The 72,089-nt window shown below is 44.6% G+C and overlaps 1 protein-coding gene across 3 annotated transcripts; it reads right to left on the bottom strand.

Moving 5' to 3' along the window:
- Nucleotides 1-12,861: 12,861 nt before the first annotated feature.
- Nucleotides 12,862-64,130, bottom strand: C7H20orf96 (chromosome 7 C20orf96 homolog). Of its 3 annotated transcripts, none has more exons than XM_069243335.1 (11): nucleotides 64,076-64,130; nucleotides 50,451-50,503; nucleotides 39,558-39,681; nucleotides 37,669-37,796; nucleotides 18,748-18,909; nucleotides 17,761-17,860; nucleotides 17,271-17,428; nucleotides 16,398-16,499; nucleotides 15,123-15,209; nucleotides 14,090-14,208; nucleotides 12,862-13,070 (listed from the first exon to the last, which is right to left on the bottom strand). In XM_069243335.1, the coding sequence occupies exons 2-11, from the start codon at nucleotides 50,487-50,489 to the stop codon at nucleotides 13,010-13,012; spliced, it is 1,080 nt and encodes a 359-aa protein (XP_069099436.1). In that variant the 5' UTR covers nucleotides 50,490-50,503; nucleotides 64,076-64,130; the 3' UTR covers nucleotides 12,862-13,009. The 3 variants fall into 3 exon arrangements, with proteins under 3 accessions (XP_069099436.1, XP_069099437.1, XP_069099438.1); XM_069243336.1 differs by having other exon boundaries at nucleotides 64,066-64,089; XM_069243337.1 differs by lacking the exon at nucleotides 12,862-13,070 and having other exon boundaries at nucleotides 15,123-15,213.
- Nucleotides 64,131-72,089: the final 7,959 nt, after the last annotated feature.

Below are 72,089 nucleotides of genomic sequence, written 5' to 3'. Positions count from 1 at the left end.
ACCAGCTTACGAGTGACGGAGTGGTACATTTGGGAAAAGGTACCGGCAGCCTGGTGGCAGTACCTTTCCCCAAATTACCGCCGACCGCCACAGTCGTAATGAGGGCCTAAATGTTTAAGAAATTGAATCACCTTACACTCTCTTCGATAACTCCACAAAAAGTTCCCACCAGCTGAATCTAATCTTTTTAAAAAAATGAATTACAAATATATAAAGGAATCAACCATAACTAATGAAGGAATACGCAAGAAAATTTACCTTCCAAGATGTTGAATATTAAACTTCATATCCCATGTAAGAATATGGACAGTCAGTGCTAATTCCGAAAAAGCTAGATATAGGTCTTTAATGGAGATTCATATTTGCATCTAACTATTTGATCAACTTGTCTGATGGTATTAATGACACTGTGATAGTCTGGTCTAAATATCACAGAATAAGTAAATATTTGAGTTTTGTTCTGTATTAAGCTAATAGCCAGAAGCTTTACCAGCCTCAAGAGTTCAGATGATTTTGGGAGAATATAATGTAATATCATCAGCGTATGCAGAAACCTTAATATGTTTATTTTTATGATCAATAGGTTCTATTTTTTTAAAACATTTTTTTATTAGAGAACATCCTCCACACAGAAGAACAAAATAACATAACATCTGAAAAACATTAAATCAGCAGAAATAGGGGTATACAGATGGTGATGTAGCAAAAACAATTATAATAAAGGAAGTATCATGGAAAAAACATCAAAGAAAATACAAACCGTCTTGGCCAACCAATGTCTGACCCATCCAGAGCCTTACTGTATCCCAGGTCTTTCTCAACCTCCTTCTAAGAGCATCATTATCTAACAAAGACAATTCCAAAAAACATATTCAGAAATTCATGCCCTCACACCCAGGGACTGAGCCCAGTTGGATCTGCCACAACCTTCCCCTTTTCATCCTAAACTGCTGAATAGTATTAGTAGTAATGCTATCCTTGGCTCTGAAGGAGAGTAGCCAGCCCATCTCCTCGCTGCCTAGCACAGCACTTTTTAATCACCGATCCCATATACTCTTCATGAGAGATGCCTGGTGGGAGGTGGGGTGTGGAGGCAAGATGGAGGCTCGTAGCTAGGCACGGCCGGTCTCTGTACCCTCTTCGGATGTATCTAAAGGCATCAGCCCACTAGGCCCCTCACTTCCTCCCCCACCTGTCCCATTTGGGAAAGGGGCTGTAACCCAGCAGACTTCTCACTGTTCCTGTACAGCCGCTTGATCCAGTGGTAGGTGGTTCACGGAGTGACAAGCGGGAAGCAGAGTCGGCGTCTCCAATGGTCCTCAGCACTGCAGAGAGGGTGACACCTCTGTCCTGCGGTCGGTGGTTCCTCGGAAGCTCACCTGGGAAGCACCAAGATGGTCATCACTGGGGGCAGGCTGGGGGAAACTGTTGGACTGCATTCACTATGATGTTTCCCTCACAGTCACCAGACATACTGCTACATGGATTGCCACACTGTTGCAGCTTTCTAGAGAGCATCTACTCTGGCTAGAGCTGCATGTAAGGATCTTTTACAAGATCACCAATTTCTGGACATTTCTACTTGCATTAATTCACTCTACACTGACTGAGAAGATAGCAAGGAGGAGGGTGGGTAGCAAATGCTAGCTGGCCCCGACTACCCCACAAAGACTCAGAAGGACGCAGCTTATGCCTAGTAAGTCAGCAATCAATAATGCTAATGGCCCTGGAGGAGTTAGAAATTCTGCTCAACTGATCACTGTCACCCACACTTCAGGCACTGTTGGGGGGAGATCCCAGATTGCCTGAGTCAGCCAGTTAGACTCAAGGAGGTGAATTTGATCTGCTCATAAACCCTGGTACTGCATTGCCTGTTGTGGATCCAATGGGTGCAAGGCTTGGAGGGATGACTACTCACTCTATGGATTGTTATATATTCACCCGTCCTGTTGCTATGAATAGTTATGTGAATGGGAATAAATCGGTGCTCCCTGAGGATACATTCAGGACTTTGACTGCCCACTTAAATGTTCAGACCGGGCCAGGAGGGATGGAGCTATCAGTTAGTACCAGTTCGGCCCCCTAATTTCTAACGCCTCACTGGTGGAGCCTCTCGTTCAGGAAGCGGAGGAATCTCCCCTTATCTCAACTGATGTCCTCAGGGCTCAGACGAGGGTGGTTGATGAGGATACTGCAGATTCAAGGAAGGACCAACTGTGCGAGCCAGGAAACGTACGGATCCATACCTTACAGACCTCTCTGCTGGAGAAAGTTGTCATTTCGGGGGTGTCAGACCCACTGGCTATTGCTACTACGGGGACGGAAACCCAGGAGGCCTTTTTTTCTCTCTCAGATTCTGTCAGCCTGTCCAACGCTAACCATCAAGACCAGCTTACGAGGAGACGCCCCTTGATCTTGGGTGCTTCATGCTCTGCCGTTGCCCCAGTGACCAGTCTCGTTGGAATGGTAGGCTGGGACTGGACGTTTGACAGCTACTCAGTTGGAGGATATAATACGTCCGCTTTTGACCAAGGGGACCTCGACCCTGCTTTGTCACTAGGTGAGGATGAGTTGCTTTGGGACCTATATGGAACTGAACTAACGCTCACTAACTCTCTTCAGCCTCTATCCCTTCTGTTACCACTTCAGCTGTTAACGTGTCTGTTCAGTAGGAGAATCCCTGCAGGAGGTATTACCTGACCAGAAGGCACATTGCTTTCCATTTAGGCCTGCCAGAAAGGGCAGGTCTTCCCACTTCCTCCACGCCATCCGCAGTTGGGAATTTCATACTGAGACAGGACATCTATCAAGCTTCCCCACCTAAGTCATCTATCAGGGCCTGTGGGATTGAATTCTTTGGTCGGTCTGACTTTTGTCATCAAACGGTGGTGCAGCACTGGCACGTCCGGGAACATATCCTGACTTTACAGAAGATTGGGGTGACAGTTTCTCTTTTGGAGCCAGCAATATTGCGGATTAAATTAAACAGTCAAACATACTTCTACTATGGTGGCCCACACGTTTTGGAGCTATTAGCCAAATGGCAGCCTGGGAAATGAGTCTCTCGCCCTCTTTGTTGTCTCATTTTCTCTTTCCTTTTATTATGGAGAATGGCTCTCAGGATTGCTGGGCTTTAAAATTTTGCTGGTCTTACAAACTTTAATATCACATTTACCTGTATATGGGGCACCTCCCGGTGTTCTGGGTGGTATTATTTATGGGTGAAAGGTTTTGCTTGGATAATTGGCCAGGGCTGTATTGCTTTTTAGGGTAAGTTGGACTTGGAGAGGGCCTGGTTCTGTGCCTACCTGGGATTCTGAGCCTTCTAGCCTGTAGATGGCCCTTCTTTTAGGGCATAGCACGGGGTGGGGAGGGGGACCTCTTAGTTGTGGGATGAGAGGGAGTGTGGGGGACGATTTGGTGCAAGTAAGGTTATGTGGCTCTGCTCTTTGTTTGAGGGGTTTGAAAGGCTTGGGGGTAAAAAAATTGGACAAAAAACTGGTGGTGGGCAAAAATTGGAACAACTGATTTCAGGGATTAGTTTCAGAGGAAGGGGTGGCAGATGTATGGTGTGTCTAGCGGAAGCGTATGGGGGCTGACTGGTTGTGATAATGGCTGGTGGTGACAGTGGTCTTGGCCAGAATCTGCACATTCTCTCCTGGAATATTAACTGTGTCAAGAGCCTCATAAGGGCAAGAAGCCAGGGAAGAACGACATATTCTTAAACTACCAATTATTTGTCTCCAGGAGGTTCACCTTCCCTCTGAACAAATATCAGTGCTACACAAGTCTTATGTACTTCATGTTTCACTTCCGCCCAGAGGGGTGTTGCACTGCTGGTTGGGCATAGTACATGGGGGTTAGTGAGGCAAAAGGTTGATTCTGGCTGACGGTGGCTTAGCGCAACCATTTGGAAAGACAGCATGTGTTTAGTATTTGTGCAGTATATGGCTGGAATGATGATGACCCGACAAGTGTTGCCTTCCTCTTGGCTGAACTTCACCTCTGGCCATCACCCCTTATTATTTGTGGGGACTTTAATGTCTCACTATGCCCTCAAATAGAGTCTACATATCAGGGGAACCTGAATCCAGCCCATTGGGGTAAGCATCAACTCTTGGATGCACTGAAACGGCTTAAATCCTCCTATACACTGGATGTCTGGTGATAATGTGAGAGCTAACAAACTTGTTTTTTCTTTTTACTCTGCCTCCACAAATCTCTCTCATGGATTGACATATTCCTAGTTATCCACTCTCTGGTGTTGCTTCTGAAGATTCTGGTTAATACGAGAATTTTATCTGGCCACAATTCTTTACACCCGTTTATTCAATTGAGAGGGCTTCTCTAGGCTGCAAGGCTGGACATGGAGCAAAGACTGCTTTTGGAAGATGATTATATCCGCTCAATGAACTTGCTCCATAAGGAGTATTTGTAGGCTAATGTCGGATCAGCAGCTATCCCTGTCCTTTGGGATGCACTAAAGGCCTCCTGCCGGGGACACATGCTGAAGTTTGCTGCTTATCAGCAGAGGGTAGCTACTATGGATGAGTCTCAAAGATCAACTCTTAGCTCTAGGGAGGCTAGCCTGGGTTATAGTATAATCGCCAAGGATGAGCAGTGGATGCAATGTTTTTCCAAGCAGTGAGATCAATAGCTTCTAAACTGGGATTTTGAAGCAAATGCTGAAGAATAGGTTATAAATAAATTTCAAATAGTAAGAGAGAAACAGGACATTCTTGCTGAGTACCACAAGTGAATATTATACTGGGAGATGCCACCCCCATAGATATAATTCTGGATCTAGGGGGAGTATACAGAGCCCGTAGTCACCCAACTGGCAACATCAATTTATCATGATGACGGTAAGCAAGGATCTCCATGAAACATGATCAAATGCTTTCTTGGCATGCAATAGGATCATAATCACCTAATATTCCAGAGTATTAGCAGTATCTCAGTAGCCTTATTAACATGCACTGTAGCATCCTTTCCATGGGCAAATCGTGTTGCTCATTGCTGACTAATTGTGTAATGATTCACAATACTCTAACTGCTAATGCTTTGGAATGCACTTTAGCATCTGCATTAATCATATAAATTAGCCGGTATGATCCACACTCTTACTTGAGCTTTCTTTTTTTTTTTAAATAGCAAGGTTGACTTGGTTACATGAATAGAACATCCTAGTGGTCCAAGTCAATACCATCCACTCCAGCCACGTTGCCTGATGTCAGGAGCTGGGTAGCCAGAAGAATTTACTCAAGAGAAATCTCTTCAGCAAAAGCTTCTACCTCACAAGCACCCAAAGTGGCCAAGGTGATATTAGTAATATATTTATTAATGTTATCCTCATTGCAGAAGGTACCTTCAGAATAGAGTTTTTCATAAAAGCACTTAAACTGAGCCACAATACGTTCTATCTCTTTTATTAAATTTCCTTCATCATCTTTAATTGTTGTAGTTAGGGAAGCACTGCATTTTGCCTTAATCTTGCAAGCTGGCAGTCAGCCCACTGAATCGCCATATTCAAATTCCTTTGTTTTGTGTAGCATGGAATCAAATGCAGCCTTCTCCCTAATATCCTTACTATTAGTACCCTAAAGACTACCATTTGTCTTAAAAAAATCATTCTCTTGTGCTGGATGTCTAATTAGCACATGCTACAGGAATATGAGGTTATGCAGTTTAAGGAGTTGATCTTCAATAGCTTTCATAACTTTCTTTCTACTAGTAAAAAATTGTATAGTTATCCTTATGTATGACTTGAGAGCACCCATACACTATTTACATGGGTGGTATTTAGATTTTTAGCAAGACATTCCTTAATGGATTGAGCCATGTATTCTTGAAATTCCACATGGATTCCCAAAATATATTCAACCGTCAGGCTTGAATGATACTTGCCCTCCGTACTTATCTTGATTTTCAATCACAGAGGATTATTATTGGAGACCTTCTTAGGACATATCAAGGGCATGGAAAAAAAGTCAATACAGGAGTATACTACCAGAAAAGAGGGAGCTAGAAGAACAAAAAGGCTCATCCTATTAACAATAAGAAAACATACACCGGGAGCCAGCCAGTTTGCTACAAAACTAATAACAGCCCTCCACAAAGTGATAAAAACACTTGTTTTCTTATATAAACCTCACCCACCAGGGTTGCCCCTTAGCGGCATGCTTCATCATTGGGTCTATCCCGTTTCCTTGCAGAACAAGACGTGCTGCGACCTACGGATTACGAGAAGCACTTATAGAAGTACAAAGGTGATATAAAATGATGGCAACAGGAGTGGGCTAGTTCTACTATATGTGTAAAGAAAATCTTAAAAATACCTGCCTAGTAGGAAAACTATAATTTATTCTGGTCTCTAGTCGGTATGGTTAAAAATGGGGAGAAGGAAGGGTGGATAACTATGTATTTACCTTCCTAAAGGTCGACACGTTTCAACCATCCCCTTGGCTTTTCATCATGACCAAGGATCTACCTCCTTGATACCACTTCTGTAGTGCTAGTAAGGTTAATTACACTCAAAGACTCTGCATACTACATACAGGTAAGTGATTCTACCTACTTGGTATTCACTACTTCGTAATCTGCAAAATATAATTGTGAGAGGGATAGTTTATTTTGTGAATTGTTCTTTTAGCTAGGTCTCTTCTGTAATACTTATTTTAATTGTGAGCATGAATACTGGAAATCAATATTGTCAGAATGTTCTTATATTTATTTCCCCTTTTGTCCTTGTTTAGCCTCCCTCATCACAATGCTTTACAGTTCTTAACCCTTGGTGCTTTAAACTATTTAGGCAAGCTGTTACAAATGATTATTTCTATTCATGCTTCTCATGCCATCTTTAGTGTATACAATTTTATATCTGTACTGTTTTCTAATTTTAAAACTTTAGCACGATTATCTGTTACTAAATAATAAAGATGTACTTTAATATCAAGGATGGAGATTTTGGGAGTGTGAAGGGGCTTATTGGGTGCTCTTGTTGCCAATTGGTTAAATGACAATTTTGAATTTAGTTTTATTCATTCTTTGCTACTGATAATGAAGATCATTTAGATTGCTAGCACACTTCCACTGTGATGTCTTTCCACAGAACCACATGTGCTGAACACTAGTGTCTCATCATTAAATCTACTCTCCACAAGGCTTTAAGGCCCGGCTCGTATAACCTTCTTTTACCCCCACCAGTCAAGAAAAACTCCTCTTCCCATCATTGAGCACCTGGGCAAATATTAATATTAATAATGTGCACAATATAGGAAAAAAATCTGTATTTAGCCATATGTCGTGTATTGTCTTTTTTGTTTCACCTATTATTGACTATCCATTCCCACCACCACTACCACTCTCCACATTCAATCAATCAATCAATCAATCAATCACAGACATTTGTAGAGCGCGCTACTTACCCGTTAGGGTTCCAAGGCGCTAAGGGGGGGGGGGGGGACTGCTACTGCTCGAAGAGCCAGGTCTTGAGGAGTCTTCTGAAGGCGAGTAGGTCTTGGGTCTGTCAGAGGTAGGTAGGGAGTGTGTTCCAGGTCTTCGCGGCGAGGTAGGTGAAGGATCTGCCGCCGGAGGAGGCTCGTTGGATGCGGGGGGACAGTGGCGAGGGCGAGGCTCGCGGATCGCAGTTGGCGGGTCGGAGTGTAGAAGTTGAGTCTGTCGTTGAGGTAGGAGGGGCCGGTGTTGTGGAGTGCTTTGTGTGCGTGGGTGAGGAGCTTGAAGGTGACCCTTTTGTTGACGGGGAGCCAGTGGAGTTCTTTGAGGTGGGGGGTGATGTGGCAGTGGCGGGGTGCGTTGGTGATGAGTCGGGCTGAGGCGTTTTGGATGCGTTGGAGTCGCTGTAGGTGTTTTGCCGGGATTCCTGAATAGAGTGCGTTGCCGTAGTCCAGTCTGCTGCTGACGAGGGCGTGGGTCACTGTCTTCCTGGTGTCGGTCGGGATCCACTTGTAGATCCTGCGGAGGGTGCGGAGGGTGTTGTAGCAGGAGGAGGTGACGGCGCTGACTTGACTGTCCATGGGGAGTGCGGAGTCGAGGATGAATCCCAAGTTGCGGGCGTGGTCGGTGGGTGTCGGGGCAGTTCCGAGGGTGGTGGGCCACCACGAGTCGTCCCAGGCGGAGGGAGATGTCCCAAGGATGAGGATTTCTGTCTTGTCGGTGTTGAGCTTCAGGCGGCTATTACTCATCCAGTCGGCGACTGCTTTCATTCCTTCGTGGAGGTTGGCTTTGGCGGTGGCAGGGTCGTTGGTGAGGGTGAGGATGAGCTGGGTGTCGTCGGCGTAGGTGATGATGTTGAGGTCGAACCGGCGGGCCACTTGTGCGAGGGGGGCCATGTAAATGTTGAACAGCGTTGGGCTCAGAGAGGAGGCCTGGGGAACGCCGCAGATGATGATGTTGGCTTCTGAGCGGAAGGGTGGGAGGCAGACGGTCTGTGTTCTGCCGGAGAGGAAGGATGAGGTCCAGGCTAGGGCTTTTTCCTGGATGCCGGCTTCTTGGAGGCGTGACAGTAGGGTGCGGTGGCAGACAGTGTCGAAGGCCGCGGAGAGGTCTAGGAGAATGAGGGCAGAGGTCTCGCCGCGGTCGAGTTGGCGTCTGATGTCATCTGTTGCGGCGATGAGGGCGGTCTCGGTGCTGTGGTTGTGTCTAAATCCGGTTTGTGAGGGGTCGAGGACGTTGTTGTCTTCGATGTGGCGTGTCAGTTGAAGGTTGACGATCTTTTCTGCAACTTTAGCTGGGTAGGGGAGGAGGGAGATGGGTCGGAAGTTCTTGAGGTCCTTGGGGTCGGCTTTTGGTTTCTTGAGGAGGGGGTTGATGTCTGCGTGCTTCCAGCTTTCTGGGAAGGTGCCTGTTTCGAAGGAGGCGTTGATGATTTTGCAGAGTTGGGGCGTGATGATGGAGTCAGCTTTGTTGAAGATGTGGTGGGGGCAGGGGTCAGTCGGTGATCCGGAGTGGATGGAGTTCATGTTTTTGCGTGTTGCGTTGTCGTCGACGTTGGACCAGGCGATGATGGGGTTGGTGATGCTAGGGTACGAGGTGGTGACGGAGGTGGGCGCGGTCGGGGTGTTAAAGCTGCTGTGGATGGCGGCGATCTTGCTGTGGAAAAAGGCGACGAGGGAGTCGCAAAGTTCCTGAGAGGGCGGGATGTCGTTGACGTTGGTGCTGGGGGTGGATAGTTCCTTCACGATGCGGAAGAGCTCTTTGCTGTCATGTGCGTTGTTGTCTAGGTGGTCTTTGAAGGAGGACCTCTTGGTGGTCCTGATGAGGTGGTGGTGTCGGCGGGTTGCGTCTTTGAGGACTGCGTGATTGTCCGGTGTGCGTTCTTGGAGCCATTTCTTTTCCAGTTTCCTGCAGGCGCGTTTGGAGGCCAGGAGTTCGTCGGTGAACCAGGAGGCTTTCTTGCTGGCGGGGTTGCTGGGGGGTTTCTTCAGTGGGGCGAGGATGTTGGCGCAGTTGTTGATCCATTTTCTGAAGTTACGGGCTGCGGTGTCTGGGTCGGTGGGCTCGTTTGGTGGGTTCTGGGAGAGGGTGCTGAGAAGTTGTTCTTTGGTGACTTTGCACCAGTTGCGGCGGGGGAGTTGGCGGCTGTGGTGGTGTGCGGTGTTTTTGTTGTAGGTGAAGTGGACGCAGTGGTGGTCGGTCCAGTATGGTTCGGTGGTGTCGTTGAAGGTAACGTGGTCGCTGGTGGAGAAAACGGCGTCCAGTGTGTGTCCGGCGGCGTGGGTTGGTGACGTGACGAGTTGTTTGAGGCCGAGGTTTGTAAGGTGGCTGATCAGTGTGGTGGAGTTGTGGTCGTTGTTGTTCTCAAGGTGAAAATTGAGGTCCCAGAGGAGGATGTAGTCCGTGGAGGCGAGTGCGTAGGTGCTTGCGAGGTCAGCGATGGCGTCGCAGAATTGAGCTCGTGGTCCGGGGGGTCTGTAGACGAGCGTTCCTCTGAGGGTGGTGTTGGGGTCGGTGTTGATCCGGAAGTGTAGAAGCTCTGCGGTGTTGAAGTGGTCGTCGGTGTGGGTGGTGATCTTGAGGGAGGATTTGTGGACGATGGCGAGTCCTCCTCCATGGCCGTTGATGCGGTCCCTGCGGGAGATCTTATATCCGTCTGGGATGGCGATGGCGATGTCTGGCGCGGATGAGTCGTTCCACCATGTCTCGGTCAGGAAGGCTACGTCCGGGGCGGTGCTGTCGAGCAGGTCCCAGAGTTCTACGGCATGTTTGCGTGCGGAGCGGGTGTTGAGGAGTATGCAGTGGAGGTGGTTCGGACTGGTGGTCGTTGGCTTGGAGGTTCGGTCGCATGAGAAGTGGCAGTTGCGGCAGGTGAAAGGTCCGTGGGTGTGCTTCGGGGCGAATTGGTAGCCGCGTTGGTTTCGGTCTTGGTCGTAGTTGAGTGCGTGGAGGCAGGCGGCGTCGTACCTGAGCCTGGGCGGTGTGCGGTGCGCGGTGCGAGGTCCAGGGGTCCTGGCGCTGGGCGCGGGCCAGGCGCGGACGGGCGCAGACGGGCTTGCCTCTGGCGCGCCATCGGCGCACCCGCTGCGCGGTCGTGCAGCAACCTGCATTAAGAGGGGGTGGAGGGAGGGAGGAGGAGCTGGGGGCGGGGCCGAAGCGGTGGCAAACGGGCGAGGGAGCGGCGAGTAGGGAGTAAAAAAAATAACGCTAGATAGCTAGAGGGGCGGGGAGGTGGGAGAGGAGGGGGTGTAGGCTGGGAGAAAAGAGTCAGGGAAGCGGGCGGATGGCGCTGGATTAAGGGCGGGGGGGGGCCAGAAGAGGAGGGAGACGCGCAAGGGGAGAGAGCAAGAAGCGGCACAATACACAGGACAACGAGACTACTAGGCAACAGGTACAGACACTAGGACACAGGGCACAGATGGAACAACAGTGAACAACAGTGACAACGTGACCACAACACAATACAGCACAATACAACACAGAGAATACACAACAGGGAGAGACGGCGAGAAAACAGAGACAGAAACAAACACGACAGAGCAAACCTTACTGCCCACCACTGGGCCACCAGGGATGAGGCGCAGGCGGGGGCATGCGGGTGGAGGAGGGCCTCGATCTCAGGCAGCAGCGGCGGACAGGGCACCTGCAGGGTGCGCTGCGCGGCGGGGGGAGCGTCCTGTCCTGACAACGAGGTCAGAGAACGCACCCACGGAGCGCAGCGACCTGCATTAAGAGGGGGTGGAGGGAGGGAGGAGGAGCTGGGGGCGGGAGGGGGGCGGGGCCGAAGCGGCGGCAAACGGGCGAGGGAGCAGCGAGTAGGGAGTGAAAAAAATAACGCTAGGTAGCTAGAGGGGCGGGGGAGGTGGGAGGGCAGGGGGTGTTGGCTGGGAAAAAGAGTCAGGGAAGCGGGCGGATGGCGCTGGATTGAGGGCGGGGGGGGCCAGAGGAGAAGGGAGACACGCAAGGGGAGAGAGCAAGAAGCGGCACAATACACAGGACAACGAGACTACTAGGCAACAGGTACAGACACTAGGACACAGGGCACAGATGGAACAACAGTGACAACGTGACCACAACACAATACAGGACAATACAACACAGAGAATACACAACAGGGAGAGACGGCGAGAAAACAGAGACAGAAACAAACACGACAGAGCAAATCTTACTGCCCACCACTGGGCCACCAGGGATGAGGCGCAGGCGGGGGCCTGCGGGTGGAGGAGGGCCTCAATCTCAGGCAGCAGCGGCAGTCAGGGACAGGGCACCTGCAGGGTGTGCTGCGCGGCGGGGGGAGCGTCCTGTCCTGACAACGAGGTCAGAGAACACCACATTCCACTGCTAACTGACCAAACATGTTGTAAGTATTATTCAAAGGATTTTTGGTAAACATGCTTAATTAAAGCAATACTGACTTTAACTTAAAGGGTATAATAAAATGGGTTAACACAAGATTATACAGACAGAAGTCAAGAAGCCACTTACAGTGAAGAAAACAGTGAAGCAGAAATACCAACCCGATAGCCTGCCGCTTGCGTCACTCCTTAAAATAAAGCCATTGCACATCACATCTGTAAACAGTCACAGAAGTGTAGTGTACTTTGAGCCAATCCACCAACTACTTTGAGTCCATCATTAACAATTTAGGATTATTTACATTCAATCTTAGTCAAGACAAATCAGCCAGCTCCAATAACCAAGCACTTTGAATCAAGGTAAGAAATTATGGCTCCGTTCACAGCACAACCTGTCCAAATCACTAAGTAGGCAACTAGAATTAATTGATTTATTGGCTAGTTTCACAGCTCATGGTGTGAGATACTGGTAAGGCTCCTGATTATGCTGCGTAATATAAAGGAAGAAGTGATGATCTGTTTTACGGAAAACATCTAATATGGAGGTAGAGGCCAACATCTTTTAGTTATTGGGTAACAAAAGATCTTTCTAATGGAATGGTAGTAGGAGATTGCTAGAGTATTGTAGTGAAAGACCTAGATGGTAGGTGTGAATCTTTATATGACTAAACAAGTAAAGGTAAAAGGAAACGATTAGGTGAAGAAAGGGACTGCTACTTTTTGGCAAGGATAGTAGAAGAGTGGCAGCCAATGTTGGTGGTGGGAGAATATTTGCCAATGCTAATGGTGGAAGAAATTGCTAACCTGTGGTATAAGTGATGAGAGTGAAAAATTATTATGAATGAAAGAGAGTACTATCAAGCAATAAGAGTGAAGGAAGAGAGTGCCATTTCATGGTAATGATGCTGGGAAAGAATGTTAACCAATGATATATGAGGATTAAGATCTTTCTCATTTCTGCGCAGCGGTGGCAGAAAGTGATTTTCAATACAATTTTTAGAGCAGTCAGAAGGCACAAAAGAGGACAACAATACATTAATGACTTGGTATGTGGTAGGAGCAGAGTATAGCTTTAATAGTACGATGAATGGATTTGTTAAAAGATGCCATCTTGTTCTAGGACAATCCATGTTCTTGATCGTGACCTCTGCTGAAAGGTAATGTAACATATTCTAGAGTTCATTTCATGGCTTTCGGAGTTAGATGGGAAGACTGTTCGCCAGCGGAATGTCAAGAATAATATCCATGTCAGGAAGACATCTGGGGGAAGGAGTAAAGGAGAACCATTAGGAGAGATAAAACAACTAAAGGTCTCTTCAAAATTCCTGCCAATTTTGACGAACAATGGCTCACTAAGGAGAATTGATGTACTTCTTGAAGGCTGTTAACCCTGTAGGACCTGAATGGCTGTAGGATAGACACATTTCATGCACATCTTGACATGTGACAGGCTCTTCCACATCCCTACAGACCTTTCAGAGGCACAAGCCTAAAAAAAATATTTAATTACTTTTTAGACCAATCCACTTTCATCATCAAAGACATCCTTATCTAAAACTGGTACTCTTGTTCAATAGCCCTGCATAGAGCACTCTTCAAATCAAATGGAATCTTTGTTTGTATATTGAACAAAACAAAACTCCTGTTATGAAACCCTATTTAGCAGTGCTGGTTATTATTTTGTTTCGCATAAAGAAGTACTCAAATGAGTAAATGTGACCTTAACTTCCTTTTTGATTGGTGTTCAGAGATAATAAGGCCTTGTGTTAATGTCTCTGTTTGTGGAGCTTCCTGGTACTTGATGTAATGTCTTTTCTGCCATGCTGGTTATTGAGTGTGAGTGTGAGTGTGTTTGTGTGCGCATGTGTTTATGATTTGTATTGGATTTCTGCTATGTGTTTTATCCACACAGCTCAAATCTAGTAGTATGCCAGTGGTGTATGTGTTAATACACTAAAAAAATGAGAGGTCGACAGCTGCACCCTTTCAAAGGCTGGGGTAGTGCATAATGCTTCATTTTTAACCAGATGAGCAAGATAAAATTAGCACAGCAGTTACAGTTTGTGACATAGATGGCAAATATGTGGAAAGGAAAGCAGTACTTCAGAGGGCATTAGCTGCCAACCCCAGGATGTCACTGTCAACAACACTGGGTGAGTGTGGATCTCTCTGGGTTGGATATGATCCTATGGGAGGCTATAAATATTGGTGTGTGTCTGAGCTGATATTGAAAGAAATGTGCTGATATCTTTCAGGGGTTAAACTATTCGTTAACATACTTGGGCCTTTGGAGCAGGACATCTGGAAAGATGAGGAGTCGCCTGTCTCTGCAGGAGTCGAGCAGCTCAGCATGCTTCTCTTTAAGGTCCGCAATGTCCATTTCCAGATCTTTTATGGCCTACAGAATCATAGGAGAACATGTTTCACAGATTTAAGCTTAGAAAAAGAGAGATGGGGGAACATATAGACAGTACAAGCTCTAAACCTAAAAAGGCTTGTCCTTACATTATACTCAACAAACACTGGCCCTAGTATATAGTTAAGGTGTTTATAACCTTTCAAAAACATTTGCAAGGAAAGGAAGCCGTGAAATACGCCAGAAGCTGTTGAGATCTCCAGCATCAACTGAGGGTTTTTTTTCAATATGAGAGAGAATTGGGCAATGTTAAGGCAATCTGGAAAGATCTATTGAACACATGATAAATTCACTTGCTTGGTCCAATAGGATAATATCTGAAAAGTCAAAGATTTACCAATGACTGACAGAATAGGTCCACTAAAGTGGTTTGATAGTTTTACTTTTAGATTATTTCTGCTGCAATGTTGTTTTGAGAAAGGGTTTTTTTAGTTATAAAATTCATAAAGTCGTGCCTATACAGGCTTTTGGAGGGTATTCTGCAACATTTTGAATATGCTGAACATTCATCCGCTCTATGGATATATAAACAGATAGCACTAATGTGAAATGTTCCGGACTCACCAATTGCAGCAGGGAATTACTGCAAGGTTTATGATTATCAATGACGCCCCTGCAGTGCATATTCTCTGATTTCAAATTGACACTGTAGTTTTTGTACAGTTAGGTAGTTGAAGCAAAAAGAACTCAATGGATGTAACTTTAACATCAAAGGAGAACCCATTTCTTCCCAAGTACACACAACGTGCAAACCACTGATTCAAACAGCAGCAACTGACTTAACTTTGGTGATGGAACCATTTACGTCTTTGCTAACACCACATATCTGACATAACTTCCCCAATCTCAGAACCACCCCAGACTCCATCATCTTCACAGACAGTTGATGCACTCACCTGTTTATGTTCAAGCACCTCTTTTGTCATGACCTTATTATGAAGTGACATCTGCCTCAAGTATGTTGGATAGCAGCACGTTGCAGACTTCCTCAACAAGGAAAACAGAAAAGGGAACAGAAAGCATTACATTACAAAGGATTGTATGAATGCTCTGGTCAAATGTCCACCCAACCTAATAATGTAGTAGATTACATCAAGCAGTGAGTGTAGAAGATAGTCTCTCTCATACCAAGACAATCTCAAAAAAGAGGTGCAACCAAGCTTGCACAACCTCTCAACCCAGTGTTTAAACAGAATATTTTTAAACACAACTCCATGCGTTATAGAACATCTTAAGAGACCTTTTCCTCAAATAGGACAGCCATTCTTCAGAACTTAAAGATTCCGAACAATCCTTCCACACTATCTCGCACATTTACATTACAGACATTTCACAGAGAGTCACAACATTTTCCTTGTCCACTTCATGCATGGATAAAAGATCATCCTTGAAAAGCAGTCATCCAATGCCTCCAGATCATCCTTCTCACCTAGCATACAGGATGAATTTGTCTCAGGCCATCTCACCCAGCACTAAGGCGATCTTGTTGGGCCACCTCATTAGGTGTCTCAAACATCTTTTTAGGACATCACACGGTGTTTAGAAGCACTTTCATGGGCAAAGAATACCACAGACGTTCTGTGACTGTAGAGCATGACCCCAGAATATCTCCCAGCAGTTACAGCACTTTATATGACATCTCATCAGCCATCACAGCCCATTACCTGCAATCTCATTCAGCCTACAGGTTACAAAGGTTCTACCTTACTCACTGTACAAAGGCCTGAGCATCATACACCATTTCATCCAGTGACTGCACAATACTGTATTGGGCATGTATTAGGGAGCAGTCCCTACGCAATTTCACTCAATGATTGAAGACGCTTTTCTGAAACAATTTTACCTGGTTATATGGACAAATCTCAGGATGTAAGCCACAATTTCAGAATATCCTGTCAGAAAATCACAACTGTCATATTATTAATCTTTCAAAATGATTGAGGAGATACAACTCCCTCATCATGCCTGAAAAATAAGATTATCAAGCCACTCCCAATTTACAAGCCTGATGTGTATAGCCCAGTCTCAATTCTTAATACTTTTTAACCCAACTCAAAAACTTCATCAAAGTGCAAGCCAACTTTCAGGAAATAAAGAAAACCCCAGTACTGAGGTCGAGGACAGAAAAAAGACACAGACTTTGGTAGAAATCGAGCACAGACCAGACTTACTTCTGCAATTTTGTCCAGTTTCTCTAGCTTCCTGCTTTGCACCATGAGTGATAGCTTCTCCATTTCAGTGTCTACCAAAGCATCCACATCTACTCTCTCATCCTGTGGAGAACAGTCACAGATAAATACATGTATCCTTGGCACACTTTGTTGCTCCTCACCCTCCCACTACACTCCTCAGTGGATTCACTCTTTGCATAATCATAACCACTAATTATTATCTCGTCATTATTTAATTTTACCCTTTCAGCAGACCAATCATCTGCACTTACTTGGGAAACCTCATATTGCTGCCTTCTTCTTCAAATAATTTAACAATATTGAGTTTGATGGACATTACGCGAAGGAGTCCAGAGGCCCCGGGGGGAATCAGTGATTCCCAAACTGGAGAGGGGGGAGGAATGGACAAAGTCACACACTTAAGGGTGGCAAATGCAAAAACAAAGTGATGGATGGAATGCTTGAATTAATCTCAGTCACTGGCGATTGCTCGGTCTGAATACCAATCTATTGTTTTTTGCCCACTATGCTACCTCAGTGTGGACCCAGCCATATGCAAAACAGTCTTGACCCTGCTCCTCATATGAACAGTCCAGCCCGAACTGCCGGGCAGGGTCCTCCCTGAGCCGGACCACAAGCAATCTAGGACCGGTTTCGCTCTAGTTAATGCTTTTTAGCCAAGTATAGGTTGGTTCCAGTGGCACAGTGAGCCCGGGACCCACATCTGGGCATACTCTTGTGCCTTTCTTCTGCTGCCTTACTTTGTGCATTCATTTTCCTACACATTTCTCATGCCCGGACATTTGCTAGTTTATTTTCCTTTGTTCTACTAGAATATTTCTGCCTAGTTCGTGCAGCTTTTTCTCTTCTCACCTGATGAGCCTCCTGGAGCTTGCGGATTTCCCTCTGAAGCTCAGCAATCCGCAGGACTTGTACTGGGTACTCTTTGTCACGGTATGTTCGCAAAGTGTGCAGCTCTTCCTGGGAAGCTTGAAGCCTGGCATTCAGTGCATGCAACTGCTGCTCCAATTCTGAAGAAATGAGGAGCATATCCATAAGTACCAAAACTGGTTAGGTTACTGGGATCAGGAATACTCAATCATGTTACAATCCCCTAATCAGGTAACAATGTCAAGACATAGCTTGACAAATCTGCAAAGTTTCTTAAACATGGACAGGTTCAGCAACATGCACCTGTCATCAGATAAAGGCAGGGATTCTGAGATACACTTGTGATCCAGTATGAAGGGCTGTTGATCACGTGACACCTACAGTCAGTTCAGTGCCTACTGATCCTGTGACACGTCTGGGATCGGGGAACTGCTTGGACACTACGTGATCAGTTATGATTTGAACGTCTTACCCATTAAACGCTGCGCTGTAATTTCTTTGGCCTCTTGGAGTTTCTGTTTAGCCTCGCTGACTTGTCGTGCACTCCAGGCTTGCACTGAAGCTATGGTCCCCTGTGAAACAAGAGATAACCCATCAAATAAAAAAACAGCAGTTGATAAAGTAGGCTCGGCTGCATAAACACTTGTGAAGCAAGGCTTAAGAGCACATCCTGCAGAGACTACCAGCAGTAACCGTCTCCCTGTGGCATGACCACAGCCCCCAACGCAACCCAAAACATTTGTGCCATGGTTCGAAGTATTGGTCTTGCACACACTTCTTGCAGTTTTTGCTATCCTTCTGCATCTCATTGACAGATTTTTAAGGGGTCACCTAAGAGGCAGGAGCATTCACTCCTAGGTTATTATATTCATGATCCTTTTCAGACCCATACACAAAAAGAAAATGGATTCCCGGTCAATATAATCTGCCACATAATAAAATAAGTTCTCCCACACTGAGGCTCTCGAGACCTGACCAAAAACCTCTCTTGAGGGATGTCAATTGCCTCCTATATGGATAGCCCATGAAGGAAGAAGCTCTCGTCATCCATCCATCAAGCTCCACTTAAACCTAACTTCGCCCTCCCTTTCATCCCAACATCACTCCCTTGCAAGCCTATGTTCCTAGTATTAAACCAGCGGACTAGCTTTAAGTGGGTACTTTTAATCTTAATTAATTTCTCTGACTAATTCAATTAGATTTCAATTAATTTTATTTATTTAAATGGATTTAAGAAGCATTTGCTTGCTGAGCTATATTCTCAGATTCTTCATCCAAAACCCTCTACAAATTCACTTTTTTAATGTTATTTCTAAATTCAACCCCAATACTTCTTAGGTGGCAGCATTAAAGTTTAAGTAAGTAGGAATTTTTAACAGATTGCTTATTTAATCTACTAGAAGTGACTTCACGTAGAATTCAGTAATCTGCAATCAATGCACCTCATGGCACTACTCACCCCGAATCGGTCATACTGCTGAAGTAGACTGCTGGCCTCGGCTGCAGCACTTGCATCCTGGGCCTTTATAGTCTCAACCAGGCCCATGTTGGCCTCCTCCAGGCCCTTACGCCGCCTCTCCGAATCAGCCACCGCTAGCTTCCGAGACTTGGTCAGCATATTCTGAAAGAAAGGGGCAGGCTGAAGTCAGATACTTTATTATGAATTTTAGTCATAATCTGCTAAAAACTTCCAGAAACCACCAATGTGTAGTATCATAAACAAAGGACCTCATTAAAAAAAAACTTTTATAACGAATATAATGCTAAGGAATGGTGATTAGCAAGTAACACATGTAAAGTAGCTAGTAGCAACATTAATATGGATTATGAAATAATCCATGGCTGGCGCCACTGGAATAAATGCTTTCCTCAAACCGCTCAGGCTCATTTCGATGCCAAGGGTGGAGGTGCTGGGGACATTAGGGTCTTTGAGAAATGTCACAATTGGGATATTTTGGGAAGAGAGAGCAACCAGGCAGACATCACAATAGGAACCAATTCATCACAATACATGCAGCAGGATGGTTAAGTAGCTATTGTGGATTCAATGTTAAATTCTCGTTTAATTGGCATAAAACGTCAAGTGTTCCACCATTCAAAGTGGAACTTCACCTATGTGGGCTAAACAAGAAGAGTTGTCAAAAAAAAAAAATCTTCAATGGAATGTATCTACTATGAAAGGAGGTTTACGTTGACTCACATTTGATTTGTTTTGTGCAAAGACACCACAAAAATGGTTGAACCATTCAAAACAACCCTCCACAGACGTTTTAAGTAAAAGAGATGATATGCCTAAAGATAGTTGGTTTTGGCAGGTTCTAACATTTCTCAGATGCTTGGGCCCTCATTACGAGGCTGGTGGTCATCAGACCGCCAGCCTCACTGTGGCGGTCTTACCACTGCGGACCCGGCGGTAAACGAGGCCGCTCCAATGACTCCTAATATGGCAGTAACAGACCTCCAGCACTGGCGGTCTGCTGGCTGTAGCGGCTTAGGCAGTTTTTCAAAAAGACTGCTGCAGTCAAAATGAGGGCCTAAGTTGCAAAAAGCAGTGTTTATCATGCCTACTGAAGTTCTTACTGTAAGATAAAATTGAGAATTTTAAAATACTTACTTTAAAAACTATTTGAGCTTTTCAAACATGTATTTTTGTAAATAGAGCTCTTCCATTAAACATGATTAAACTGCTGCAAATGCTTCAAAATATCCACTTCACTAAAGTTAATTTTAAAAAATACGAAATAAATTAAGAAACTGGTTTTGTAAACTGGTAGATCATCTTACAAGTTGTTTTTTAATGTAGGCATGAGAAGTGAATTTGTTCAGTGGGCATACAAAAGGCTAACATAGATGGTTCACACAGATTTGGAAATTCAGTGTAGCATCTTTGTGAACAAAAATAGAGGTTCCAATACCATAAGGAAAATATTAAGGCGGGCCCTAAGCTCATAACTTCCAAGACCTTTGGTATCCCGCATGAGGCATTTTTTTTAGGACATCATGGTTTCTTGAGCTAATCTAGGTTTAGTGGATCTGTCTGGAAACACAAATGCTTGAATTTGTTGTTACAAATGATGTCATTGGGTTAGTGATACCTTGGCCAGAGAAGGAAAGGGAAGGACTTCTAAAACCTAGATATAATCACAAGCACAGACATATTCGTCAATAATCTACGACAAAGTCTGAATGACAGAAGAAGTGTAAAGGCCCCAGTCTAGAAAAACAGTTTTAAGAGTTTCTGAAGAAGTTCATACTTAAAAAAGTGGTTCTCATTATTTTATTAAACTTTTTTGATAAATTTTCACTAATAATAGTTTTCACCCATTTGATGAAACAAATATGGAGAAAACCAGTATTGAAGAAATATTGTTTTTGTTAAAAAGTAGGGTTCCACCCCACTTAACCCTTCCCCTCTTGTTTAAGGTGGTTCCACACTTAACCCACTTCCCCTTTTACTCCTTCCCATTCTTTCACCTCACCTTCCCTTTATTGCTCTTATATCCGCACCCTCCAGAATTACCCCTTTTTTAAAATTTTACTTTTTTACCTCTTCCCCTACTCCATCTATGCTTCCCACATCCTCTACCCCCTCTCCCGTCTACCTTTTTACTTTTCTCTTCATGACATATACCTTTTCCTGGAAAACATAGTACTTAATGGAAAATGTATTTGATAATTTCTCCAACATGAAGCTTTGTAAGCCTGATCTCATCAGGCTGACTTTCTCCATGCTAGAACATCAGCAAAACGATGGCATTCCAGAAAAACTGGGCAAATGACAGTGTGTTCTGCAGTTCTGCTTTTCTCCAAGTGGCTCAGCTTGCATCAGTCCCATGAAGGACAGGTAATTCCGAATTTTGCACCGCGATCTTCAGATGTGTGTAGCGTATTTTAAGTTGGCCTACAAGGGATGCCCAATGAGAACCTCGCTTTCCAGACAAAAGCTCTGTTCAAAGTTTCAAGGGAATTGCCTAAACACAGTTTCTAATCAGAAATACATGTCCGATTGAAAAAAATATGTTGTTAATCCCAACAGTTCCAGGAGAATTATTAAATACTGGAAGAGGAGAAGGGAAAAGGATGCCAACACACAATATAATTAAAAAACAACAGAAATAATTGTTCAATAATCACATTTATACCACTAAAGATGGCTCCTCAATGTACAGTAACATACAAATACACATAATAAACAGTGTTTAAGTAACAAAAGCAATGGATCCAAAGTATAAAAAGAAGAGACCACAATAAGTCAACAAAAAACAAAAAAGGTTTGTATCCAATCAGCTTAAGGAAGCGTCAACTGGTTTTGACTCTTAGCAGTTCTCAGGGTCATCATCAGGACATATTAATAATGGAGAACATACAATAATGTTCTCTCCTGTCGCTATACATCAATCATCATAAACAATACATCTTGTATCCAAAATAAGTAAGAACGGATGAATACACACTTGTATGAACAATCGCTAGTCTGCACAAATAGCCAAGGAGTGCGCAACAAAGACCTGGGAAACAATTCCACAATATACATCTATAGCACAATATAATCAAGCTGCAAGTAAACTGAGTGCCTCCCCTAACGAGAAGTTTTAGGTTGTCTATTGAAAAAAAAAAGGCAGGGGCTAGATTAATGGCTGGCTACATTTTCGGATGGCTGAATTAATCAACCAGCCCCATCTCCAAGCTCTAAGATCACCTGAAATACACATGTAATTCGTTGCAGGGACATCTAAATGTGCAGCTGAAAAAGCACACTCAAAACTTACATAAAGTTTCCAAACACACACCTTTTTTTGTAAAATATATTGTTGAGGCGCGATGTAAAAGAAAACAGGGCAGGGTTACAGCAACAAAAATGGGGATGGGAAGGAGACAGTATCACAAGTACATACAGTAGTACGTTTGCATATTTTTATGAGTAGGCATTAATTAGTGAAAAAATACAGCAGTATTAAGATATAGGCCCTCGTTATGAACACGGCGGCAATCACCGCCAACTGCCGTGGCGACGGTCAACAGAAGACCGCCAGTGGCGGCGAACAGCACACTGCCATATAATGATGCCAAAAAGTCAAACCTCCAAAAATCCTGCAATCTCCAGCCACCGCCAGGGCCTATGATGGCGGAAAGGCTGTACACCTCACCCCACCACAGCCATGCAGACAAATCCTCCGCCCACCAAATAATGATGCACAAATCACGGTACCAGATAGTGGATGTCAAACGACCATAGGTGGTACAGACTGCCATGGCCAGCAATGGGACAACAACAACAAAGGCACACATTGGCAAGTTTAAACCCCACACACCTGACACACATCCACAACACTATAAAACACTCACATACACACTCCAACAATCCTTTGCAACGCCAATTGCACGAATGAGACTGACATCACTACACGCATACACTGAACACAACATTAAAAAAGTCACGCACAGAAATACACCACCAAAACCCATACACTCCCCAAACACCATCACAAGCCACACACACAAACACATAACAGCACCCTCACCAATACACCCATGACACCACACCCACAACACACACCATGGCACCCCCTAAGCACCCCCACTTCACAGATAGGGAGCTAAGGACCATGGTGGACGAAATACTCAAGGTCGAGCCACAATTATTCGAGGCACAGGTGCAGCAGACAACCACTGCCAGGAAGATGGAGTTATGGCAGACGATTGTCAGCAAGGTCAACGCAGTGGGAAACCATCCACGCACAACAGACAACATCCGCAAGAGATGGAACGACCGCGAGAAGGGGAGGTCAATGGCATCCAGGCTCAACATCGCGGTACAGAAGACTGGAGGAGGATCCCCACCTAAACCCCCGACTACACCGACTGGGAGGAGAAGGTACTGGCCATCCTGCACCCAGAGGGCCTCCCTGGACTCACTGAAGGACTGGACTCGGGTAAGTCAACTACAATGACTTCATATTCACCACACCTGTAATGCATGTACCACCCCACCCCTCCCACTACCACTACCACTACCACCAGGACCACATCCTCACCTAGGCTACAACACCCACATCCAGTCACCCCGCATGCCCACAAACCCACTAACAGGCCCCCTTCCTCACCCATGTGCACAGTCACCTACCCCTGCAAGGATTCACAATGGCACTACAGCACCCACAATGCACCTCTACCACCCACGCAAAATGAAAGGATAATTCCACGAAAGGACCGTGCATGGCGCAACAGGGGAATAAAAGCACAAAATAGGGCAGAGCTGTGCATCCATTTCCAAATTAGTAAATGTAACATACATGTCAATTCCTCCCCACAGGCACCACCAACCATACCACCCGGACGGAAAGGCCAAGGAGTGCCAGCGCCCCACACGGAGACAGAGGCCCCACTCAGGAGACTGGAGAGGGGAGTATGGAAATTGAGGAATACCCTGGCCAGTCTCCCTCCAGCATCCCCACCAAGGATACCACTGACAGCCATACCACCCAGCCACCACCATCAGCTCTGGCTAAACGACCCCACACCAGTGTCTCCCGGTCACAGACTGGCGGACCACATGTTCAGAGGCCAGAGTCTCCACCCACCAACAGGCAGGATGATGATGGCCCCAGTGCAAGTGGGCCTGCCAGACCTGTACAGGGGACATAGGCACAGGGGGCAAGGGCCAACGGGAGGGCATCAGTGGCCCAGGGGGAAAGCCAAAGGATGGATGCTGCAGTCAAGGAGGCGATCTCAGAGGTCTGGGAGCATACAACCATTACCTGGACAGGACGGGACAGTTCCTGGCCACCCTGGAACAGAATCAAAGGGTGCAGATGGCACACCACCAAGAGGCCATGGAGCAATGGAAAAGACTCAATGCCACCATGGCCACCATTGCAGGGGTGCTGCAGCACCACTACCCTAGCCAGCCTGAGACCTCCCCCCAACTGCAAGCCCCTACCACTAGCCAGGACACTGCCCTGCCATCTACATCTGCAGCAGAAACTGGACTTGTGGCACTGTCACTGGACACACGGGAGACCAGCACCCCTAGCCCTGCAGCCCAGCTCCAGTCACTCAAACGTGCCCTCAGACCCAGATATGGCACTGGAATACCTGCCAAGACCAAGGTCCCGTTTAAGAAGTGTCTCGCCCTGAACTGTCTCCCATGTGTGCCACTGTGCTACCTTGTTGACCTGCCACTACCATCACACCATCTACCAAGAGACAAATGGACCAATACCCACTGCCACCAACAGCTGCGCCCATGCACCAGAGTATGGATATGCACCATAAGCCCACTCCATATCACTGTACAACGATTTAACACATTTGTGACACTTAATAAAAACACATCTGCACCAAATCGTATGTCCTCTGTCATTATGAGTTCACAATTGTGAGTGTGTATGCATTAGCCAGTCAATTTCATATTCATACCTTTATAGCAGGAGGGGATCCCACGCACTGTAGTGTCTGAAGTAACTCACAGTGTACACAATATTGGGTTCCCTGGCACATGCCACTTCAGTCTTCAGTTAACAATGTCAATGACTACAGACACCACATCACCCATCACAGAAGTCAGACTGACACTATGCAGTGAAGGCAACAGCATCAGTGAACAGTACCTCATAGTCACTGGAAGTATAGGCGGATCAGCTGGTTCCTGGAGTTGATATCTTCCCCCTCTTCTTCCTCACCATCACTCTCATCCCCTCTCTGAGGTTGCAGGTCTGGTTGGACAGCACCCTCCTCCTCTAGAAGGGGGATAGCTTTCCTCACAGCCAAGTTGTGCAGCATGCAGCAGGCCACCACTACTCTACACACCTTCTCAGGGCTATACCACAGGGATCGTCTAGAGAGATGGAGGCAATAAAATCTAGCCTTCTGGAGACCTATAGTGCGCTCAGTCACCCTCCTAGTACGTCCATGGGCCTCATTATAATTCCTCTCTCCATCTGTCCTGGGATTCATCACAGGTGTCAGGAGCCATTGCAAGTTGGGGTAGCCAGAATCACCTGCAAAGGTGGGCGAAAGAGCACTTTAACAAACTGCCATTACTTGCATACAGGCTGGTTGTCAGCTATGTACTGATCCAGTGCCATACACACTCACCTATGAGCCATCCTCTGTCCCCTTGTAGTTTTCCCATCAAGTGTGTGACACTGCTGTTTCTCAGGACAAAGGAATCATGGACTGATCCTGGGAACCTGGCATTGACATGTGATATGTACTGGTCAGCAGTACACACCAATTGTATGTTCATGGAGTGGACGTTCTTTCAATTCCTGTACACCTGTTCATTTACTCTTGGGGGTATGAGAGCAATGTGGGTTCCATCAATGGCACCTATCACATGGGGGATGTTAGCAAAGGCATAAAATCCAGACTTGATGGCAAGAAGTTCAGCCCTTTGGGGTAACTGAACATATGTCTGCAGGTGTTGGACAAATGCATCCAGGAATTTGGACAGGATGAGGCTAAACATTGGCTGTGAGAACCCTGCACCCATGTCCACTGTCACCTGAAATTAGCACATAGCCAAAAAATGGAGTACAGATAGCACTTGTACTTCAGTAGGGATGGCATGCTGATTCCAATTTGCAGGTCCCAGTACAGGATCCAGTAAAGCACATAGTTCATGGATTGTTGCACAATTGAGTCTGTAGGTGACAATGATGTGACGTTCCTCCATGGTATCCAAATCAACAAGAGGCCTGTACACAGATGGGGCCATCCCTCGCCACATGGTTCTGTACCTGTGGAGGAGGAAAGAACACATATGAGGGGCACACATACACGTGCAACACATGTTGTTACTGTATTAGTGGATTTGCAAAATGTAGTTTACACACACAGACGCTATGTATTATGTACAACGTCAGGCACATGTGTGCAGAGTCAACTCTGTTGTAATGGCATCCCAGTGTGGACACATTTGTAAGATGGGTGCATGTGAGGATCAGACACTCATGTAAGAAAGCGACTAAGGTTGGAGACTTGAAGGCCCTGAATGGGGCCCCTGGCCAGGATATGTTTACATGGTGGTAGCAAGAGGGCAGCCCTCCTGCCATCCAGGTTTGAGGGAGAGGAAGTGACATCATCCCGCTGGCGGTAGTCGTCATGGCGGAAGGCGGTGTTTACCACTGTGCACCCAATCATTGGTTTACATGGTTGTCAATGGGGAACCTGGGCCTATCATTATCGCCATTGGCAGTGATGGTACACACCGCCGCGGAAAGTACGCCATGTCGTCATACCCTTGACTCCTGATTCCCATGCAGGGCAGTACTCCACTGAGTGTGCTGCTGTGTCCTGACTCTTGTCCCTGAAATGGCGTGAGTCACAGGGGAACGGGCCCCAGCCTTCACCACGGAGGAGCTCGAGAAGCTGGTGGACGGGGCCCTACACCTGTATGCCAAGTTGTATGGGCGACCAGAGGAGCAGGTGAGTTGGCGGCTGTATTCCTTGGATGTGCGTGATGGTGGCGGATGCCTTATGCATTTGTGTTCGATTTGTAACTGTACAGCCGTAGATTGTGTAGCCTGTACTGTTTGTGAGTTGGTTACCTGACTTTTTAAAACGTCCGTTCCATAGGGCACGACATGTCATCTGTATTAGGAGCACACATACTCACATCTGTTTTTCTGCTCTGTGTGTCCTATGCAGGTCAGCACCCATCAGAAGAGAGGACTGTGGCAAGCTATCACCAAGGAAGGGCCAACAATGGGGGTCTACAACCGGCAAAGCACCCACTGCAGGAAGTCGTAGGAGGACCTGAGGCGCTGGGCCAGGAAGACCGATGAGGCCCAGCTGGGGAAGGCCTCCCAACGAGGAAGGGGTGACCGTCTGACCCTGACCTCCCTAATGGCCCTCATTCTGGCAGTGGCCTATCTGGATTTGGATGGGCGCTTGAAGGCAGCCCAGCAGCCACAAGGGGGTGAGTACCAACACTGTTGTAATACTACTTTGATGGATGTGTTTGGGTGCTGTGGTATGTATGCTGTCTAGTGCCAGGCACTCAGACAGGTGTGTTCCTGCAGTCCTGCCCCCTCATAGACCCGGGGGTGGTGTGAGGCAGGTGTGGGCGGTCCCAATTGGCTCATTGACTAGTGGGTGCATTGGCTGGGCATGGTCCCCCATGTGTGTACTCCACACAGTTTCTCAGATCCGTGTACCCTGTGGGTAATGGTGTAGTCTGGGGTAGTGGCCACTAGTCAGGGGCACAGTCATGACTATTGTTGTAGGTGTTGCGTGTAGGTGTTTGACCTGGATGGGAGTGTGTGTGAGCCAGGGATGTACATTCATTCAGGTATTTACAGATTTCTCTCATGTTTTGTCTCTCCACCCCTGTGCTCTTGTGTCCTTTGTGTGCATCAGCATCATTTGGAGAGGGAGCAGTAGCACCGGCGAGTGGGGATGCAGCGGCCCACGGTTCCAAGGAGGCAGAGTCGGAGGAGGCCAAGAAGACCAGTGGGTTGGAGGGCGAGGGGAGTACCACAGGGGAGGCAACTACCACTGGCGGTAGTGACTCTGATACCTCCTCCGATTGCAGCTCCCTGGTGGTGGCCCACCCATTATATGTCATCTTCCGCCACCCCCAATGCCATCTCCGCCCTCCCAGTTGCTCCCCACCTAGTTGCCCGTGCCCGCTCATCCAGGAGGGTGGGCATCTCCTTCACCCTAGGCACCTCATCCCCTGCCCCAGTCAGCCCTGCTGCCCTCACGGAGGAGGCTATTGACCTCCTGAGGACCATCTCTGTAGGGCAGACAACCATCGTGAATGCCATCCAGGGGCTAGCATCCCAGATGCAGCAATGCAATGCATACACCTGGAAGGCATTCACTGTGCCATGTCTGGCCTATAGAGATCTTTTCAGGCTCTGGCCTCCTTTTTGACGGCAGCCAGTGTCCCTGATCTTTCCATTCCCCCTCCCACCACCTCTACCCCTTCCAGCACCCCGCTCCCTTCAACCATCCCAAGCACACGACCAGACAGCCATGCACACACCTCAACATACAAGAAGCACACAGACAAACACAAGCACCACACTTCCACAACAGGTGTACACACACCCAACATACAGAGGCACACACAACAACATCCAGTTTCCCCACTGTGGCCACCTCACCAGCCTCCCTGTCTGTCACTTCAACATGCACACTCACAAGCACTGCACCCTCAGTCACTGCTGCTGCCCCCATTCTTGAGGTCACCACATCTGACATCCAGTCATCCACCCCATACATCAACATGCAATCACCACAACTACATTGACAGACACTTGCAGCACACTCACCAGACCTTCACACACCCAGACAACATTCATGTACACTGGCAGCCTGGCCTGTCCCACTGTGTCCACCCCCCTTCTCCCAAAACACTCAAAGTTTCGCAGCCACCCACACAACACACATCCACCACACATCAGCACACTTTACAGGTACCTGCATCCACGTCTGACACACCTACAACTGGTACAAGCACTCCCTCAACCTCCACTCTCAGACCTTCCTCCAAATCTCCCCCAACTGCACCTAAGAAGCTTTTCCTCTCCCGCGTTGACCTGTTTGAACCCACTGGCCCACTTCGTGTCATCCCTAATCGTGTCCACCTCTTTGCCTAGTCCACTCCTTCCACGTCCAAGTCCGCCCCAGTCCACCCTTTCCATTCCCGTGCCCATTCCCCAGGGAGGAAGAAGTCCTGTGTTGCCCCAGGTCCCTCTGCCACCCCGGGTCCAAGCCCAATCCCCCACCTTCCAAGGGCAAGCCCAAACCCACTCCACCTCCCAAACCTAAACCCATGCCCCACCTTCCAGACGTAAGTCCCAACCCCTGCCACCCCCTACCCCGTTCCCTGAGGTGCCTGGCTGCCCCACTGATGTCCCTTTACAGTGGAGTACCCTGTGCACATGTGGTAGTCAAGTCCGGCCTATTTAGGCCCTTCAGGGTATTCTGAATGGACTGGCCAATGGCCTTATTTGTACATTACATTTTTTTAGTTTATTAAACTTTGAGTGCCCAGTGGTGCTACTGGCACAATATGGTGACGTGGTTCATCGTTTCATTGTGGGGGGGGTGGTGTGCACATGTGTGCAGGTCTTTGTTGACTTGTGTCGGGTAAGTACATCTTATTCTGGTGTACCTCCGGTGAGTGTTTCCCTTTATTTAGTTAGTTAGTTCGTTCGTTTCCGCCACGCAAAGTTCCCGCCCCGGAACTAACTGCGGTCTTGTGCTTCATTATTTGGTGGGCGGGTGAATCCTTTCTGCCTGCCTGTGGGTGGCCTCCTCCGTTCTCGTCGACACTCCAATGATGGCGGTGTGTGGATAGACCACTACTTGTTTCTCATGTGCTTCATTATTTGGCAGTCTGGACCGCCAGGTGTTGGCGGTAGTTACCACCACCGCCGGCGGGGCGGCGTTTGCCGCCATGTTCATAATGACCACCATAGTATCCAATATACAATCTAGTTGCATATTACCACAATGGGATAGAGAGAGAGAATGGTTTGAAAGCTAGCTAAACCAGTGAGCAATTTGGAAACAAGGGTGGTCATTACAACCTCAGCGGTCTTTTTGCAAGACCGCCGTGCTGAAGACCGCCAGTGCAGGCGGATTTCCGCTCGCGAATTATGACTGCTGGCAGCCCGCCGTCCTTTTCCGGACAGGAAGCTGCCAGCAGCCATACTGGCGGTCAGCGGGGAAGTGGAGGTTGCGCCATCTCCCGCCTACCGAATGTGGCGGTGTTCTGTTGACGGGGTGCTGGTGGTGGAGCAGCCCCCATGGATCCCGTCCCCTCCCGGAGGATCAATGGACCAGGTAAGTTGATCGTCCGTTAGGGGAGGGGGGGATGTTGTGTGTTGTGTGCGTGCATGGAGGTGTGCGTGTGAGTATGTAGAGGGGGTGTGTGAGTGCGTGTATGCATGCGGGGGGGGTTGTTTTTGGAAATGTGTGGGTGTCTGTATGTATGTCTGAATGGATGTGTGCGTGTATGTCTGTGTGTGTGGCTGTTGGCATGTTTGTTGATATGTGTGCGGGTATGTGTGTTGGTGGTGTCTGCATGCGTGTTCGGTGTGTGTCTAGGTTGCGATGTTGGGGGTAGGGGTGGGGAGGGGGGGTCCTGCCACCTTTGGGTGGTGTCAGGGGGGTGGGAGGCGTGGGGGGAGGTCTCGGGTGGGGAAGAGCCCTATCAGTGCCAGGGACTTGTAGTTCTCATTTGGAATCGGATAAACAGGACTGCACCCCCCAGAATGCAAAGCAGAAACTTGGGATCAGATTAGACTGTTATGCTTGAACCCAGGAAACACCAGAAGAAAAAGAGAAGCAGTGTGTTGCCAAATGAGAGCTGAAGTTTTCTGAGTGATGCGTTATGGCGGCAGTAAGTCCAATGCCTCATGTTCACCCCGAGGGACGGCTGCAAACAGGGTTCAGGCATCGGGATGTGCAGCAAATCCGTGCAATCTTAATGTTTTGCTGATAGGGCCACTCTCTGTCTCTGCATACACACTGATCTCTGAGGCAGGGCCAGTACTGAATGAGGTACAGGATGATGTAAAGTTGGGCACAGCAGGTGCTGATGCATTATTGTTTTGCTGACAGGCTCCAGGCAGGGGACGGTCTCCGTCACTGCACTGCATACACACAGATCTCTGCTGCAGGCACAAATACACCCTGAGCTTCCTTACTAGTAATGAATGAGGTAAGGGAGGCTGTAAAGCCGTGTGCACCAGATGCTGCAGTGGTATTGTTGAGCTGACAGGGTCCAGGGAGGATCCACCCTTCATCACTGCACACACACAGATCTCTGCAGCATGTGCACTGACCTCCGGAGAACCCTTACTAGTAATGAATGAGGTGAGGCATGCTGTAAAGCCCTGCGCAGCAGGTGCCTCAGTGTTATTGTTTTGCTGACAGGGTCCAGGAAGGAGCCGCCCTCTGTCACTGCACTGCACACAGACAGATCTCTGCAGTAGGTGCACTGATCCCCTGACCTCACTCACCAGTAATGAATGAGGTAAGGGATCCTGTAAAGCCGTGTGCACCAGATGCTGCAGTGGTATTTTTTTTGTTAACAAGGTTCAGGGAGGAGCCGCCCTCCGTCACTGCACACACACAGATCTCTGCAGTAGGTGCATTGATCCCCTGACCTCTCTCACCAGTAATGAATGAGGTAAGGGATGCTGTAAAGCCCTGCGCAGCAGGTGCTGCAGTGTTAGTGCTTTGCTGACAGGGTCCAGGGAGAAGCCTCCCTCCGTCACTGTACTGCACACACACACACACAGATCTTTGCACCAGGCGCAATGGAGGGGCCCGCAGAGAGAAAGAGACCCGCTCTAGTCTCTCCGTGGGCTTTCAGGAGAGGGAAGTGACGGCACGGGACGGGATTGGTGTCAGGTAAGTGGGGGTGGGCTTTAAGGGTGGGGAATAAAAGAGGGTGTGGCGGGAGGGACCGGCCTCTTTCCGCACAGCCCATCGCGCGTGTTAGTTTTGGCCTCCCACCGACCGGGCAAAGGACGGAAGATGAGAGAGGAATGAAGTTTGATTTAAGTGAAAGAAGGGGTAAGTGGGCTGATTGTTAGTTAGGGCAGGTTGCAGGAAGGGGCAGGCAGGTTGCAGGAAGGGGCAGGCAGTAGGTGGGGAGGGTGGTGAGTCAGATGCAGGCTTGGCCACCCTTCCAGGGAATAAACAAGCAGGTGAAGGCTGTGAGTGGGGGTACACACGGAGCAAATGGGGCATGAAAGGAAAAAAGGGGGGTGTAGGGGAATGGAAACGAAATGTGGGTTTGGAGTGGAAGGATGAGCGAGGAGATGTTAAAGGGAGGGAGTTATTAAAGTTGCGGTTTTTGGAATAAAAGTTAAGGTTATATTGTTTGTTGCAATCCTGTCCTAATAAATGACCTTTTACACTAAATGGCTGTCACTGAATTACGTCCCGATGACCCCGTGAGCTCTCTCACTAGTAATGATTGAGGTAACGGATGAAACGGTGCTGCAGTGTTAGTGTTTGGCTGACAGGGTCCGGTGAGGAGCAGCCACTGCACAGCTGTATGTCATTGTAGGTTGACAAGGGTTGTGGAGGTTTCTCAGCCACAGAGCCGGTTATTCAGCCTGTGAAACTGAAACTGCTTCAAAGAGATCTTAACACTAATAATAATTCACTCAGCCATATGGTACTGTCCGGGTCATTACCCCGTACGAGATTCTCTACTTCAGAGACTAATTGTGCTCCTGGCGGTCCCCCTTTCAGGTCATCAGCATGAGATGCCAGTCAATATAGAGATCACTGCTAAAAGAATGCGGGCGCCACCCGGTAAGCAGCTGCTAATTGGGTGCAAGCAACAAAACGTGTGAGGAACAAGAAATAAAAAATGCAAACTAGGAGGGTGGGGAAGCAACAAACCATGTGGGACAGGGTGTCAAGAAAAACAAGAGAGGGCGAGGGAAAGAAGCAACAACAGAGCAAGCGGAGGACAGAGCAAACAGTCACGAGGGAGAACTAAAAACAAGCATTTGCAATGCAATAGGGTCTCGCATTTCTCCGAGTTAGAGCTATTAGCAGTTGTAAAATCCAAACCGGATTTTTCTTGCCACATTAAATGGAAAAAACAGCACGATCGCGCTGCTACAGTTCACTCGTAGTGAAACCTATCGGCAAAAGTGCAATTATCTACGTAACCAGCAAAAGTGCAATTAACTATGTAACAGGGTCAAAGTTATGCACTTGCGCTCGCCAAGCGAGATCGCGCTGCGAACAAAGATAAAAAGTAGTCCACAAACCTGACGGGAAACAGCAAACCTCGCATATTTTCAGAACCTGGTAGTTGCGTCGAGGAGGGCTAACCACCGGAAAAGGCATGACGTATGCGTGCCTTCCACTAATGAAAGCAAGCAGATTTTAACCGGCAAGTCCACGATCCAATGAAAGACACTGACATGACACGGACAGGGCTCCGAACCCTTTTCTAACTCCTAAAGCGTCTCGCAAGCAAAATGCATGCACAAGCGCATGCGACGCAGGCTCGACCCTAAAAAGTCCCTCAACGCGAGTGCAAGAAGTGACAGGGCACCAATACAGAGATTAATCAGTGTTTGGGCTATGTTTCATGGAAAGGAGAACACACACAAACAGGAAGTGAGGTCTGAATGTGCTGCCTAATGAGGAGGAAGTAACTGGGAATAATGAGCAAGCCAACCATTGGTAAGTAGTGGGATTAATGCCTCTTTTTAGAGTTTTTTTTAAAGATACAATAGGTCGTCGCCTAGTGAGTGCGCATGCGCTCTGTCTACAGGTTCGACCTAAAAAAGGGGATGAAGTGGCTCACTCAGGCATTACGTCATGTTTCCACCCCAAAATAGGTGCATATGTCTCTATGCTCCCCTCCGAGGTGGTGGAATGAGGGCATTTACCCAAAATCTATCTTCGGGGGACAGAAAAGACATTAAACAGCAGAGGAAAAAGAAGCCTAAGAAAATATTTTAAAAAAAGAGGCGGGTGGCTCACCCAGGCATCGAGCCGTACTCCCATCCCAGAACATATGCATTAGTCTTCCTGCCACTAGTGGGTGGATTGATGGTATTTACCCAAAATATGCCCCTGTTTGACAGAAATGCAACTAGACACTAGGGATTTCAACACTCCTACCCCAAAATGGGCAACATAATTTTTCTGTCCTTATGGGGATTACAGCATTTCCATCCCTATGGCAAGAGGGGAAATTTTGATTCTTTTTGATTTTTTTTAACATTTTAACATATTGGTAGTAGAGTAGGGCTAAGTACCAATATCGTGCTACTTCTATTGCATTTTTGGGCTAGGATCAGCTATAATCTGGGGACACCTACCAAACCCAGGAATTTCTGTAAACTAGACACCTGGGGCAGTCCAAGATGTCGTGCCTCATGTCCATCCCATGACATTTTCTTACCCACAATGCCATGAAATCGGAACCTGGACTAAAATTGCACATTTTCTTGCATTTCTGTGACGTAAACCTCCAGAAACCACAGGGATCAGCAAAATTCCTTCCATCCAGCATTCCCCAACTTGTCTTGATATGAATGCTACCTCACTTTTGTGGCTGGGCATAATGCCTCCAACAGGCACACATAAAAAAAGGGCAAATCAGAGTTGGCGCGCAGGACTCCGATTGATCTTGGTTTGATTGGTGCCTGTCGCGGGCATTAGGCCCAACCACACTAGTGGAGCAGCATTTTTAGCAGAACAAGTGAGGAAACGCTGGGTGGTAAAAACTTTGTGGTTTCCTGGTGATTCAGAAAGTTTATGTGACAGAAATGCAAGGAAAATAAACAATTTTAGGCAAAGTTTGAGTTGTGCAGGGCATTGTGGGTGCAAACACTTTGTGTGATCCACACGAGGCACACCACCATAGACTCCCATGGTTGTCTAGTTTTCAGAAATGTCTGGCTTTAGTAGGTTTCCCTAGGTGGCCGCTGAGCCCTGGCCCGAAAAAATGTATCTAACCCCGTTGCCAAATCAGATAATTTTTGTGACAGGAAATGTTGATGTCTCTTTTCCTGTTGGGTGCACTAGGCCTACCACAGAAGTGAGGTACCATTTTCATCACAAAACGTTAGGGAATGCTAGGTGGTAGGTAATTTGTGGCTCTCTGCAGATTTCAGAATAATCCATCACAAAACATTGAGGAAAATTTGTTTTGTTTAGTAAAAGTATGAGGTTTGCAATGACTTCTGAGAAAGAAACCCTGGTGCAAGACACACAAGTGACCACACTCTGAATTCCCCACGGGGGTCTAGTTTTAAAAAATGTGCAGGTTTTCAAGGTTTCCTTAAGTGCCGGCTGACCCAGGGCCTAAAATCTACAGCTAGCCACATTTCAAACAAAGGGCAGAATTCAGTGGAAAAATGTGATGTGCCCATGTTGGGTTGGGGCCTTTTCTGCAGTGAGCACTAGCCCTTCACTCACAAGTGAGGTATCATTTTTATCAAGAGACATGGGAAAATGCTAAATGGTAGGAAATGTGTGGCTCGCCACAGATTCCAGAACTTTCCATCACAGAAATGTGAGGAAATTGTGTTGTTTTAGTCCAAGTTTGCAAGGGCTTCCGGGTAGGAAAACCTGGCAAGAGCCACACAAGTCACCCCACCCTGGATTCCCCTAGGTGTCTAGTTTTTAAAAATGTGTGGGTTTGCTAGGTTTCCCTAGCTGCCGGCTGAGCTAGGAAACATAAGCCATAGCTACGCTGCAAAGCAAGGGTCTGTTTTCAGTGGTAGAATTTGATGTGTCCATATAAAGTTTTGGGGCTGTTCCTGTTGCAGATACTAGGCCTGCCCACATAAGTGAAGTATCATTTTGATTAGGAGACTTGAAGGAATGCTAGGTGGTAGGAAATTTGAGGCTCTCTGCAGATTCCAGAAATTTTCATCACAGTAACGTGAGGAAAATGAGTTTGAGTCAACGTTTGAGGTTTGCAGGAGCTTCTGGGTAGGACAACCTGGTGAAAGTCATGCAAGCCACCCCACCCTGGACTGCCCCATGAATCTAGTTTTAAAAAATGTGCAGGTTTGCTAGGTTTCCCTAGGTCCCTGCTAATGTAGGGCCCAAAATCCACAACCATCCACATTGCAAAAAAATAAAATAAAAAATAAAGAGTATTTTCTGTGGAGACTGTGGTATGAACATATTGTATTTTAGTCTCTTTCCTGTGGCGGGCACTAGGCCTACCCTCACAAGTGAGGTATAATTTTTAAGGGGGGACTTGAGGGAAACACAGAATATTACAACATATTTTATTGCCAATTGTATTTCTCTGCATTTGTTCCTTTGAAGTGTAAGCCCGTGTGTAAGAAAGAAGACATTTTGAGAAATGCACTCAATCACATGCGAGTATGGGTTCTCATCAATTCAGAGATGTGTATATAAACATTGCTCCTAAACACTGTAGCTGGTGCCCAATTCAGAAACATTGGAAGGTGCAGCTCAGTTATTGGATTTGGGTACCTCGGGTTCTTGGAAAACCTACAAACCCTATATAGCTCTTCAGCTAGAAGGGTCAAGTGGACATAATGGTATATCACTTTTGTGAATCACCCACTGTGACAAGAAGTTACAAATGAAAACATTGTCACAAACAGGCCTTTTTTCCTACTCATTTACAATATTTATTTTTTTATTTCAATAGTGAGATTATTCGGGAAAACCTTGAGGGATCTACACAATTGACCACTTGCTGAATTCAGAATCTTGTCTACTTTTCAGAAATATATAGTTTACCTGGATCACCCATGGGTTTCACAGTGGTTTCCATCACAAACTAGAAGTAGGTTGAAAGGAGACAAATTAAGAAGAATTGACTACCTCTTTGTAAAATTCCAAAACTGTGCTAAAAACAAAATAGTTTTTTGACTCAGCTTTGTCTGTCCTTGAAAGCTGAGGAAGATGGTGACTTTACCACAGCAAAACTTTAATTGATGCAATTTTTAGGGAAAAAAAGCTACCACTTTTTTTAAAAGCACCTTTTTCCCTATTTTTCTAAAAAACAAACGTGTCTGTATTTTGACTATTTTCTCAGTCCCTTCCATGGGAATCCACAAACCCTGGGGGACCTTTAGAATTCCCAGGATGTTGTTGAAAAGGAAGCATGCGCAAAAATATTATGGTGGGCTAAGCATGAATTACTCCAAATAGCCAATAAAGAAAGGGCTTGGCTTACTATGGGAAAAAACCTAGCAGTGAAAGGGTTGAATTGCTAACATATTGACTATTTGAATGTAAACAACTATCACAATAGAGATATGAATCATTGTCTGTGGTATTTGGATTGGATAGATTCATATTGATAAGGATTCAAATTTTATTGATAACTGAATACTGGTCATCAGATTGTGCTGGTTAGTTTTTTTCTTTTTTTTCTTTTTTTTTTTAAATGTTTCGATCAAATAATGTTTTCATTGCTAAGGCCAAGGTACAAGTAGCTACTCCCTAATGTGGAATTCAAGTCTATGTATTTTTACTATGATTGTTTCAAAGTGTTCACTACACTCCAAGAAAGAACATCTAGAACTCAAATGGGATTTTTTCATTCTGCTATGAATGAACCCTCCCGCCACTACCACAGAGCTCTAATGAATGCATGTAGGCGAGGATGCTCATGAACTTGAGAAGGGGCACCATCAACAAGAGTCAGGATAGAGCAACTTGAGGTCACTGAAAGATGATGGTGCCATTTCCTAAGGTACAGGATAGGTCAAACATGGGTGCAGAAAGGAAGGGACATAATTAAATATTGGAAATGTACCTTTTACCATGGACAGGAATATGTCTGTACATGGAAGGGCATCACGGGGTACTGGAAACAGGTGCAACACATGGCTGGCTACCAATGATTGATGGTCAGACATCAGAATATGAAGGCGCCTACCTGTAGGATACGGTCCTCTTTTGGTTGTAGAGCAGCTTTGCTTTTCTTGGAGCTCTTTCTTTTGCCCTTTTTGTGCCATGGGGAGGACTGTGTTCCCACAGTGAAGGCCGCACTGGTATGATATGCACCTGTCCAAGGTAAAAAGAAACATATGATTAAGTTTCAAAGAATGGATTTAGAAAATTGGTGCGACAGCAGCAGGACTGATCACAGGGGGCCTGGTGTGAGAAAACAGCTGAAAAGGCTAGATTAACAGTACTAGCTACATGACATGAGGCTGCAGAAGAACAGATATAGGAAATGGTGCAACTGTTATGGTTGAGGGGTCACACGTTGGTGACAACATCAGAGCACGATCACCAGCTAAAGTCGATGGTGCAGACTTAAAGGCTATAGGAAACAGCATGGAGACTCCAGCATTAGGGGACTGTGCTAAGGCAAAGGTAATCAAACATAAGCACCGCAATAAGGAAAGGTGTGACACTAGCAGCTGCCAGTCACCCTCTAGACAAGGTCTTCACACATGAGTCAATTACTCTCTAATTTTAAAGACACTGCAAAATAAATCTATGTTATACATAGGCATCTATTATATTGCATACTTCCAACCAAGCAAGTAAAGCCACAAATCAGAATATAAATAGTCTACACCATCCTTTCACTACCATCAGTTTGTCTGCTGTCTGTCAAGCATGTTACCAGATGACAAATGGTATAAAATGGTGGTGAACACAAAGCAATCAGGGACAATGCTGGAGAATAACATCTTGATGATGTATCAGGATATCGGAGAGTGTGGACATATGGATCATAATAGATGCAGTCATATAGACGCTTACATCTTGAGCCTAATGAATTGATTGTTTTGGATAAGGGTTTCTATGTCTCTGAAGTTTGTATTGCCTCTCCTTTTACTTCCCTTCCACAGGACAACACAGGATCCAATAGACCTAAGTACAACATCTACATCCGGGGCTGTGGAATTTACTTAAATATCTAGTTCTCCAAGGGACAGGATGCTACATAAATCTACTTGTTCTGCATAAAAGTCCTCTTGTCCAAGGGATCTTCCTATGTCAGGGTTGCATTTTAGCAGCTCATTATGTAACATTTCTGTTTATACCTAGACTCTAAACATACAAAGGTTCTATCTACGTTAACTGCATACAATGTCTACAAACGCTTTGGCTCCTGTCAATAAGAATCCTATAACTGTAAGAGAGCCCAGATTCCAAAAAATTGGTTCCGGCACATACAAATGGTGGTAATAGGCTATATATGTGCTGTTGACATAACACAACTTAAACTTTTACCGTACGAGAGGCCTAGCTATAGGGGATGCTGGAAATTCGTGATTGTAGTAGAGTGCTGTAGAACAAGCCAAGTGCAACCGTCAGATAGCAGACGGTGTGTCAGATCACCGGAGAATGGCCGGTGTGTCGGAGATCTAGTCACAGGCGAAGGTGATGAAGCACCAGACACGGGAGCAGATGCCAGGGCACGAACACACGCGAGAGTGTCGGGGCTCTGGCCAAAGGAAATGTGCTGGAGTTTCTGCCAGGGCGTCAGCTACTGATTGTGTTTTACGGCATAAGCTACTGTAGTGTGCATCAAGGTGCCAGCTACTGGTTGCGTGCTATGGCATTAGCTACTGTGGTGTGTGTCAGGGTGCCAGCTACTGGTTGTGTGCTATGGCATTAGCTACTGTGGTGTGTGTCAGGGTGCCAGCTGTTGTGTGTACCAGGGTGTCAGCTACTGGTTGTGAGTCAGAGTTTCAGCTACTGTGGTGTGTGTCAAGGTGCCAGCTACTGGTTGTGTTCATGGCATTAGCTACTGTAGCCTGGGTAAGAAAGGCAGGTCACTAAAGATAGATGTTTAGATTTCCTTACCACGCTTGCCTGAATTATCCAAGGTATTGTCACGAACCAAACTTTTTGCAATGGGTGGTAACAAAGATGTGCGTCGCAGAGTCTTGGACTCACTCCCCTTAGTCCTCTCCCACGGACTATAGTCCTAAAGGAAAAAAAGAATGAAAGCTGATTTAATATGAACATGGACCTCCATTCGCTGACTTGTGGGAGGTAGATGCTGCAAAATAACAGAAGAATACACAAGCAATTCCTGCTCCTGTGGTCTGTGGTATCCTTCACCCACTCTCTCCAAGGAAGGCCTGCTTACTGTATCTGTACGAGTCGGAACATCGTGGAGTCGCTAAAGACATTCCACCAACCGGCAGGTTTAACTGTCTGTAGCGAAAATGAACTACCTGAGCTCCCGTCCAAGACATAAGTGGCATTGGAAAAACAAAACAGGACTGGTATCATCGAGCTGGTGCAATGGTTATATGTGTATTTTTTACTGCAAGCATAGGCCTCAAAAATAAAAAAAGAAGTCAACATTTCACTCCTCAACTGGTGACTATGGCCCTCATTTCAACCTCGTTGGTCTCCTCCAGAGACCGCCGAGGTACCGCCGGGCCGAAGACCGCCATTGTTGGTGTTCCTCCGCCAACCATATTATGACTGCTGGCAACCCTCCGCCCTTTTTTGGACGGAGAGCCGCCAGCAGCCATACTGGTGGTCGGCGGTGAAGTGGAGGCTGCTCCACCGTCACTGCTATGTCATCAGAACACCGCTCACCGTAATACGACTCAGTATTCGGCGTGGCGGTGTTCTGGTGACGGGGTGCTGGCGGCGGAGCAGCCCCCATGGGTCCCGTTCCCTCCCGGAGGATCACCGGAACAGGTAAGGTGATCGTCCGTTAGGGGAGAGGGGTCAAAGGGGTGTTGTGTGTGTGCATGGGGGTGTGCGTGTAGAGGGGTTGTCTGAGTGCGTATATGCATGCGGGGGTGTAATGTGTGTGGTGGAAATGTAACTTGTATGTATGTGTGCATGTATGTGTGCGTGTATGTGTGGGAGTGGTGTGAGCGTGCAGGTAGGGGAGTGTGGGGGGTATGTGAGGAGGTTTCAATGTGGGTGGCGGGGTCCTACTACCTTTGGGAGGTGGTAGGGGGTTGTGGGTATTGGGGGAGGACTCAGGGAAGAGGGAGGGGGAGGGGAGACCCCAATCAGTGCCAGGGAACAAATTCCCTAGCACTGATGGTGCATACCGCCATGGATTTCGTGGCGGTTGAAAACCCCACGAAATCCATGGCTGTATGTGGGGTCCTGATACGGCTGGCAGACTAGTGACGGCCGCCGGGCTGGAGACCGTTGTCTCCAGCCTGGCAGTCGTTACCGCCATGGCAGATGGTGCGGGATATTGGTGGTTTGGCATATGCAAAACCGCCAATGTCATAATGGGGCGCCCTATTTGCACCATCCGCCAGGGTTGTAATGAGGGCGTATATGTTTATCATTACAAAATAATTAAATTTAATAAAAATCTAAACATTGGTCAGAATTTTTATAGAACAGTATGGACACTTTCTAGCATGTAGGTACTCTTAAGTTTTAATGCAGACCACAGAAAAATATGATCTTACAGATGCAAAAAAAAGGTACGATAGGCTTTGAGATAGTGTACCCTCTGGAGCATAGTTTAAACATACAAGGATGACGATATAAAAGGTTAAGTAAAAATTATAAGTTCCCAAAGTAAAGTTTTGGCTACCAGCCCTTAGTCCTGGCCCCCGATTATACTTCTGTAAAAGAAATTGTTCAGAGAATTTAATTTTTGATTTGTGTTTTTGTATCACTAGAGAAGTAATTTGGCTTGGGTAGACATTGCTAATCCAGTCCGATTTTTTTCTCGACGAGATTTTTAAAAACAGCGGCTGTGTTGCAGTGATGATATACTATTCCAGGAAACATGAGACCTCTATGCTTCATTTTGGTGTAAAAACATAGATTTTGGGGGTCAATTGGTCTTCTAGAGACAGAAAATAACTCCTCAGAGCAGCCCTTCCGCCATTTTCCAAAATGGCAGTTCTATGAAGATGTGTTTTAGCCATCATATTGGTAATCTATTTTAATATTGTTTTTGTTCAGGTTTTCTGTTGATTCAAAATCGTAAACATGAGCGAATCAGGTGGTACCAGAGGATCTTGCTAACTACAAAATCTGTGGACTCCTTCAACAAAGAAAAATTTTCATATGCCAAACTAATCCAAAAGAAAAGCTAACATCAACTGTGGCAGGACAGAAGAGAGTTTGAGATGCTGCAAAAATAAGGCAAGACGAAGTTCACAAAAGATTGAAACTGATGGACGAAAAGGATCAAATATTTTATCACTGTAACAAATGCTACAAGTTGTATACAATGGAAAAAAAAATGGAAAATATTTGTCAAAAAATAGCAGAAACCAGTGGATCACAACAAAAATCCGAATCTTCTGAGAAAGCGATGACAACCAAACTCAATGCCCATCCACTTAGAACATCTTTAGCTACCCCTCGTCCACCTCCAACAACTGAAATCTGGATCTTCAATGTGCTATCTGTAGTTTAGTCAGAACAAGTGCCACAAGAATTGATGAAAAGAAGAAAGTACAGAGTATTTGAGTCTCAAAGGGCAAACATGATTTTATCTACAACTAGTTTCTTCCAAGATGAACTTTTCAGCTAAGTAGCTGATCTAAACAGCGAGGTGAATGTATTTGCAGCGGATTTGTGTGCCCACCCGAACTGCATGCTTGCATACATTCAAAAATATGAATGCACAATGAGCTCCCAAGAGCAACGTAACTGCCAGCCTTTAGTTAAGTTTGTACTCTTTGAAAAAGCAAACTAAGTTTCAAAGCCACTCTTGAGTGCTGGCTTTGGGTGTGAGATCTTAGAAATAATTGTCAACATTGATTAAACTGTATTTATCCATCATAATGAAATTAACATTTATTTGGTGAGACTGTACAGTGACAGAATTCCTTTTTGTCAGTCTAACAAAAAGAATGAGCCACCTATGGTGTTCTCAGCTGATTTGACTCCTGATTTTCTTGCTGCCAAAATAAGATCACAGGATACAGTAAAATCAGCAGAAACCATTTTAAGAAATGTCCTGAAAGATTTAGATTTTGGACTTAATGACACATTTTGTGATGCCCCAGAGCTCCACAAATCATGGGAGTCAACAAGAATGCCTCAAGCTATCTAAATATTTTTTGACATCACTGTTTAATATCAGCAAAGCAAAACTGTTACAAACTAAAGGTCTTGTGTTCAGAACAGAAGCCGACAACATTGATGATGACTTTGAAGATATAAGCGAAGAAGAGGAAGACAATCCCATGAACCAAAAGGCTTATGCTGTGCAAATGTACTGTCTTTTCCAATTCATGTTTTATGAATTACATCATGGCAAAAAGAGAACTCTGCTACACATGATGACTGCCCACGCAATCTATGACAAGTGCAAAAGTAGAGAGTTACTTCAAAGAATAGGACTGGTGTATCAACAGGTTATAGTGACATGGTGCGGAGCAGGAACTTGTTAGGATCTTGTTAGCAGCTCATGCAATAAAATCTTGTGAAACCGACAGCACACCACTTCCAAGTCAATTTATCAGGAAAGGATTTAGAATTGCTACTTTTGATAATTTGATTTTGAATACAACTCTTCTTTGTCTGGAGCATGATACTGCCATGGTGCGTTTTCAAGAATGTACCAATTAAGTAGCTGCTGGAAAAGAATCTGTGTCAGCTGTAGGCATAAACAAACAATGCTGCAAACTTATAACCCAATTGCCTTGCCAATGTGTGCAAAATCACTACAAGCCATCAACACGTCCCAGTGTACCAGAAAGTTTCAAAATGGCTGAGGACCTTGATCTTCATCTACCTGATGCTGTGTTTCGCAAAGCTGATTTTACTGAATTTATCATGTCTTTAATTCAGTGCAGACTAGAGGGTGAAGAAAAGCCAGTTCCTCCGTGGGCTGGAATTCATGCTCGGATTTCCCAGAATGCCACCCCACTAAAGAAGGTTGAATTTTTACCAGTAAAACCATCTCCAGTCACAGACTATGCAACAGTGTACACAGCTCCAAAACATTTCCAAAATGTGTGTGCTCGGCTTGAAGAACAGCCTATCCTACCAATTTTCTGTGATGAAGGTGTTTTCCATATTGTAGCTGACATTTTTAAGAGCAATCCAGTAGAATTGATGATCCTTATCCAATGATGGGTGTGTTCCACATGACAAAAGTTGCATTGCAGTGTGCAGGAAGTTATCTCAGTGAATGTGGCATAGACGAGGCACTTATTGAGGCTGAAATCTTGTGGGGCTGGGTCTGTCCTCCTTATAGCCTATATAACATTACAAACATAACATTACAAAATAGGCCCACCTTTGTAGTAAACCAGGAGATATCAACTACCTACCACTCTCCAATGGACATTACCCATGTGGGAACTGTAGTGTGTGCCATCTAACAAAGATCACTAAACAGGTCACCTTTAACGACAGCACAACATGGGACATTAGAGATTTCTCTAATTGTAACATGCAGCGAGCAGTATACATGATCACTTGTCCACGCAACCTACATTATGTGGGGATAATCACCCGCAAGGTCAAGACTCGCATCTGCGAACACCGTAGTAACCTGAGATTGTAATTGTAATAGTATTTATATAGCGCTTACTACCTCTGATGAGGCGTCGAAGCGCTTTTTGGCGAGTAGCACGCTACTCCGAAACCCAAAAGGAATTAGTGGCGGATTAGTACAGGGAAATATGAGGACAGTTTTAGTATTATTATGAGTTAATTTGAGCCGCAGATATGTGAGTTTGTTAGTTGGATTGACAGGAGTGATGGAGGGGTGGAGGAGGCAAGAATCCAGAAGTGTTAATTGGGAGTTTATAGTAATAGGATTTAGGCTTGGAATGAGTAAAGGGGGGATGGAGGAGGGAAGAGTCTGTGGAAAGGGTTAGGGAAATCATAGTAGCAGGAGGGGTTTTGGATGAGTTAAAGGTGAGATAAATGAGGGAGAATTTAGTAGGGTTGTTTGGGAGATCATGGTAGTAAACTGAGGTTTGGGTGAGTTAGATGTGGGAGAGGATGGAAGAGCTTAGGCAGGGTTATTTAGGAGATGAAAGTAGTCAAATGGATTTGGGATGAGTCAGAGTGGGAATGGAGGATAGATTGAGAGAGACATGACACATGGTGATGGGTAGACAAGGTAAAGCTTACAAGAGAGTAAAAATATAATATTTTCTATTTACAATTTTGTGTATATATATATATATATATATTTATAATTTGAATTTTATATATAGATTTTATTTTATTTTTAATAAATGTTTTCTCTAGTACAGTAGGACTAAAGTAATAAATAAATAGATATGCAAGTACATAGTAAGGGAATATATGTCCAATGAATATAATAATGGGTATAATGTGAGAAGAAAAGTAGTATTGTATAAACACAGACTTTCAAGATTTGTAATATTTTAAGTTAATTAATAAACGTACTTTTCTAACATTTATTTATCTTTACTTAATTTTTGAATAGCCAAATACCTATGATAATAAACATTTGATCCGTGTGATATAAAATGGGAGCAGGGATTCATAAGTATCTAATATAACAACTTATCTAGGAGCTATGCAATGAACTATGAACATGTTAAGCATAGAATAACATTCTGTTTTAAATAGGAGGTGAATGTGTCTGCCTTGATTGTGTAATGAGTTGCGAGTTTGTTTGTGACTAAAATGTCCACTCATTTCAAAGAGAAAGCACACACAGTGAAGGATTACAAGTGGGTTATCCTACTAAGAGATTAATTGTGACTCTACACTGTTCACAAAAGAACAACGATGGGTTTATAACTTATGCACACACCAATTTGAACATACCTTGGTGCCAGCTGATGAAGTATTAACATCACATTAATCATTAGTCGGATATTAATCTCCTGAAATGAATGGTACACCTAGGCAGCGCAAAAGGTCCTATGTCCATCTCATTCCTTTACATTCCATAGTGCCACAAAGAGCATACCCTCAACAATAAATATTAGCCACTCACATATATGTCACCATCACAGTAAGAAGGGAACAAGTTCCCTTCTTTAAACACAAGAAAGAAACTCCCAAATAATTATCAAAACGATATGGGAATCCCCAGTCTTGCCTCTGTAAGCTCATAAAGCCCCAGTGGCCTACGTGCAATTACAGGCACCTACAAGGGATACCTACTGTTAGGGTCCTCGCGGACCCCCCTTCGTTCCACAGGAGGCTGCCTTCTTGGGGAAGTTAGCGGTCTACTGCTGCATGCTTTAGCATGCCAAGATGCAAAAGAGCTGCTGCACATTTAAACTTAGCTCCCATGTGAGCATTCAAGTTTCAGACCCCGGGGAGGTGAGCATTAGGTACAGAGCGGAAGGGTCGCTTTGAGGAAGTAAGTGCCTTTTGAACATTGCTTACATGGCGCTACAGATACGATAAGATGAATCGATTCTAAAACTTTGCCAAATCTTTTGATTGTGACTACAAGCACACCCTCCTCCCGGAGGAGCTATGATATGATAATCCAAATACTATCGAGTAGGTTACGCATGCACCACGTGTGTGCTGTTGGTGTATTTCACGTGTTTACATGTTTAAAAGTTTTAAATGTAGTATGTCTTGTACTGTTGTGAGAGTACTCTAGTCTCTCAGTCCTGATATTCACGAGTGCCATTTCCCACGAGTGGGGTGAGGTTTGCAAATAGGTACCACACCCACAAACAAGATATATAGCGGCCCATTACAAATGGGGGCTATGATAACTATGTCTCCCTTATATTTCCACAGGTATCAATGACGGACACCATTAACAATAGGTATCATCTTATGACACCACATTAGTAACGTTAGTTGCACCATATCACAGAGCATGCATTATTTATGCTTTCATTAGAGGTAGTCAAACAAGGATTGGCACCAAGGAGTCCACCTTGGTCCTGAAGAGGAGCCTAGGGGTAAGGATCCGAAACATGTAGACTAGGAAGTCAGGTACACTACATCCCCCACTTCCGTGGCCCCTTTTTAATCGTACCGCCTCCAAGAGATCTATTAAATCATTGGAATTACTAGGAGGCAGGTATTTTAACTCACCCAAGACCCCACCACTCCTACCCTTCCTGTGATTCACATTGCCGAGACTACATCAGTGCTCCCACAAACCCCGTAGGTTGTAGCACGCCCCGCTCCGTAGCGGAACGGGAAGAAACCCAATGATGAAGCATGCCACCATGAGGTAAACCTGGTGGGTGATGGTTTTTCTAAAAGGAAAATCCTTTTTCCTGTCCATCCTGTGGTAGTTCTTTAGCTTGACCTCTTTTGTAACATTACAAGGTACACTCATCATATCTGAAGCTAAGAGAAACATTGTGTTGGAATGCTCTCTGGAACAGGAATGACAAATTAGGTTTTGCATATCTTATCTCAGAAGTGAACAAGGCACAGGGTGCATTTCATTCAAAAGACATAATGCAAAGCCAGGCAATGTTCAATATACTCAGTTCAAAATCAGAAAAACAAGTTTGTAAAGTTTGTCGAATGTGAAGAAAATCCGAACTTTGTAAGTACTGGGTAAATGTTTTACACATGATAGCTCTAGTGAAAAACTTGGTACATGTTGATCGGGAAGGTGATTGGGAGCTACACGTGAAGACTGTGGAGTCACTGATTACTGTGTCTTGCAAATTCAATTGCATAAACTTTCTGAGATATGGGTCCTGGTATTTGGAAGGAGTGAAGAAGCTACATGTGGAAAAACCATACCTCTATAAAAAAATAATCCAAAAACATTTTGTGTTGAATGACAGAGAGGGAAGCTTAAATGCTGTGGCTCAAGATATGTAACTGGAACAAATGATCCAGATATCACAGAAAGGCTCCAAGGGAAATGTTGGTCTGGTACGTAAAAGCAAGTATGTTGCTCAATGGCAGCTAGTTTACCATGAAGTCCTTTCTATTTGCAATGTTTTCAGAGAGATGACAAATTCAAAATGAATGGACCATTATGAAACTGTTCCTCACCACGATCTTGTGGGAAAGAGAGGGGAACGTTTTAATAAACATTTTGACAGCCTTCTTCATTTCATGAAGCTGCAAGGAAACCCCTTTGTAATGACTGAGCCTGTGCGACTACACAACTTTGTGACTAAACAATATGTGGATAACGATATAAAGACACGTCTACTAGATGTCCTGGAACACGGATCAACACTATACACAGAACTGAAGCAGGAGTGATTTGTATTGAAAGAGAAAAGGCTGTTTGACATAATCACAGCAGCTCAACTTCCGTGCTTTAATTGCCATAGTAAGAGTATCGTCCAACAAGTCACTGCAAAACAGATTACAAAGCGCGTAGAGAGATGGATGTAGCAAAAGAAAGGGGTGAATTTATCAAGGACATTTTCCCAACAACACATTCTTTGATGGAGATGTTGCAACCAAACCAGTGAAACACAAACTTGTACAAGAGCTCAAAATAAAATTTTCACTGAAGAATTTCAATTCGTAAAGGTGTTCTCATTGAAAACTACTTTTATTGTGTACTATATTTCAGAATTGTGAATGGTCAAGATTTCATCAATGTAAAGCTTTGGAGAGGTCATTCAGACTGTTCTACAGATATCAGTCAGTGTGCACTTTGCAAGGACTGCACATTGCCTTTGACAGTTATCTTGAACTATCTTTCAAAGAACGGGAGAGAATCAGACAAATGTCCACATGTGGAACAACTGACCTTGCCTGCATCAAAAATTCACACCTTTACTTGTGCAACTTCTGGTCATCAACATCGAACAAGATGAACCTGGAAATTTCAACTCGCCAAAACATTGCTGATGCTTTGGTAAACACTGAATTTCCAATTATTGCAAGTGGAATGATTGCCAATAAAGATTGGTGCCTGCAGAGATATATTCTAAAGGTACAGGCTACATTGTTCAAGAACTTAACAGCAAATTGGAGGTAGATGACCTTCGTGTTGTGCCACATGTTGAGTGAGCTGTTTGAAATGGTTTCAACCGAGTTATTGTACTGTCAAATGACACACATATTATTATGCTACTTAGATTTGGCGCAATGTTCATAAGTCAAGGATTGTCAGAGTTACGGACAAGTTATTTTACAGGTAAGAAAGGACACTCAATCCCACATGATATTCTGTACAAGAACCTTGACCCAGATGTTCAGTGTTCTTATCAAGGCACATATTCTTACAGGTGATGAAACTATGAGTAAAACTGGAACAGAGCTCGGAGCTTTAACTGCTGAACCTGTGAAGTTTCTGAAAGGATTTGCTGACAAAGAAGAGGAATGTGACTTTACAGATGTAAAACAATATCCTGTGCATGTGTTGAAAACAAGTTCTGACTGTCACACATTTGACGATCTTCGGTACAGTGTGTTCAAGAGATCAGTCCCGCTAAGTGACTTTCAACTGATGTCATATTCTGTGCATGGACATGTTAAAAGAGCATTCTACTTGATCAGAAGATGTGTAAATATTTTTGATCGTGCTTATGTAGAGAAAGATCTGTGTTGAATTTAATTGGGAAGATATTGATGGGGTGCTAAAATCTATTAAATTTCTGAAGCTTCTACCCACAGAACTTAAACATACATGAACTTGCAAAACCTGTGCTACAAAAATATGTCCCTGTCGATATGCTCTTCTCACGTGTTCAACATTCTGCAAATGTACCACGAGCAATTGCTGAAACAAATAATTAAAGTGAACTATGAAAATGTGTCTAAAACAGGAGTGATAAACACTATTTTTTCATATTCAGATCATAAACATTGTTTGGTGTATACATAAAAGGATTTTAAAAAATTATTATTTGTTTCATTTCTATATATGTCTCTTCTTCCTCTGTTATAGCTGCCATTTTGGAAAATGGCAGAAGGGATGCAAGAGAGGTTATCTACTGCCTCTATAAGACTACTTGATCCCCAAAACCTATGTTTTGACACCTAAATGAAGTATATAGGTCTCATGGTACCTAATATATTACCTCATCACTGCAACACATCCACAATTTTTACAAATGTAAAAAAAAAAAAAAAAAAAAAAAAAAGAAGAAGAATCGGTCCGGATCAGCTATGACTATACAAGCTAAATTACTTCTCTAAGTATCCAAAAACATAAGTCAAAAATGAAAATCTCTGGACAACAACTTTTTTTTTTTACTGAGGTATATCAGGAGACCGGTATTGTCCTGACAAAGAAATGCACTTCTTTTTAGACAAAATCAAAATGCAAATCACCCTTAAACAGACTAATGGATGAAGAGGTTTGACCTCAAAGACCTCTATGAGTTTGTTTGTATATAAGTGTGCAATTCTTAATTATGAATATTTGTGGTCAAATAAATGTAGCAACACAGCGTTTCTAGTCGAACCGATAAAAAGACTCATAAATACAGACCATTATACAATCCAATATCTACAGAAGGCTACAGATATTTATAGGCCAAATGTTTTTATTATTTTGGAAAGGTAAAAAACACATATCGCCTTCATCCATTGGCCGGCAGGCTCAATAGATGTATCACATAAAGGTAACTCAAATATCTATCACTCATAAAGAAATGTTAAGACATAAAGCTTGCATACCCTACTCCCAAGTTCCATGTCAGAACTGGGAATCTTGCTAGTTACAAATAATTATAAAAATATTACCAATTAAAGGTCTTTGGATCGCTAACCGTTCTGGAGGTACGACTGAAACACAGAAATTAAAGGACGAACGCTGCTGCTATATGCTCCTCTGTGTGCCCGAACTGATTTATTTTGTTATCTTTCAGAATGAACTGAGGAAATACTTAAAAGAAAACATACCGTTTTAAGCAATTTCTCTGCTGCTTCTGTCAAGGCCATCTGTTAGCAGATACCTGTAAAATGAGAATAAAGGAATAACCACTCACGTAATTCTGGCATCCTGTAAAAAACATAAGAGTTTAAGGGCCAGAGATATATTGAACTTCCCAGGCGCCATGTACAGTTACCACCACTAGAGGTCACTGTGAGCAGTAGCAGCAATGGCTGATCTGGCCGCACTGATGAGTCTCAGCTTTTTTCTTCTCAGTCTTCAATGAATTCAAAATAAATCCATCTGTGAAATTGACTTACCTAATTTTAACATTTTGGCAGCAGCAGCTCCTCCGCTTTGGCAGAGGAGCGTCGCCCCCCTGCCAGCAGCCGCTGCAAATCTTTAACAAGGAAAGGATAATAAAATATGTTTACTATCCTTTCCTGTTAAAGGGGGTGGAGCCATGGGGGATGACAGGGACAAGGCGAATGCACTGTGCATTCCCCTCAGTGCACATGTGTGTTTTGCCGGCTGTCTCGGGCTGGCCAAACACGCATGCGCACTGTGCTCTCTCCAGCCCAGCACTGTGTTGCCGGGCTGCACAGAGGAGACATAGGTTCCCAGTCTGCCTGGGAGTGCCCTGGCTGGGCGCTCCAGCCAATCCTAACACTGCCCTGAGCAGCATCAGCATTGGCCAAAAAACAGGCTGGGAGCCTGTGCCTGCTAAGAGGACGGAGGAGCGGCGGCACGGCACTCAGGTAAGAATTTATTTTAAATTATTTTTATATTCATAATATTCCCTCCCGCACCCATGCCCCACGCGTCACCCTGCCCCTTGTAATCCCAGCAAGCTGCGACTGCACTTTGGGTGCAAGCTTGTCACACACACCGGCTTCAATTTTACAATTCGGCAAAAAACAAATCCAATGCCGATATAAAATCGGCATGGTGAAAAATAGTGTTTGCGCCGCTCAGCATCAGTTCTCTGTGCAAACCAAAGGTGCAGCTATCAATGATGCAGCAGGTGCAGTGGCACCGGGTGCCCCAGGGGCCCACTAAACCCTGATTATTGTTAGATTTCACTGTAGCCTTGAGCTCTCTTTTACTTGCTTGCGCTAGGGCCCACGGCACCCTTGCCATGGCACTGGTGCAAACAGTCTGAGTTAAGGACTCATGCTTGTCGCCATACTCTACAAACTGGGCCACCTGTTGCTAAATAAATAAATGAAAACATTTAAATTCTTCAAAACTGCTGCTGGGTGAACATTAGAGAGCTGTCAGTCTTCCTTCCTTCCACATTCATATATCATATTCCCCTCTGCAGCTCCCTTAGTTATCCCTAACTAATAATCTACATTAGGACAACATTGACCTTTCAAGGCCTTTGCGAAAATGTTTTCTCATATTTTTCCAAACTTAATAAAAAAGGGCAATTACTCATTTCCTAACTACGTATACCTATCCTGTAATTTTGGATTGCGGAGAAGCAGTGCTTTAGTACCAGAAAAGATCAATACAATGTAGAACTGTCTCAACCTCGTTTTCAATGATTTGAGTTTGGAATTCCACACGCTAAACTATCAGAAGCTGGAGAGTTGCTGTAAACAGGGCCTAGCCTGCAGTAGCATGTGGTGGTGCAAGAGGATCTCATTGTGAAGCTGACATGTGAAGCTGTGTCCAAGGCTCTAGCCTCTCTGGGTCTCAAATGGACCACTACAGCTTCCCATCGGGGTAGGTCTCGCAGGCAGCCTCTGAGACTACCCGCTCAGCGTAAAAATAAATGAGTTAATCACTCGAAGACCGCGTGCTATGACTGATACAATGGGTGCAGGGCCTCGCAGTTAAGAGTTTCATTGACTTATACGATGGGCTGAACTATCTCTCCTCCAAGTGATGGGCAGCCACAGGGAGAGGACCCTTACCATGTAAGCCAGCCATCTTGCACTAGTACAGCACAGCTGTGACACTGCAAGCACAGACAATGGTGCATTGTGGGTCCCTTAGTGAAGCTCTGAGGGAGGTCAATAACTTGAGTCGTTCATTGAAAAAAAACTCTTTCAGCTGAATGTTTTAAAAGATGGATGCTGCCTACAAGAAGGAACATCCCAGGGGTTTATATTGAGGCTGTGACTATAAAGGCTGGAGCTAGAGCTGTTTCTGAGAGACGTCCATGGGTATGATGGATAGCCATCTCTCACTCTTATCTGGGTATTATGCTGCGTAAATGAATTGGTGTTTGTAAATTCACAGATCACTAAAATATGTGATTGTGCTTTGTCTTGGAGATGGACTGGGCTGTGTTTTATGTTTAAACACATACACACTACGTACCTAATTATATGCACAGAGAACACAGGCTGAGTCAGAGCCAAGCCTTTGTTATGAGGCAGGCTTGAGTTTTCCCCCTGTACTATTTATTTCTGAAATTAACCTCATGTTATAGACGTCACTGCTATGCTCGACTAATGATAAAGTGTCACTCATAGTAACACACATAATGGACTGAAATGTCACACATACCCTGGAAATATCATACATAAGCAAGCCAGAAACTCTGCAGCTATGAGTAAACTCACTGTAAGAGCAGCCCTTTATGTTCCACTAACAACAGCTCTTGGGAGAAGTAACCCACCCAGATTCATACTCAAATCTCCCATTCTTCTCAAAATAGAGTTTGGATAACTTCTAAAACATCGAAAAAAGAATTGCGGTGAACTGGCTTCTTGATCTGAGGTTTCTGAGCCAAGGCAGGCTCCACTGACAATAAAAAATAACATGAAAAAACAGTCAACACTTTTCTTTCTAGGTACTAAATTTGTAATCCTTGTTTACCTTGAACCTATCAACTTAAGACAGAGAATCCACCGCACACTTATCCAGTTCTTCTAGCCATGAACGTCGTTTCAACTACACTTGACGCTATATTTAGTTCTTTATTGGTGCAAGCCGCAAAGGTGGACATACAGATCGAAGAGTTTAAAAACAGAAGAAGGGGCATTCTAAAATATCAATTGCTAACTGTGGATTATGGCACAAACACAAGAAATTATTTAAGCGATATGCTAAGAACTTACACTGTCATGTTTAGTCAAGAAGATATAATAGCACGGGTTCCGTTTTTGCCAACTAAGCTATCTAGGGTGGGGTCTACGGACTCTTGGAGACCCGCTGTCTTGGTAGTGAATATCAGGATTCTGTAATCACTGCTAAAGTTTCAGCACATTGTAAACCCCTGGCATGGACAGTTACCATGCTGCTGGACATACAAATATCTCCATTAAATAGTACAATGTTTCCTTCTTTTCACATGGTCAATGCGTAGCGTAGTGCACCTGGGTGTCGGGGAAGATCACAAGGTGATTACATTTGTCTGCTGTGACCCAGAAAAGTCCAGTCTCTTAGTCTGTCTCTTAAAAGGAAATATAGTTTGTGGACTGGTACCCGTCATGTACCTATAACAATGTCACCATTGATGCAGATGGGTTCATGCCTTATCCTATTAAAAAGAAAATGAGAACATTGAGAAGAATGAAAAAACAAGATTAAGCTCAGCACCCACTTAAATATAAATTGGTGGATATCTAGTCAGATAAAACTGGAATCTAACCGTTATTTAGATGTAAGCAGAAAAAACTTAACAATAGCCCCATGGTAAGCATGACCAATGGGATGAAGTGAGGCCTTACGATGGGGGCGAGGAGAAAAAAAGAAGTCCAAAAAATATCAGTTCTGCCAGGAAAGTAGTTTCAGAAAAATCTCATGGAACAATTGCATGACTTAATCAAGGTCAGGCCATTTTATGGCAGAAAGATCCAGCAGGTGACCATAACAAAAATGTAAAATGGTCCCATAAAGTAGAAGTCAATAAGATCAAACAAATGATCACTGGCATTGTATGCTCAAGATCCTACAAAAACACCTTCTACAGAATTATTAGTCCATGAAGAGAAGGCATGACTTGGATCAAGATTTACTTTCTAAAGTGCATGCACTCACACCAATCTTCTCAACAGTGCGAGCTGAGGAAACGTGCAGCAGGCATGGGCAATATAAGGAAGATTCTGGGGTGGAGGCGAACAATTCATTGAAAAAGGATCTGTTACCAACATATCATGCTGTAAACCCCATGATATTTTAAACCAAGGTCAGATGAAACTGCTATTAAGATATTTAAACAATTCAAAAGGTATTATATCAAGTGACATATGCTCAGTGTAGTTCTGCTCGCCAGCTGCGAAAACCCATAAAGAAACTATGTACGGGGCACTATAAGAATTGTAGGAACGTGTAGCCACTCACGAAAGCTCATCAAAGAACAGGAATTTATCATAGATAAAATTTCTGCAGGCAAAATATCCATCTTTATTGAGGACATGGGAAAGAGGCTCAAACTTGGCCAGCAAAAACACATTCACCACTAAGGGTATGTTAAGCATAAGACCAGTAAAATGGGGGGACCAAACTTTTTATTCTGCAGAAGGAAGCAAATTATAGGATTAATTACCAAAGACATGTAAACAAAAGAATCATGACACATCCAGTCACTCAAACTTTTTGAAGGGGATTGGTCTGTGTATTCTTTTATCCAAAGACTAATATCTCATCCCTCTTATCTTTTAAACAAATGTAGTGTAGTTTCTGGTGTCAGTGAGCAAAAAAACCTAATGATAACTAGGGTTCATAGGGGCAAATGTTAGCTGATTCACATGGTAGTGTTTTTTGCCTTACCTGTGCCAATTCTCCTGGGATTGAGCTAGGGGTACTTTCTAGAGAGATTCCATAGGTAACCATATTATCTTGAATATGTTAAGAAGCACAGCATTTTTCCCAAAATGTAAATTAATCTAGTGGTTTCCATAAATAGGAAATACATAATGTGGAATTCACGAAAGATGATTAAAGCACTGCCAAACATATACAATTTGGGTGCTATTCACTATTGTAAACTTACACACGAGTAAATCTAAATGTGTAAGTTTACTCTTCCACTTCCTAGTAAATGTACTACTTTAGTTTATCACCATTTACAAGTGTAAATTTGCTACAAAGCGTAGGCTTACATGTTTGAGCCCTGTGAATTCAGGGCATGGAGCCTAATTTATGTGTGCAAAGTTAATACTTGTAACTTTTCATACATAGGAAGAGCACTTCTCCAAAGGGTGGATATCTCCCTATGGTAAAAGTATAGGGAGAAGATTAAAAGTGTATTAAAGTTTTCAAAAACGTGAATACAGATACTTTTTCTTTTTAAGATAAATATTATTGTGAGTGAATTTAGGATGTTTATTTTAAATGTAGAGTGCGATAAAAACGCTACAGAATTAAGTTAATTTTGAATTAAATATGTAACTATTTTAAACTAAATTAATGTAAACTAATGAAATTATTTTTTTTAAATGTAAAGTAAATCAATTTTTATATTTATAAGAGGTTATTAACATATTTTTTAATAAACTAATAATTATTTAGATATGAATATTTATTGTGCAACTATTCGTGAGACCCTTCCCGGACTTAGCGGACTGGAACATGGGCTGCCAAATCCAACATGCTTTTACCTACCATTGTCTTGTGATCTGACCAAAGTCAGCAAACCACACCCTGGTCCAATATTGATCTGCGTAGATATTTTTTTTTTATTAAGACAGGCAATCTACTAGAAAGCTCAAACCTCAGCACTAATCTCTGTTGACTCGCTGTCTATATTTGTTCGATTGGATTTCTACAAGTTAACAATGGATCGGTGCTGGAAGCTGCATCAGATGATTGTTCCACTGAGGATGGTGGGGGCTAAATTCTTCCTTCAAGAGCCAGCCATACTAAAGATCATTAGGGATGGGTGAACAGAAATATGTTATACCGAGTCAGACGTGGCCCAGATTCTTAGTCAATGGCAGGGGCTGACAGCCCCAACATGATCTAGCATTCAATGTTTGCCTGTTCTTTTTCTATTCTCCTGAATGATATGTGTATTTTTCTTAGGTTTGGCATGCTGGGTCTCCTCAGGATCACTCTCGCTACGTGTTTCTAAGAAAGTGCCCTTGACATCTTTTTTTTCTGTGTTCTGTGGGTGTTGGCCGCAGTGGCAGAGAACAGGGGTTGGGAATACACAAGCTCCGTCTACTCAATTGACATCTATCGGGGAGGGATGATCTCTTTTCCCAGATAAAGAAGGCAGAGAAGTTCTGCGGTGGGTTTTGTCTTCTAATTTTGGTATATCTTCAGGGCTTTTCTATTGGGCGGGGTTCGGGGAGGGAGCAGGTAAAAGGGAGTTGGAACGATCATAAGGATGTATTTGACTCTGTGGTTAGCTCTGGTACTGGATTGAGTCAGAAATCCTGATTCGGCATTCTGTGTTCTAAGAGGTATTTACGTCTCAGCTTAAGCTAATGCTGCTGGAATGTGGCCAGCCTCAACCCCCTTTTAAAGAACGGCTGGTCAGGGATGAAAGAGCTCTGTACAAGCCTCAGTTGTTGTGCTTAACTGAGAGTCACCTTGCTTATAAAGACCAGTCCTTGTTGAGGCAGCTTGGTTATAACATTGTCTTTTGTACTAGCCAATCTATATCCAATCACGGGGTGCTATACTCTGTGCTAGATACTTTTAATATACAGTTCTTTAAGCTGCCTCTGATCCTAAGGGTAGGCAGGCGATTGCTCAGTTATTTATCTCCCATAAGAAGCTTGTCATCTGCACTGTATATGGCCCAAAACACTGACGATCTAGGGTTATTAGATTGGCTGGACATGAACTATTAAACGGGGTAAGAGATCTAATACTTGTGCGCGACTTTAACTGTATAATGAATTATGTGATCTTGATTGAGCTTCAGCTAATTCAATCCACTAAAACAGAGGTCTGCCTCACGATCACCTCAGCTCATAAACAGGTTTGCTCATGCTGATGCTATCCAGAACTGGCAAGGGTGGCAGTTGTTTCACGCTCCTCTGCTCTATCATTTCCAATCCAGTTTAAAGAACACGCTTGTCCAAGCTGTTCAGGGAGTCTGTAACCTTGAATTCTGTTTCTACTCCTCCTAATACTGTCTGGGATGCAATGAAGGCAATTATTTGTGGGGTTACCTTGCAGTTCATACTTGACAATAATAAGTCAGAGAAAGAGTTGGTATTTAAACTACGTCAACAAATACAGGAGCTACAGTACCGGCACGCCCAAGCATTTTCAGTAAGAATCCTGGAGGACGTATCTATTCATCTTGAGTTAGAGGAATGTAACTGTATGTTGGATGGGGTTTTCAGGGAGAGGGTTGTTGACTATCATAAAAACAAAATGCTTCAATATGAATATGGGGAGAACATTGGCTGGATATTAGCTCATCAAATTTCAGAGAGGAGAAACAGAAATGTAAAACAGTGTATTAAAGACAATAATGGTATTCTTCATTATGCTCTTGAGCTATAGCAAAAGAGTTTAGTGATTTTTATAAGGACACTTACAGCCAGCCACAGCCAATCAGGCAGCCTGAGATTACTGAAAACCTGCAGTGGGTGGACTTACCATGCCTTGATCCACATCAGGTTTAGCTCTGGAAAGAGCTATCCCCATCTTAGGAGTTGAGGCAGCAATTAGAGCTTTGCCAATGCGGAAGGCAGTGTGGGAGGATACCATCCCTCTGGAGTTTTTTTAAAAACATTTAGCGAGATTCGTCTTCAGGACTTATGAGGCTGGTTGACCATATTGATAAAGGTGGAGAGACCCCTACCTCCTAGAATCTCACTAATATTGTTGTCCTTTTAAAGAAAGAGAAGACCCCAGAGGACAGAGGGTCATACTGACCTATCTCCCTGGTTAATTCTGATGTCAAAATATTTACCAAGCTGTTAGCCTCTCGGCTGTCCTCTCTGGTCCAGTAATTGGTTTCACCAAAAGCAAGGTTTTGTACCCTGTAGAGATACTACCAATCATACAACCTCTGCAGTTGCTGTGTTTGAAGTCGCAGAGCAATTTAGTAGTTGGGTTGGCATGATATTATTAGCTGCTGAGAAGGCCTTCGACTGGGTTACATGGGATTTTTTATAGGCAACAATGAGAGCTTTTGAGTCAGCAGCAGTTTTTTTATCATGGGTACGGTGTCTTCATGGAAACGCTATGGCCAAATTTGTTTTGGATGGTCATAGCTCTCCATTATTTAAGATCTTCAGGGGCACCCTTCAGGGTTGCCCGTTGTTTCCTCTTATTTACCCACTATATTGAGCCTTACTTAAGAGCCCTCGTCCTCAATCGACTGATCTAGCTTGTGATACTTAGCAGTATTGAAGTCAAAGTCAGTGCTTATGCTGATGATGTTGCAATTTATACCGTAGATCCTTTGGCTACTATTGATCAAGTGTCAAATGAGGCTACCAGGTTCAGAGCTCTCTCTGGATATAAACATAATCTTACTAAACACACATTCTACTTCATTTTCAATCTGAGAGCCCAATTTGGGGCACAGTTTCAACTGCTACTTATTTAGGAATCAGACTTGGAGCTAGGGTTGACTGCATCCTCCAAATGAATTACAAACCTTTACTACAATCGGCTATAGTTAAGATGTGATCTTGAATCATCTTTCAATCAGCTTATTAGGGTATTGCAATATTATTAAGATGAACATTCTACCAAAATGTTGCAATACCACTCTGGGTCCCAGACTCATTCTCCAAACACCTTGAGGATGCTACTGGTAGCTTCATCTGGGGCTTTAAGAGGGCCAGGTGGGCCATTTGTTTCCTGAAACTCCCATAGGATGGAAGGTGGGGGTTCAATTACCTGGCTTCAAGCTTTACTTCTGGGAGACATCTGGAGGTCATATTAGGAATATGCTAACTGATCAGGATCCAGACCTGTCCGTATTGGGATACCAACCGGCTGTCAGATCAGATTTCAGGTTTTTTCTGTATAGGGTTTCCGACCCTAACTACCTTAAGTGAGTTTGGTTCAAGATCACGAAATACATTATTCGAATCTGGGAGGAAATCTGTGCCAAATATTATTTACCCTCTATACACACATATACCCCACTCTAGGGAAATTCTAAATTTCCATCTATTTTCCACAACCCTGTGGGTAAGGTCGGTCTAATCATGGGTTAAAGATGGCCAGGAAGATGTTTGATCACGATGGGTTTTGTTCACTTTACACATACTATATGAAGTCCCTCATCAATCGTTCTTAAAGTACTTACAGTACGTGATTTCTTTTTGCATGACTATGCCGATCGTTCAGCCCCAGAAGATTTCTGATATTTTATCCTACCCATTTACCTCACCAAGCAAGCCACTGATTAGGGCACTCTATTAGATCTTTAGTGCTTATAGAGTGAATGATCAGTCTGTGTTGGCTTCCATATGGAGTACTAGGCTTAAGTTTGATATTCTCCCAGAACAGGTCACTGGACCTTTTGAGATTCTCAACCGCTGGGTTCTCTCTGTCATATTTTCTATTATAATCCCAAAAGAATGTGTAAATGGGTCACTAACCATGCCTCCGATACGATTTAATGCCCAAAGTGTGGATTGCTTTTAGCGGACAGTGACCGTATGTTTGCCTGGTGCCCTACTCTACAGGACTTCTGGTCTGGCATGATCCAACTGCTCTCTTTTCACCTTGGACATGGTTTTCAGCTAACTGTCAAAGAGATTATGCTGGCTCACAAAACTGATTGTAGTTCTAGGCCAACTGAAGTGATGTCTATTGCAGTTATTACTGCCTGGTTATGTATTACAAGATCCTTCAAGCTGTGGGCATGCTTTAGCCCAATTTCTAGTCTCTGGTTTTTCTGCTCCTCACTGTTGGTATTCCTATGCAATGATGCTGTGTGTGTGTATATATATATATATATATATATATATATATATATATATATATATATATATATATATATATGTTAACATTCAATTACAATTATATATATTTTCTAAAAGTTAAAATAAGTTAATTTAACATTGGCCCTGAAAGGATTTTATTTTAAGTCCTTGGCCTCCACTATTTTCTGTGGGGGAGTATTGCAGTACCAGTGGTTGGCCAAGTGTGCTGCTGGGCTTACTCAGGCTCTTAGCTGGAGTACATTTAGCACTGTTTTGGTCCTTTTAAGCTGTAGCAACTATAGGCAAATAAAGAATTAGCAGTAGATATCTAGACTAGGCTTCTCAAAACAGTAGCTCGTGAACTACTGGTAGCTCTCCAGCTACCTGTTAGTAGCTCTCCTGTGTGTAGCCGAGCCTACTACATTAGAAGCTTTTATTATTATATTTATACTCAAATTGAAAAGCATGTAATTAAGATGAAAATATGTGCATTTTCAGATCTCATAAACTGATGTGTGGAAAAACATGATATTAACCACATAGAGGCATTCCACATTGACAAAGCATTTTTTACATTCGTGGTGGCAAACATTTCCGATGAACTGATGTGATCACTGCTGGTAACCTTGTATCTGGTGGCCACTAATGTAATCTTGTCTAATGTGGTCACAATTACAACTCTAACAACAACAGTAGCTCAGGATGATTTTCATTGAACATAAGTAGCTCTTATTACAGAAAAGGTTGAAGACTCCTGATCTAGACTGCTTGGGCTCAGCAGTGCTCATTTGCGGTCATATGTCTATGGCATACAATAAGAGATTTCAATCAGTACCAAGGCCTACATAGTCTTATCTTGCAATTAGATCAAGTTCATATATCATGGTGTTTCCTGTGATGTCATAATTATGCAAATTAGCATGCTTGAAGCCTGAAAAATCCAACCTCATTTCTGTACATAGATTGCTAGTAAGTTAACTATTTATGTAATCTACTTGTGTGAAGTTTTGTATAATTTCTAAATCTTACATGCATTTTGATTTTTTTAACATTTCACTCTGTCATTGATGTCAAATGTTGTATAACACCACTTCCTGTGATGTCAAATATCCTAATTAGTTTTCATTCCCAAGAACTTTAAACACTTGGGAATTCAGGTAGGTATCGGTGATTGTACCTCATTTTAACAAGATCCTACCCTCCAATCAGAAGTTGAAGTGAATGGGATCTACTGGGAAAAACATTCCCAAGCTTTTTTTTTTAAGTCTACCAAAACAGTTACCATAACGTTTCTTACAAAAAAACGTTCTTCGACATTTAATGCCACCTTCAGTTTCCTCTGGCTGAAAGGGGAGAAGGAAATGTGTTGCAATTTTAATCAAAAGAAGGGATAGACAGCTAAATTAAAAAACAAGCCTCTGTTCTATGGTACCTCCCACAGGAAAGAAATGTAAATGTGTGCAATTGGTTAATTGGCAAATCTAAAGGCTGCTAGAAGTCAGTATATGCTTTGGTTTTTATAATCATTTTAATATCTACAGGGAGTGCAGAATTATTAGGCAAGTTGTATTTTTGAGGATTAATTTTATTATTGAACAACAACCATGTTCTCAATGAACCCAAAAAACTCATTAATATCAAAGCTGAATATTTTTGGAAGTAGTTTTTAGTTTGTTTTTAGTTTTAGCTATGTTAGGGGGATATCTGTGTGTGCAGGTGACTATTACTGTGCATAATTATTAGGCAACTTAACAAAAAAAATATATATACCCATTTCAATTATTTATTATTACCAGTGAAACCAATATAACATCTCAACATTCACAAATATACATTTCTGACATTCAAAAACAAAACAAAAACAAATCAGTGACCAATATAGCCACCTTTCTTTGCAAGGACACTCAAAAGCCTGCCATCCATGGATTCTGTCAGTGTTTTGATCTGTTCACCATCAACATTGCATGCAGCAGCAACCACAGCCTCCCAGACACTGTTCAGAGAGGTGTACTGTTTTCCCTCCTTGTAAATCTCACATTTGATGATGGACCACAGGTTCTCAATGGGGTTCAGATCAGGTGAACAAGGAGGCCATGTCATTAGATTTCCTTCTTTTATACCCTTTCTTGCCAGCCACGCTGTGGAGTACTTGGACGCGTGTGATGGAGCATTGTCCTGCATGAAAATCATGTTTTTCTTGAAGGATGCAGACTTCTTCCTGTCCCACTGCTTGAAGAAGGTGTCTTCCAGGAACTGGCAGTAGGACTGGGAGTTGAGCTTGACTCCATCCTCAACCCGAAAAGGCCCCACAAGCTCATCTTTGATGATACCAGCCCAAACCAGTACTCCACCTCCACCTTGCTGGCGTCTGAGTCGGACTGGAGCTCTCTGCCCTTTACCAATCCAGCCACGGGCCCATCCATCTGGCCCATCAAGACTCACTCTCATTTCATCAGTCCATAAAACCTTAGAAAAATCAGTCTTGAGATATTTATTGGCCCAGTCTTGACGTTTCAGCTTGTGTGTCTTGTTCAGTGGTGGTCGTCTTTCAGCCTTTCTTACCTTGGCCATGTCTCTGAGTATTGCACACCTTGTGCTTTTGGGCACTCCAGTGATGTTGCAGCTCTGAAATATGGCCAAACTGGTGGCAAGTGGCATCGTGGCAGCTGCACGCTTGACTTTTCTCAGTTCATGGGCAGTTATTTTGCGCCTTGGTTTTTCCACACGCTTCTTGCGACCCTGTTGACTATTTTGAATGAAACGCTTGATTGTTCGATGATCACGCTTCAGAAGCTTTTCAATTTTAAGAGTGCTGCATCCCTCTGCAAGATATCTCACTATTTTTGACTTTTCTGAGCCTGTCAAGTCCTTCTTTTGACCCATTTTGCCAAAGGAAAGGAAGTTGCCTAATAATTATGCACACCTGATATAGGGTGTTGATGTCATTAGACCACACCCCTTCTCATTACAGAGATGCACATCACCTAATATGCTTAATTGGTAGTAGGCTTTCGAGCCTATACAGCTTGGAGTAAGACAACATGCATAAAGAGGATGATGTGGTCAAAATACTCATTTGCCTAATAATTCTGCACTCCCTGTATGGTGAGAGAGGTTTATTCTTTTTGAGAGGTACTGTAAGGTTGTTACCAGTTCTGGAAAGTCTCCTTTAAATGAAAACCTATAAAAATGTTTGCACTATGTACAGCGTGTTAGCGTATCACTAAAAACAAAGGTTGGCGAGCAACTTAAGGCTCACGACAGAGGCCTGGTTCAGTTCGAGGTCCTCTTGAACCCCCGTGCCCCAAATGAGACGAGCTTTAATGTGGCTTCAGCGTGCCCCCACCTCTCTGCCATTATGCGTCAACAATTAAAAACAATGCACAAACCTTTAGAAAAAAAGAGAGAGGCAACCATCTAGATGGTGAACTGCACAGTGTGTAATTAAAGAATCTGGGACTCATTCTAGCTTCCCTGGTTCACCGAATTGTGTGAACCTCATCCTAAGGCGTGTGCTTCTGCGGACAATGAACATCTGTGTACCACGCAAGAAGAACCTTAGTTACCTACATAAGCCAAGGTGCAATAACTGTCCTCAAACTGAGATGCTTCTGGTAGTTCTGTTCATTTGCTGTGGTTTATGTCTTCTATTGCATGAGTTTTACAACGGTTTTCTAGGCGTTTTAGAGCTTCTCGATACTCAACAGTTGGTACCGTGTCAGATGTATCTCTTCAAATTGATGTCTCTGCTTGGTTTTATGATCGTTAAAGTGCCCTTTTTTAAATACACTGTGTCCGCTCCCCCATGCCCCACTGTTCTTCCACTGTCACGTACTCTCTCTCACCTGTCTTGTCTTCACTGCACCTTCCCATCCTCCGAATCCCGCAGTTGCGTTTATCGCCATGGCTACAGCGAGAAGCAGTTATAGAAAACGGACTATCAGAAAGGGGTCGGGAAGCGAAGCCATCTTGGACTGGAGAGTCGCCACTCGTTTTCTCTCTTTTTTTTCCCCAATCGAAAGGCAATCTTTCGCAGAGTTTGCATATTTACTTTGCTTCAGCCTTTACGTCGTCTCTGGCAGTCTATCAGCGACCCAATGTCTACCCGTTGTATTTAGCATTCAGCGAGGACGTGGTGCGGTCAATGAGCGCATCGCCTTCCAACAGATCTGCAGCCCTAGAGTGTAGGAACAGACGAAGGACTCGACACCGGGTTACTAACAACGTTTATCAGGAGAGAGTGGCAACTCCAAAAGCGTACCCAAATATCTTAAGAACTATTTTTTTTTTTACGCGAGTGCTTGTAGTTAACGTCATGCCTTTGTTTTTTGTTGCTTATAGTAGACTGGTCAAGTAACTTCGATTTTAAAAAAAACGGATTTGGAAACCGTATTTGCACTGAAACCGAAAATAATATTGCAGTTTCATATTGTTTTTGATTTTTTTTCCCAAGACTCAATCATATTGCAATAATGAGTTGGGCTAAATCGGGAATACTTTTTCCCAATATGGCTGACACTTCTGCGAAGATGTTTAGCGCTTAACCGTTCTGCCTCTAGTCTCCTTTTCTGCTTTATAAATGCCAATGAGCGATCATTTTTAAAGTTTGTCGAGCCCCCATTCCACCCCCGTTGTGATACCGTAAAGTCGAGAATGCAGAAGATTGTGTTTTATTTGTGTCACGACGAGTACGGATTCGAGAGAAAGAAACAGTGCAATTGTCATTGGCAGAAAAGTTAAGAAAATAATGTTCCTTTAACTAAACAGTCATAGAAGTGTGTAAAATAAGCAAATAGATGGTGGCAATAGTTGGACGACTTGAGGAGCGGGCTGGGAAGGCGAAGCCGGACCATAAGAGGACCACGGCTAATGTGCACCGAAGGTAGTTGGGACCACACAGGCTGGTACACCGCTGCAGCCCAAGCCTGGGAAAATCCACTCGTTGCATTGGTGAGAATGGCTTGAACTGATCAATGCAGAGGATAGGGCCTGTCGTCCTGCTATGTCAAAAGTCAGGGGCAACGGTCATCTGCTGACCACGAATGTTGTCACCACCAAAGATGAAGCATGAGAAAGACAATGCAGCACCCCCCAAGGGCAGTAACGACTGGGCAGGGATATTGGAGTGCGGTCAGCGAGCCATGGACAGGCTGTATGGCGGCAGTGCCCAGGAGCAAAAGGCGGTCCTTTGGGACTTCCAGCTAGAACAAAGGCAACTGTGCTGGAAGTGTAGGAATCCTAGAAGCATGTGATAGAAAGAATCCCAACAAAAAAGAATTGTGAGGAGCACCCCTGATACATCATGCAGCCAGAATAGCGGGGCCAGGGAGCAGGCGGTGGGCACTTCAGTGACAACATGACCAAAGTATACGCCTTCCTGAAGCACCTGGGGCCAGCGCTCATGGAGAATAGTTCTTCCAGGGGCAGGATACATGGCTCTCGGGTTGCTGGCTTTAGTGAGGATGGCCAGCCTTGACTGGGCTAGCAATGCCCAGAGGTCTCCTTGAGCGTTGTTGGCATCACAGTGAGTGGAGGTAGAGGCTCCTATTACCACGTAAAGGATCGGGTAGTGGGGGGAGCATTGTATTTTATGTCAGGATCGGAAGCTTTGATTATGCTTTCTCTTTCTTTTACTGTAATACCTCAGCAGCCAATAACATTAAAGAAAACCCCAAAACTTAAATACCCATGAGCCTACAGAATATATCACATGGTCCATTCACCATATAGAACCTACATATATAAACCATGACCTTAAACATCACTTCCTCTTTCTTTGTTGCTCCGCAGCCAGATAAGTACTTCTTGTTATACTCGCTCGTAGTTGTGATAATTGCTGATATGTTTTATATTTTCTATGTGTACTCAGCGACGCGATTCAGCGTGCTCTATTTCCTTTAGTATATGCATTTTCTTAACACGTTCTGCTTCGCGATCGGTGTTTCTTCACGCAAACGCACATCTGTGGCCATCCGTGGAGCGGGAGCAGACTACGCTTGCTAGCATAGTTCCTTTTCTATTTCTCCTGCGTGCTGCAAACACAAGTTTCTTAATCCTTATGCTTTCAGAATTTGGCTCGTAGTAGCAACGCAACCGCGTGGAGTTTGCCTGATTGTTTTCTTTTCTATTTTGCTCCCCTAACACCCTGTTGCTTCAGCACAGGGTTGTATAAATTGATTTAGGCTCTGCCCAAAGTGTTTTTCTTGGACCAGGCTGCTCACTCCATATTTTATTGGCCTAGGATTCTGCGTAGGAGTGGTTTCAACACTCCCCCTTTGATCTTTCATGTTTTTCCTGATTCCAAACAAAGTTTATAACACAAGAATGGCTCAATGAGACCCTTATGAAGCTGAATCAGGATATTACGCTGAGGACATCAGTAATCAGCTTGAAATTAATTTAGTTGAAGCCCTAGACTGCAGAGTGCAGCAGTCTGTTAATGAGTCCCCAGTCAGGGCATTGCCGCCTTTTTTCAAGCCAGCTCTTGGATTATGCTCACACCCAAAGTTTGATGCCGGAACATCCGGCAGAGTGTGAGGTTGCTAACCCTAAGGGTAAGGACAAAGTGGCGCATTCTGCATCTTCTGATGCACATGCGGAGGCCTTTGATAAAGTACGCTGCAAAAGGGCCTCCAAACATAATTATAGTTCAAATAAAGATTCTTTGTTTTCCCCATCCTCTTCAGAGAATTCTAGGGCAGGGTAGGCTTCCTCATCGAATTTGGAGGATTCGGATAAATCTGGTCTCAGTAAAAGACTCCAGAAGCGAGCTTCTCCTTCTGACCTTACTTTTGACCCCGCTGAGGTAATTCATCCCAGAGGTTCAAATTGGGTTCCTACCTCTGAAGTGGTGAAACATGTGCAATTGCACACCTGTAAAGGTTTTGATAAAGAGGTCCGTGCCTACCTATGTGCTGAATGTCCCAGACCTGATTTGGAGGGAAAGGTAGCAGGTACTCCTGAGGTTGATCCCACCATGGTGACGTTCATGAAGAAATATTCGAGGGACCCAAAGAAAGGGTTGGATAGAGCATGGTGTAACTGCCAAGACAAATTACTGGACATGTCTGGACCCTTAACAAAAATCCTGGAACTGGCGTTTCAATCTAAGGAATCGGGTTTCCCTGTGGACACTGACATACTGATAGTTTGGGGCGCAAAGAGCAATCTGTCAATTGGGGAACACCAATTGTGCCATTTCCTCTGAACGCTGAAGGTTCATTCTAATGCATATTGACCCTAAATTAAACAACCTCGCCACCTCTGAAGCAGGACCAGTGGCTACAGTTTTACTCTTTGGTGTGCTTTTTGTCAAAGAATTCACAAAGTTTTGCTCCACGTACTCATCTCTAGACAAGACCCAGATGTACCTCAATTTTTTTTTTAATGGAGGCCTTTTTGTCAGGCCCGGACGTTACGGAGGGCACGGTCCTGGCCGAGGTTCCTTTGCAGGCCATCAGCAATACTTTCTTCCTCGTGGGGGAGGAGGCTGGTATGAAGAGTTGACTGACTCTACCTTTTATCCTACCCGCTCCAGAGGGAGACGATGCAGGTTTCGCAGAGGCCCCCACCCGGGACAACAAGGAACGATCCTGGATTTTGGATATTCCGGTAAGAATCATCCCCTTTTCAGAGCTAACATTGGGGGGGAGAGTGAGATTGTTTCTCAAAAATTGGAAACGACTTACCTGAGATCTTTGGCTACTAGAGACTGTGTTAGGTTTCAAACTGGAGTTTTTGATACTCCAAGGCAGATACAGCCCCCCTTTCCAAATGTATTTTTCCCAAGCAGAAGAGTCTTTTATAGACTTAGAGGAACAGGCCCTGTTAGACAAAGGAGCAGTATGCTTGTCCACTCCTCACCCTCAGGGGTTTAGCAGTCCAATGTTCTTGGTGGAAAAAAAAGGGTGGGGGTCATCGGTTGGTTTTAAACCGCAGGGATTTCAACCAATGGATTTTGTACAGGTATTTCAAGAATGAGGGGATCCACATGTTGAGAGATATTTTGATCGAAGGCGACTGGATAGTACGCCTGGACCTCAAGGACGCCTACCTACCTGTTCCCATTTTTCCTCCTCACATAAGATATTTACAGTTCCAATGGAAGGTCCTTTGTCTAGAGTTCAAGACTCTCTCTTTTGGGCTGTCCTCAGCCCCATAGCGCATCACGAAATTGATGAGACCAGTAGTGGAGTCCCTTCAGTCCCGGTCTGTCTGGCTGATCATTTATTTGGACGACCTTCTGCTGATGGAACAGGACCCGCAGACTCTCCAGAGTCATTTATCGTGGACTGTTCAATATTTGCAGGAACTGGGATTCATCATCAATGTGCAGAAGTCACTACTGAATCCTTCACAATCAATAGATTTTCTGGGTTTTCAGATAGATTCTGTTCTGGCCAAGTTCATACTTCTCTCTCAGAAGATTCGCAATATCAAGAGAAAAATGAGGACTGCATTAGGCAGCCAGACTGTGTCCTTGAGGTCGATTGCCAGGATAGTGGGCCTTCTGGCCTCTTCCATTCAAGCCATCTTCCCAGCTCCACTTCATTATCATGCCCTTCAGAGGTTGAAAATTCAACACCTTTGGAAAGGCCTGATATATTCGGAGCGTATTCTTCTGTCCAAAGAAGTCAAGACGGAGATTCTTTGGTTGCTGGAGCTCATAGAAGCCTGGAATGGCAGGGCCATCTTTGGCTCTTCCCTGGAGATAGTGATCAAATCTTCTTCCAGCCCTTGGGGCTGGGGAGCGAGATGTGTCTCTCTTTCAACAGGGGGGTCATTGGTCAGAGATGGAGGTGGGTCACCATATAAACTGTCTGGAACTTCTGGCGGGTTTCTTTGCGAGATTGTTGCATTCTGTTAGAAATGGGGTCTCTAGCTGGCAAGCGGTTTGCACCCTGTCCAAATAGGGACCCTCACTCTAGTCGGGATAAGGAAGATACCTGCTCAGATAACCCTTGCTCACCACCTTGGTAGCTTGGCACGAGCAATCAGGCTTATCTCAGAAGCAATGTGTAAAGCATTTGGACAATAACACACAGTAACACAGTGAAAACACTACAAAAGGACACCACACCAGTTTTAGAAAAATAGCCAATATTTATCTATTTAAAACAAGACCAAATACGATACAAATCCAACATACAGTAATAAAAATATGAATTCTGCAAGGTTTACTCAAAAATACAGTTCCTTGAAGTAAATAGCTCCACCTGGAGCTATCACGGCGTTGTGATCAACAAAACCAACAGTTCAGGCCGGCCACGGCTTCGCAGGCCAGCTACGGTGTCGGGAAGACCTGCAAACAGTACCTTGGATTTATAGGGCGTCGTGATCCTCGTGGTGAGCTCCGGAGAGTGGCATCGCTGACATCACGGTGTCAGTTCCAGAGTCGGTGCAGTAGTTGTCTGGCCCTTGAACTCACACACGTTGCAGATCGAACTCTGGGCTGATGAAGTCAGGAGCAGTGGCGTGGATGGCGTCGGGGTTGTGGTGCGACGCGGGACGATGCATCCTGCGGTGCCCACAGGTCACAGTGCAGACAGCGGCTTGGTGACGGCATCCAGCAGCGTCCGTGAGATCAGGGCTGTGGTGTGAAGCTGGGCGGTGGAACATGCGATGTCCACAGGCCACGGGGCAGGCAGGGATGCCTAGTGAAGACACTGGAGTCGATGGTGCTGCCGTTGGTGGACCGGGGCTGTGCTTCATGCTCCTCACGAGTGGTGTCCACAAGCCACGGTGCAGGCAGCGGCGCCGGTGTCAGCAGGAGCGTCGTCAGGGAGGCCCAGGCTGTGGTGTGAGCAGGCGATGCCGGAGTGTGGGGCCCACAGGTCGCAGTGCGAGCAGCGGCTCGGTGAAGTCGTCTGATGATGGCGTCGTGAGACCAGGGTCGAGGTGTGAAGCAGGGCAATGTGACTCCGTGCGGCATCAGCAGGTCATGGTGCAGGCCAGCGGCGTCATAGGGGGCGGCGTTGTGGTTTCTCCTCTTGAACAGCAAAAAACACACAGCTCCCAGTGCTGCAGGTCGAGGAAACTGAAGTCTTTGGTGTCCCTGAGACTTCCAACAGGAGGCAAGCTCTACTCCAAGCCCTTGGAGAACTTTCTCAAGCAGGACACACAGCAAAGTTCACCCTTTGCACTCTTTTCAGGCAGAAGCAGCAACTGCAGGCCAGTCCAGCAAAGCGAAACAGCAAAGGGTCAGTACTCCTCCTCCAGCTCTTCAGCTCTTCTCCTTGGCAGAGGTCCCTCTTGATTCCAGAAAGATTCTAAAAGTCTGGGGGTTTGGGTCTTCTTCTTATACCCCTCTCTGCTTTTGAAGTTGGCAAACTTCAAAGCAAAGTCTCAAGTGTTTGCCAGATCCTTCCTTGTCCAGGCCAGGCCCCAGACACACACCAGGGGGTCGGAGACTGCATTGTATGAGGGCAGGCACAGTCCTTTCAGGTGTGAAAGACCACTCCTCCCTCCCCTCTAGCTCAGATGGCTCATCAGGATATGCAGGCTACACCCCGCCCCCTTCTGTGTCACTGTCTAGAGAGGTACAAAACAGCCCAACTGTCAAACTGACCTAGACAGACAATCCTCAAACAGGCAGAGTCACTGAATGGTTTCAGCAAGAACATGTCTACATTCTAAAAGTGGCATTTTCAAATAGACAATTTAAAAACCAACTTCACTAAACAATGTATTTTTAAATTGTAAGTTTAGAAATCCTAAACTCCACATTTGTATCTGCTCTCAAAGGGAATCTGTGCTTTAAGGATATTTAAAGGCATCCCCCATGTTAACCTATGAGAGAGATAGGCCTTGCACAGTGAAAACCGAGTTTGGCAGTATTTCACTGTTAGGACATATAAAACACACTAGTATATGTCCTACCTTAAACATACACTGCACCTTGTCCCTGGGGCTATCTAGTGCCTACCTTAGGGGTGCCTGAAATGTAGTGAAAGGGAAGGTTTCGGCCTGGTATATGGGTACACTTGCCAAGTCGAATTGGCAGTTTAAAACTGCACACACAGACGCTGCAGTGGCAGGTCTGAGCCATGGTTACAGGACTACTAATGTGGGTGGCAAAACCAGTGCTGCAGGCCCACTAGTAGCATTTGATTTACAGCCCTGGGCACCTCTAGTGCACTTTACTAGGGACTTACCAGTAAATCAAATATGCCAATCATGAATAAACCAATCAACTGTACAATTTCAATAGGGAGCACTTGCACTTTAGCACTGATTAGCAGTGGTAAAGTGTGTAGAGACAATAAACCAGCAAAAACAGAGTTCAGTACACCATAAAACCAGGAGGTCAGGAGGCAAAAAGACAGGGAGACATGCCAAAAAGCTACCAGGTCTAACAAATTCTATTAAGAATGGACACCTTTTCAACAGTGCGGTATGTGAACAAATTTGAGGGAACAAGATCTAGGATTCTAGCAGAGATAGCCATGGAGTTTTGGCACTATTGTCTCAGGCACTGCCTTGTGATCACGACTGAGTATCTTCCTGACTTTCAGAATACCATTGTGGATTGGAATTCCAGGAATATGAAGGATTCCAGTGATTGAAAACTAGATCTGGTTCTTTTTCAGCAGATACACTGGGAGTGGGATCCACGCAAGGTGGATTTATTTGCGTCATGCCTCAATTTTCAGTTGCTGAAGTTCTTCTGGTGGCGTCCGGACCCTCTGGCTCTAGCGACAGATGCTCATCTGCAAGATTGGAATCAGTTTCAGGGATATGCGTTTCCGCCATTCATGATGATCAGCAGAGTTTTATTTCACATCAGACAACAGAAAGCAGAGATTCTCTTGACCCCTTTTTGGAGGGCTCAGCCTTGGTTCCCGGTAGCCCTGCAGTTAG

The sequence above is a fragment of the Pleurodeles waltl genome, chromosome 7, assembly GCF_031143425.1.
Source record: "Pleurodeles waltl isolate 20211129_DDA chromosome 7, aPleWal1.hap1.20221129, whole genome shotgun sequence".
In the NCBI taxonomy this organism is placed as follows: Eukaryota; Metazoa; Chordata; class Amphibia; order Caudata; family Salamandridae; genus Pleurodeles; species Pleurodeles waltl.
This window is presented reverse-complemented; position numbering and strand designations above follow the sequence as displayed.

Excerpts from the sequence above, each read along its gene's own strand:
- C7H20orf96 (XM_069243335.1), bottom strand. The coding sequence starts at position 50,489 with ATGGCCTTGACAGAAGCAGCAGAGAAATTGCTTAAAACG. Across the intron at positions 37,797-39,557 it reads GGATAATTCAGGCAAGCGTG|GTGCATATCATACCAGTGCG; the intron begins GTAAGGAAATCT and ends TACCTTGGACAG. Across the intron at positions 16,500-17,270 it reads AGCTCCAGGAGGCTCATCAG|GATGAGAGAGTAGATGTGGA; the intron begins GTGAGAAGAGAA and ends TGTTCTCCACAG.